Here is a 65991-nt window from a genome sequence, read left to right as displayed (position 1 = left end):
CTTCTAAGGATCAATTGGTTGGTGAATGCTACGATTGGGCATGAGTGGCTTTTCTTTATGGACCAATACTCGGGCTACGACTAGATCTCACTTGCCCCCAAGGATTAGGAGAAATTTGCAAACACTCATTTTTTAAGTAGACTTACTTGCTTTCCATAATGTGAGTCACTATAAATCCAAAAATCAGATTTCTAAAACTCTTTTCTTATAATGACCATTCACACCTTAACATTGAATGGTGACGACTCCTAAGCCCACGTAGATGAGGCTTTAACTCATGAACCTGGCATGGCTACATATCCCATTTCATAGTTCTCTTTAATGAATCTACCTTTATACCCTTAAGTTGGATTTAGATTTATGAAAGAGGGTGAACAAATAAATAGTTAATTTGACCGAACAAATATAGTCAATTTCTACATGGTGAATGAAAATTATTATTTTCATGTAAAATTGAATGAAACAAATTCCAAAAATGTATGAGACCAAATATGGGAGATGCATTATTACAATATCAACCTAATATTGGATAATATGAAATAATTTAGAATCCTATTCAACTTTCATTGCACTTGATTATATTGTTTCATTTGATAAAACAATCAAAAATCTTTTACCTTTTTGTTTCTATATATATACACACTTCAAAAATAAAAATAAAAAAAATAATATTTCAATTAACATTACAAAAGGGAGCAATTACATTACTTTAAGAATTCCTTTTAACTTTTTGTTCCTCATCTGAACCATGACTACTTAAAAAGTTATAAAATCACCATTTCTCTTAACCTAACATGTACGAGTTAACAATTATGAGTTCCTGTAGCATATACAAATCGAAAATTACAAAGAAAGAATTTTTTTTATTATTATCAATTTTAGGGAGAAAAACTTCTCACAGACATTTATCAAACAATTGGAGAATAACTTCAAACGTTTGAAAAATATGGACTGAGAGGCTTCGAATTCCTTGAGAATCCCGAAGAGAGAGAGAGAAAGTGATTGGAGTGTCGACAAGAAAAATTGATTAACAAAATATATAACGATTAGATCAACAATATAAAATTTTATTAAAATATTCAACAACAAAAAAAAAAAAGAAAAGGTAAATAAGTCGATAGAAAAAACACAAAAAACCTAAAAGCATGATTTAAAAAGAAAAAGAAAAAAAAAAAAGAAGAGAAGGATAAATTGCCCAACTTCATTGAGCGTGAATCTCTCATATAGCGATTGATAAACCCTGTCAAAGGAGAGAGAGTACCTTGTTCGATTAGGAATTTAGGTTTTCTTGTTACTTGTCGATTTTTTAGAATGGGGTTTGGAAAGGATGTAGACGATTGAGAGATTCACAATCCAAACGGACACCTTCGTACAAGGCATTGTTATGTATCCCAACTTCTTTTCAAGAAAAAAAACTTTGAAGTTCACAACTTGCTTCAAAAGTTGGTTAAAACCTCCTCTCTGGGTTACACATGGTCTCTTCAAGGTGGTCTCCTTGTGAAAGAAATAAAAAACACGTGTGAGCAAATAGGGTTCGACCCAAATTTTGAAGTGGCCTATTGGCTTCAAAGTCGGACTCTTAATTCTTTTTATTAATATAAATATTTAGAAATAATTTTTTAATTAATATATTTTTTTTAAATGTAAAAAAAAAAAAAATTCTTTTAAGGAGGCAAATGATGTCTATAATAAAACAAAATTGACTTGATACAATTGTGGGATCCATTTTAATTACTTGATTATTATTTTTTTTTTGTCCTTCAACTATATTTTCACTCTTTTAATTTTATTATATTTTCTCTTTTATCGCTTTTAACTTATTTTATTATTTTTCATCTTTTACTTCTTTTAATCCTCCTATCAAACTATAATTTTATGGGACTCATTTATTTCTTATACATTTCCTGTTTTCATCATTTATAACTATATTTTCTCTTTTACTTATTTAGTCCATTTTATTATTTTTCATCTTTTACCTTTTTAACTTTAAATTTTTTTAATAATACCTTAAATCCAAGTAGACTTGACCCAAATCTAGTAATTTAATGTTGCTTTCAAGTCGTGTTTGTGGGTCATATTCTATATAATAAAACACAATTGAATTTGTACAGTTGTAAGATACAAATCTTTGTGTGGACTCATTTTAACCACTTTATTGTATTTTCTTTTTATCTCTTGAGTTTATTTTCACTCCTCTAATTTTATTATATTTTCTCTTTTATCAATTTTAAACTATTTTATTATTTTTCATCTTTTAACCCATTTAACCTCAAAATTATTTAATACCCTTTTAACTTTATTTTTTCACTTTTATGCTCTTAACCTTTCTATCAAAGTATAGTTTTACGGATTTACTTTATTTCTTTTACACTTCATCTCCTATAACTTTATTATATTTTCTCATTTACTCTTTTAATCTACTAGTCAATACATATTCTCAATGAAGAGTCTTTTAGAGTCATTATCCCCAAAAAATTAAAAAAAAATATTAGGTTTGATCCAAAGATATAAAAGAGAAATAGATCAATACACTTTTTTATACTTATTCTTAAAATTTAAAAATATTCTAGTTGTATTTGTAATTTGCATGCATGAATTATATTTCCAATCAAATTGAATTAACAAATTAACGAACCTGAACGAATTAAGAAAAGAATTATCTCTACCCACCCTTACAAGTCGAATTCATTCTAGAATGGTGAACCTTGAAATCCAAATCGAAGAGAGGGAATCAATATTAACCATGAATCATTACTTTTTTACCTTGTCCAACACTTCTGATAATGACAATATGATCAATAAGAAAATGACATAAACACGCTTATCTTTAATCTCTAACAAAAGACTTGATTTTTCTCCTCTAAACTAATTATCTTAAACGTTTAGGACAAATTTGTTTTCTTTCTCTCAGTCTAAACCTTAGGAATGTTCAAACATAAAAAATTAAAGATTTCTTAGAAGAGGTTTAATATGTTAAAAACAATTTAGTAGAGATTTCATCGATCAAAAGAAAGAAAAAAAAAATTATCGTAGATTTGAAGAACTTGAAGATTGGATATTTTTGGGAGACTATATTGAAGAGGAGGGCATTTTGGTCATTTTAAGTATTCTTCCATGTATACCAAGGTCAAGGGGTGTGTCTCCATCGGTTAGAAAAATAAGGGGTAATTTCAAATTTCAAATATTAAAAAAAAAAAAAAAAAAAGTAAAACCTTGACAACATCGAATTGTATTGCTCTATTCCACGCAACATGTTTTTGCTGTGGAAAATGGTGAAGACCGAAGTCCACGTTAAAATTCACATCGAATGAAAAGTACCTGTCGATCTTATCCAAAAATTCTAAGAATCCTCCACGTGGCGTTTTAAGGTAAGTCAAAATCAGAGGATCAATTCGTCAAAGTTAGCTAGCTAACGCCCACGTGGATGTCACCTCTTAAATGATCCACGTGGACCACCCCTAATAGGCGTATTGCCCAAATGATATTAACCTTACCTTCGTCCGTATTAAGATAATCCCAAATCTGGGATTGATTGTTAAGGATTTTAGTAAGAAAAGATCCTTAAAAGGAATGAATAAATAAAGACAAAATCTTAATTGGATACATATAAAATCAGATTTAATTTCTAAAAGCGAATAAGGATGGAATTAATAAACGAAATCCTCTTGTTTTCTTTATGTTACTTTGTAATTTTTTGTACTTAAATTGACTTGGGTGTTAACTCAAAAGTTGCAGATTTAAAATAGTTTGTGAGAATCTCAAGATAGAACAAGTTTTTGCATCTATAAATAATATAAATAAAAATATTATAAATTATTTTAATAATTTAATAATATATTTTTTAATGATTAAAAAATTAAAATTAGGTAAGATAAATTTTGTTGCTCTTGTTTGTATTATTTCAAAGAATTTGATAAAAACTAAAGATAACAAAAGAGTAAAATAACCAGGCAAGACTATGAAGTTTGGAATATAAAAAATAATAAGAAGAGTTCAACTACCATAACATAGTCATACTCCTAATGTGACTAACATTTATGAGTGCGCCACATAGTGGTGATGAGGAATCGACTAGTCGGTTGGTTCAACTAGCTAATTACCTAGCATGTGGAACTAATTATGACTGGTTTTTCTTCAAAACCCCACAAAATAATGAATTCCTTTAAACCACCCTCTAGGGTTTGGATCACCCTCGACTCAATCAATTGCACATAGGACTTTTCGAAGGGGTGGTGCACGTGATTGTGTGATTAGTGGGGATATGGGGATAAGAAAATAAAAACATGACTGGTTTTCCTTGTGTGTTAGTTGAGGTGGAAGTTGAACTAACATTATCTACTTAAGAGTTACTTGAAAAGGGTTTTGTTAATGTATGCTCCAAAGGCACGTGTTAAGATGCATTAGAAAAAAAATTAGTATTTGAGAGTACTTTTAATAGAAAATTCTTTTTAGGGCATTTTTGGTTGAAAAATAAAGTTTGGAGGTGTATGCTATGCATCTTTACGTGTGCCTAACAAAATCCTTGGACAAATAATGAACAAAACACCTGAACCACACATCTTTTTCCTATGTATCTTGATGAAAGATTTTGTGCCCTTGCCACCTCAATCGTGTACCCAATTGCGTACCAAAACCGTGTGCATTCATCACGTCTCTTAGGGAGAATTTGTTCGGATTTTAAAATTTGATTCCCAATTATAATTATCGATTGTCTTAATCAGATTATAGCAACTGATTTCTAAAATCTAGAATCTTGTTTGGTAAATATTGTTTCTAAAAAATGATTTTATGAAAAAACGTTAAATTTTCTAAAAAAATAATGGGATAAAATTCAAAAGATATAAGTCCCTTCATATTAACAAAATTATAAAAATGATCTAAACAATGCGTTGCTAATAAAAATATTTTTCAAATAAAATATCAAATTAACAATAATAGATCCAAACAAAAATATACATTGCATAGTTGCATCATCAACCCAAAACATTAAATAACATATTCTTAAATAAATCATTAAGAAAGAAAAAAAAAAAAGCTATAAATTATTAGTTAAAAACCATGTTCTCATTCAAGTTCTAAGCGAGAAACCAAACGCCCCCTTAAGTATATAGACAACTCCGACATGTCTTGCTGCCTATCACGCAACATACACATTTGCTATATCTGGCATTCTTATCCAATTTTCCCGAAAATCTTCCACTTGGCGTTTTAGAATGTTTGTAACTTTGTATAGAACTTTCGGCCGTCAAAGCTGACCATCAAAAAAAGTCACGGACGACCCCCACATCGCTAATTACACCCACCATTTGTGGGTGCAAATTGAAGGGTCCATATATAAATGCAGACCAAAAGACCAAACCTCGATCTGCACAATAGGACCAATGGACCACCTTGAACCCATCGCATTTTTTATTATTATTATTTATTTCTTCCAATAGTCGGCTTCAATGCCGGCTTCTTCTTCTCTTTTTATTCGAACACTTCTCCAAACGAATTTTTTCTGAAAAAAATGGCGAAATCGCAACAAAACGCTAACCCTAACCCTAATTTTATCTTTCTTCTCATCTTATTTACTACAACAACAACCGCCATGATAGTTACAGAAGCTAGCGATTGTTCTGATTCAGGTCCAATCAAATCCTCAACACCACTAATTAGTTTCCTAGAAAGGATTCAAGAAGCGGCACTCGATTCCTTCGGTGCTTCGGATTTCGATCCAAAGCTCTACATCGATATGTCGTTGAAGTTCAGTTTATCGAACAGTAAAGAGGCTTTCGATAAGTTACCTAGATCGAAGAACGGATCGGTTCCTGTTCGAGATCTGAAATTGTTTATCTCGAGGTATTTGAACGATGCTGGGAGTGATTTAGTGTACGATGAACCGGTGGATTTTGTGCCGGAACCAATGGGGTTTTTGCCGGAGGTGAGGAATTTGGAGGTACGAGCGTGGGCATTGGAGGTACATGCTCTGTGGAAGAATTTGAGTCGGAGAGTTTCTGAAGATTTAAGAGATCGGCCGGAATTACACACTCTTCTGCCGTTGCCGAATCCGGTGATAATTTCAGGTTCGCGGTTCAGAGAGGTTTACTATTGGGATTCGTACTGGGTGATTAGGTTTGTTTTTAATCTGAAAACACCAGACTCGAAACGATTTTTCATGAGATGGGAGGAAAAAAAAAAACAATTTATTTCTTGGAGATACGTTTTCGTTGAAATCTTAATGCTCTCTAATAAAAATATGCCACGTAGACACACCTGGATCCTAACTTAATTAAGAAATTAAAATTTTCATTTGTTCTCCCTCCAGGATTCTCGCTGTCGTTTATTAATGGTCATGCGGGCTCACGTGCGTAGCTTAAAAAGACAGAAAAATCGTTAACACTGAACTCGAATTCAAACTAGTCAACTCGGGCGAGTCAAATTAATAAGTAAAATTATTAAATAATAAAATACTTTGCCGTATTTTTAATTAGCTATGTAGTTTTCTTTTTCATTTATATATTTACATCTTTGCCATGGAAATACTGAAATAGGGCTACAAGAAAAAAGTGGTAATCAGAATTTTAGTAATGAAAAAGGAATAATATCATATAGTACTGGTGTACCTATTAAAATGCATATTTAAGTACAATTTGATAGTTTTTGGCCTCCTAAGGCAAATAATGGATTTTGAATTAATTTATGTGAGCTCTATTAATTAAATAACATTAAAAATATTTATATATAAAAAATATAAAATTATGGCAAAAATTAATACTTAATTGTTGAAGCAAATAATTATAATCATCAAAATTTAATGAGGGTGCGCAAAAAGCTTAATAAACGTGACTCGGTCTATTTAATAAGTTTTGTATCCATGTTATAGTTGATTTATGTACGTTTTTAAATTTTATTTTATTTAATTATTTACTTCCTCACAAAACGAATGGTTTTTTATATTTGTCATCAGGGGTTTGCTAGCAAGCAAAATGTATGAGACTGCAAAGTCAATTGTATATAATCTTATTTCCCTCATAGATGATTATGGGTATGTTCTGAATGGTGCAAGGGCTTATTATAGTAATCGGAGGTAATACCGTTTCTTCTACATTCTTACATCATGCTCTGTTGTTCCAATTTCTCATTGTAATTTCCAAGTATTCAAACTGCTAATTATTGATTCTTGTTTTTTTTTATTTAAATGCTCTTAAGATTGTTAATGTTACCTTATGTTGATTGCATATATTCAAAGAACAAATCTTTTTGATCAATCGTAGTTCTCAATCATTAGAATGTGGATAGTGTTGAGTGTTGTGTTATTTGCTTTCCCCATAAGATCAGTCTTTTGGGGTAAATGGTTTGTCAACATGCTGTTAGAGCATATAAGTCAATTGTTGAGTCTTCTCGAAGGGTGAGGGGGAGTTTTGGGTGTTGTGTTATTCGCCTCCGCTCCCGGGTGTTACATGCCCTAGTTCGACCCCGTGACCCTCTTATATTCATGGTTGCGCCTTTCCCATAAGATCGGTCTTTTGGGGTAAATGGTTTGTCAACATGGTATTAGAGCAGTAGGTTCGTATAGGTCAAGGGTGCGAGTCATCTCGAAGGAATTTTCCACCCTTATGGGTGAGGGAGAATGTTGAGTGTTGTGTTATCCGCCTCCTCTTCCGGGTGTCACGTGCTCACGCATAGTGTTCTAGGTCAACTTGTGACCCTCTTATATTCATAGTTGTGCCTACCTCGTCAATTTGGTCTTTTGGAGTAAATGGTTGTCAACAGATGGAAATAATGAATGTGACTTACTTTCAATAACAAAAGACTTGGCTCTGGACATAATAGAATAGTGGAACAAAATTCATTTAGCTGACCCCAAATCTTTGGGATAAGTTGTCCTCAATCATTTTGTGGTCGTAACTACGCCATGGAGTGTTCATTTTTGGTGGATGAGATCTCTCAGTTTGGACCAATAAATTTGGCCAAATATTACTGTAAATGCTAAAAAATTTCTATGTTGGCTGCCCTTTATGAGCTTGAAATTTTAACTGTAAGCATCATGGAACATTCTGCAGCCAGCCTCCACTCCTTAGTGCAATGGTATTGGAAATATACAAGAGAACTGGTGATTTGGATTTCGTGAAAATCTCCCTCCCTGCATTGCTCAAAGAATACAGCTTTTGGAATTCAGGTACGGTGGGATCATTTATGGAACTACACAAGGATCTTTATTGGTTTCACTCTGCTAACTCTCTAATCTTTAGGATCAGAGGTTTGTTTCCCTTTAAGTCTCAGTTCAGTTTATGGCTTAATTTATTAAACTTCTATTGCAGAAATCCATAAGGTGACTATTCAGGATGCTAGAGCATGCAATCACACATTAAATCGATATTTTGGAATGTGGAACAAACCCAGACCTGAAAGTTCAACTATTGTATGCCCTGTTTCTTTTTTTTTTTCCCATTTTAATGAACTTTAGAGATTACTTTTTTTCTAAGATTAATGTAACCAGTGACTTGAAATTGTCCCCAATCTATAGGACAAGGAATCTGCTTCAAAGCTCTCGAATGATCATGAGAAACAACATTTTTATCGCGAATTGGCTTCAACAGCTGAATCTGGATGGGATTTCAGTACAAGATGGATGACGTAAATTGAGAATAATTCACTTTGTGTCATTTTCAATTGCAGCTTGACTTGTTTCCCAAACCCAGTTAAATTATAAATTTAAATTTCATGTTTGAAATATGTTGTTGCAGGAATCATACCGATCTAACAACGTTGGCTACGACATCAATTATTCCTGTGGATTTGAATGTATACATATTCAAGGTATGGTTGAGAAATATTTAAAGGTTTACGTACTTATGTGTACATGACATGGACGAGAGCTAATTTATCCATTAATGTTAGATGGAGCTTGACATAGCTGTCATGGCAAGAGCTATTGGGGAGAACTCCATTAAAGAACGGTTCTTGAAAGCTTCTCAAGAAAGATGGATGGCGATGGATTCCATCTTTTGGAATGCTGAAAAGGGACAATGGCTTGATTACTGGCTCACTAGTAGTTGTGTATGTGGTTTATAAGTGAATTTTGATAATGCAACTTTGCAAATTTGGTAATCTTTGCAGTTATATTTAATTCCTCCAATCTGATGCTTTCAGGGAGTTCATAAATGGGAAGCTCAGAACCAAAATCAGAATATTTTCGCCTCGAACTTCATTCCTGTGTGGATTGATTTGTTTTACTCAGGTTGATGATTCTCTATTATTTTCAAAATGCAATAGAATTTCAATTGTTATTTGAATTCAACATGTGTTGTTCCTTATAGTTCAAATACGTAATCTAGGTAAATTCTAATTATCTTTTAGTGCAAAAAAAAGCAAGTGTTTAACTATGAAAACTTTTTCCTAACCAACTCTGGAAAGTTCCATGGCCACACTTCCTTGTGGCATCCAAAAACATGATCTGCTAGCATAGGTATGTACCACACAAAATTTGAAGAACTTTGAAAAAAATCCATAAACAATATTTTTTTGGTGTCGGATTTTTATTTTAAATTTGGGAACTCAGTGGGCGCTTCCATTTTTAAAACCTTTGATCATACCCAAAAAAAACTTCTGTTTTTGGTCAATTATGTGTTTTTAACTCTGATTTGGGCTATAAATTCTTATGGGCTGAGGTGTTACTTTTCTTAGCTCTTTAATTAATTTTGTTTAATAACATTTTTGTACATGTCACAAAATTTCAAAAATTATACGCAAAAATGCCACTGTTCAATGACAATTGGACATGTGTGGTTTTGGACGTCAGTATGCATCACCCTTACCTATATTAAAATTGAGTCGCGGTAAACTGACTTGAAAAAAGCCACTCGAAATTCACTCGCTTGACATGGCATGTGCACAGAACCATAGATTTGCCATGCCATGTCAAGTGAGTGAATTTTGAGTGGCTTTTTTCAAGTCAGTTTATTTGGTACTCATTAAAATTACAAGTGGGTGTGAGTGATACATTTCTAAGATCTGCAATAAAGAATAATTGTGATTTTTATTTATTTATTTTTTAAACTTTCATGAACTCTAGTGAAAATAGACTTTATCATGTAAACATGTACAGATGAAGCTATTGTGGAGAAAGTTATGAAAAGTCTCCAAAGTTCAGGCTTGCTTCGTGCAGCGGGAATTGCAACTTCCTTAACAAACTCAGGAGAACAATGGTTAGTAAACTTCATTGAATTCAAATTATAGTAAAACTTTAAGAATAATTCTTTGGGTCTCGATAGAGATCGAGACCTTTTTCTCTATCTTGTTCTGACAAATGTGGAATTATACAGGGATTTTCCGAATGGTTGGGCCCCGTTACAACACATGATCGTTGAAGGTCTGGCAAGACACGGTTCAAAAGAATCAAGGGATCTGGCAGAGGACATTGCTGTGAAGTGGATCAAAACGAACTATGCCACTTACAAGAAAACAGGCGCAATGCATGAAAAATATGATGTTGAAGCTTGTGGAAAGTTTGGAGGAGGTGGGGAATATACACCTCAGGTGAGGACCACAATTCAAATTTACATTTATTTTGATAGTAATTCTTCTTAGAAACCTCATATAAAACTTGAAAATTATTTAAAATAATCTGTTAAAGGGTTTAAAATCTTGATTCCATAGGGCAAAACAAGATAATAAATTCTCTAAAAGATTTGAAATTCAATTGATAATAATGAAAATAGATTCAAAATGTCCCTTACAATGATTTAAATAGAGTTTTAGACTCCTAATTTATCTTCAATTCTGACTAATTTGCCCACTATAATGGATTTAAACAAAATAAAAGAACTTCCCTAAATGACTAAAATAATTAAGACAAAAAGTAGTATGACATAGTAAAATCTGAATTCAAACTAAAATTTGACACCCTGAAATGCCCACTTTTTGCTATTCATGCTACGATTAATGGCTTCCCGTCAGTTGGTCTGTTGTAGGTTTGTATTAGTTTTTCAATTTTGTTTTATAATAAATATTATGATAACAAATTGTAAAGTTACGGCTGTTGAAAGTCAGGATGCACAGAGGTACTATTATTTGGTCTTTTAGCTTGCTTTCTGATTTGATAACTTTGGATATAAATCGAAATTTTGGTTCCAATGGCTGGGACTTATCCTTGAGATAGGTTTCAATGGAATACGTACTTATGTTCTGGATGCATATAAAATCCTGACAGTTGGATTTTGTGTTTAAATGGTCGGAATCATGTGTTTTTTCTTGACCCAACGAATCCTTTCCCCTACATATTTATTTTGTTTTTGAAATTGGATTTGATCCACTAGGACCCAATCTGATTTTGAATCCTAATATTGAGATTCAAAAAAAAAAAAAAAACCTGATCCCAGAAAGGTCCGATCCGATTCATTCCAGATTCTGTCCTGGAATGGTCTAAATCGACTTGATCCAAATGACAGACCTACAACTAATGAGGCATAAGCACAAGATTCATTATTGTGATGTGTTTGCTGTTCATATTATTCTTATTTGATCTTTGATTTTGTGTTGGTGCAGACGGGATTTGGGTGGTCCAATGGAGTGGTGTTGGCATTTTTGGAAGAGTTTGGATGGCCTCATGACAGAAAAATAGATTGTTAGGAGGATTCTTGAAAAATCCAGCACAATTTGTTTGGAATACTGCCAAAAATAAACTTCATTGTGCATAATATATATTTACATATTTTTTATGAAATAATAGATCAAAACAAAGAATTTAACGACACCAAATTTGTTGTTTTTCCCAAAAAACACACATTTAGAATTTATCTTAGAAACACTCTGAACCCCTAAAGAGAGCCAAGCATTTTTCAATATAGAAGCTAGAAGTTTTGGAACAGGCTGATTTTTTTTTCTCTGATGATGATGATCTCTATGATGAGGGGATCATCCTCATATAAATTCAGTTTATTCTAAAACTTTTAATTCTATCAAAAGTGATTTACAAATAAGGGATGGTTCACGAGTCTTCTTCAACTTGTAAATTGGATTAGAAGTTTCAAAACAGACTGGTTTTTTGTGAGGATGATCTCTATCATCCTCACAAAAAACAAGTCTATTATGAAAGATCATCCTCACAAAAAATCAGTCTATCATGAAACTTTTTACTCATATAATGAAAAATGTTTGACACCAGTTTTGGCTCACTTTAGGGCCTCCGAGCGCTCCCCATAATCTTATTATTAGTAGAGGTGGCAATTCATAAGAGACCCATGATTATGATTTGAAAAGGACAAGAAATTAACAAGTTTGGATTGAGTCTAATTGTATCCACATCATAATCGCTTTGATATGTCTAATCTACATATTAAATAGATAATCTCAGTTATACCCATTTTGAGACAATTCAATGTCACATCATCAATGGATTATGTAGACCAATTTACAAACTTGGTCGGTGCATAATCCATTTAAATAATGAAAATATTGTTAGAGAACCGGATGCAAACGTATTATGATATGTCTAATCCAAATATTAAATAGATAATTTTATTTATACACAGTTTGACACATTCATTTACAAACTTGTGTAGACCAATTTACAAACTTGGTCGGTGTATAATCCATTTAAATAATAAAAATATTGTTAGAGAACTAGATGCGAACGTATTATGATACATAAGATATATTGTATAATTATCCATGCATCTCATCATAAAAAGAAGGTAGTGATGGAATAATATATATAGTAATATCAATAAGAAAAATACTGGAATGACACAGGGTAGTTACTACGATTCTCACAAGTCTGACATGGGATGTGCACATAACCATAGATGCGTTTCCTTGCGATACGAGTAAAAATCATCTACGGTTTTGTATGCATCTCCACATGAGAATTGTAAAAATCATAATAAATCCTGTGTCACCCAGCATGACTCTATCAATAATGATATTTTACATTAAGAAATAATAATAATTTAGAATATTAAGTTATTAACCTTGAGGGGATGGCTCAATGGCAATTTCTAATCCAATTAGCGGTGAGACTCCGTAGGTTGTGTGATAGATGCCCAATACGAGCAATATTTTCCCGAGGCCTGGTGCGTGTGATATGCAGGCGTTGCACATGCATAGGAGAGAGTCCCATATGCCTTCGTTCATATGGTTCCCCTAGTCGAATGTAAGTCTGGACACCCCGTTATATATAATATTATGTTAGTTTTTGTATCTTGGTTGATGTAAGCTCTATAAATATCCTATTGAAGTTCATGTAATGATGATCCAAGAATTATCAATAAAATTAGTTTTCATGGTATTAGAGCCCAAGCTGTATTAAGAGCATGATTTTTGTATGTTGTCCTTAGGAGCAAAAGGTCAGGCTAACCATAAGAAGGGAACCTGCCACCCACTGATTGCTACCTTATTGGATGATGCCTTTGATAATTCAAGTGAGGAAATCTTTCCTAGGATTTCTCAATCGGTTTCAAAAGACTCAAAAGAGTCAAATCACATCACCTAATTCTCTCCTATAATTCCTCCTTAAAATCTTGATTAGTTGTCGCCTATTTTGAATTCTACAACTTTTGTATTTTAAATTTGATTTGTAACTATCCCATAATCTTAGGATCTCATGATTGTACACCATTCTATAAATATTCTGTAAATGAATGAAAAAGGTAGGAAAGATATTTTCCATCAAACTCTTTTATAGTATCAGAGCCAAAGTCTCACGACTTTGATCTGTAAATTTTTTTTTTGTTGATAATCTGCTTTCATGGCAACTTCTTCAAATCTCTCTGCATTGGTCTCGATTAACTTTGACCGAACCAATTATGCCTTATAGTTGGCACAATTATTACCTTTTCTTAAAGGTAACAAATTATTTGGCAATGTTGATGGAACAAAGCCATCTCTAGATCAGCATCTTCCTGGTACCAATGAAGTTCGTATGAAAAATCCTCTCTATCATACCTGGCATAAGCAAGATCAACAGATCATCGATTGGATCAATTGTACCTTGACTCCACAAGTGCTCTCCATTGCTGTTTGTTTCTCTACATCAAAGGATGTCTGGCAATCTCTTGAGAAACGGTATGCTTCTTAATCTAGAACTCGTATTTTACAATTGAAGAATCAACTTCAACAGACTAAGAGAGGTAATTCGTCCATTATTGAATATCTTGATAAGATGAACATTATAGCTGATAATCTTGTTCTTCCTGGAAAAGGAATACCTGATGAAGATCTGATTGAAATGATATTAAATGGTGTTGGTCTTGCTTATGAAAGTATTGTTAATTCTGTGCAAACTAAAGATACTCTTGTCTCTCTTGATGATCTCACTGGTCTTTTGTCAAGTGTTGAAATGCGCATGGAGGAACATAATGTTGTCTTTCTTGAACAAACCACTACTGCTTTATACACTCCAAAGAACAAAAATTAGTCACCGTCTTACAATAATTCACGCCCACCACCACCATCTGGTCCACCTGGTCAACCTTCTCATGGATCTCAAACTGGTCAAAATGCACCTCAGGGTCTTTGTCAAATCTGTCATCGCATAGGTCATATTGCAATCAATTGCTATCATCAATTTGATCACTCTTATGAAGGGCGGGTACCTACAAAGAAATTGGCTGCTATGGTGATATCTTCATCTCGATTTGGGAAAGCTGAAACATGGATAACAGACAGTGGTGCATCTACACATATTACTTCGGATTTGGCCAATCTCTCATTTTACGACGTGTACCATGGCAATGACAACGTTGCGGTTGGAAACGGTGAAGGTTTATGAATCTCTCATATTGGTTCCTCTCAATTTAAATCTGATTCATCTACACTTCATCTCAATAATGTTTTATGTTGTCCTTCCATTACTACAAATTTGCTTTCGGTTCATCAATTTACACAAGATAATCATTGTTATTTTGTGTTTCATTCTAATGGTTTCTTTTGTGAGGGATTCAAGAATGGGGAGGATGCTTTTCCAAGGAAAATGTGAGAATGGTCTATACCTTTTTCGGATTCCAAGAGGTTCATCTAGTCCTCAGTCATTTGCTCTCATCGATGAACGTGTTGTTGCACCAGTTTGGCATCAACGCCTTGGCCATCCAACGTCTTTAATTTTGCATCATTTGTTTTTCAATAATTCTCTTCCTTTGAAAGGAATTGTTAAGAATAATGAGTTCTGTAATTCTTGTCCTTTGGGCAAGAATACTAAATTGCCTTTTTCATTATCAAATTATGTTTCTTCAAAATCGTTGGAATTAATTCATTCAAATCTTTGGACATCTCCTGTTTTTTCCATTAAAGGATCTAAGTATTATATATCTTTAATTGATGATTATTCCAAATATACTTGGATCTTTCCTATGCGGTTTAAACATGAATCTTTGGATTATTTCATAAAGTTTAAAATTAATGTTGAGAACTTGTTGTCTACTTTCATAAAGAACTTACAAATTGACGGGGGTGGTGAATACATCAAATTCCAATCTTTTTTTTCTCAGTTAGGAATTTCTCATCGAATAAGTTGCCCCCATACTCCTGAACAAAATGTAGTCTCTGAAAGAAAACATCGCCACATAGTTGATATGAGTATAACTTTATTTGCACAATCTAGAATTTCTACAAATTTTTGGGAAGATTCTTTTAATACTCCTGTTTATTTAATTAATAGACTACCAACCAAACAATTAAATTTTCTTTCATCTTATCAAAAATTATTTGGGAAAATTCTAGATTATTCCTCTTTACGTGTTTTTGGATGTTCATGTTTTTCATATTTGCAACCTTATAACAAAAATAAGCTCAAATTTCGTTCTAGACAATGTGTGTTCTTAGGATATTCCCTTAATCACCAAGGATATCGTTGTTATGATATGGAAATCGATAAAATTTACCTTTCTCATTACATTGTTTTCAATGAACTCTCTTATCCATTCAAATCCGAAAATGGTATGACCATTCATCAATTAACCAAGGAGGTTGATCCCACGGTTCTTATCACTTCACCAAATATACCACCTGAAAATCCTCCACTACCTGAAGTTTTAGAAACTTATGCTGACTCAAACTTTCCTATCTCGATAGAAACACCTCAACCAAATCCGCCTACCTCTCCTACAATATCTCCCCCTCAACCCCCTTCTCCTCAAAATGCCTCTACCAATACGATTGATTCTCAAGCTCCAACTGCCAACAACCAAGACGTTTCTCATACAATTGATAACTCGCTCACAACATGGTATTTTCAAGCCAAATCCGAAATATGCTTTACAACTTATTGTAAGTCCAATTCCACAGGAACCAACTTGCTACACACAAGCTGCAAAAGATCCCAATTGGTGAATGGATGTGTCAAGAGTTCAATGCTTTACGACAAACAGGTACTTGGACTCTTGTTTCTTTTAAATCAAATATACATATTGTAGACACGGGATTTCGTCATTACGATGATCACATCTACAATGGTTTGGAGTCGCCACCATTCATATTATAAGTGGGTGTGAATGGTCACCCGATGTGCATTGTTTTGAAAAAGTGACATTTTTGACGTTTTAGTGACTCTCGATGTGTAGGAACTAATACAACAATGAGATTCGGGGTAAGTGGCTCGATTGGAGAAAAGGAAAGGTGTTAGGCACCCTTTTCTCCCCACTAAAGAGTGGTAACCTCAATTAAACTCGGTCATTTTTTATTTAAAAAGGTGTGAAAGACAACGTGCCACGTGGGTGCATTTGTACCCTAAATAGGGGTTCATTTTCGGCTTGATCATAGGGTCATTCCATTGATGGAAATGACCCTTATAGAATTTTAGCCTTGGGGTACATTCATCCTAAAAAATAAAATGAATGGGAGAGGGGTGATAGAAGAGGGAGGAGGAGAGGGTATAGAAGAGAGAGGAGGGGATTGCCTTGAACCCACCTTGTATCTTCTTTCTTATTTTCTTCTTCTTCTTTGAGTCTTCTTGAGTCCTTAGTATTTTAAGCAAATACAACTCTTTTTTGGTTGAAGGAGTAGAGAAGAGATGATGAGAGAGATGAGTGTAGTATGTGATTTTTTTTATGAGACTTGGGGGGGATTAGTGTGAGGGAATTGATGAGATTTTTCTTAGTGAGAGGGGTGATAGTTGTTAGTAGAGAGAGAGTTGGGGAGAAATTTTGTAGTTAAAGTTGGGGGCCATTTTTGGGAAGAGGAGGAGGGTATTTATAGATGTTGAGGAGTTATTTTAGGGATAAAATGGGGTGAAGTGAAGAAAAAGGATAGAATGGTTATGAGTTTGAGAGAGAAATTGGTATAATTTAGAGGAGATTGGAGGGTATTTAGGGAAGGAGGGTTAAATGGGTGAGTTTTGACCCAAATGGTTTGTATCCTACCCAACCCATTTGGGTGGAGTGTTTGGTGAGGTGAGTTTAAGATAGTGGTTGTGATTAAATGGTATTTGATTTAAGAGAATGGAGGATTTAAAGAGGTGGTTGATGATATTTTGGGAGGGTGAGGGAGATGATGTCATGTGTTAAAGTGGGTGGAAATGAAGGGTTGGGATAGATTGATGGGAGAGGTTGAGTGTTTGACTTGAGAGGATGGTGTAGGTTTAGGTTGTAGATGTGGGTTTTGTAGGGAATGATGAGGGTAGATTAGGGGATGTATAGGTTAGGGGTGTGGGCAGATGTGTTTGATTTGAGAGAAAAGGTGATGGGTTGATTTGTGGGTAGATGGGATTTAAAGTAAATTAATGAGGTAAGTAGTTGGATGAGGGAGGTGAGATGGGGTGATGACATGTGTCATATTTGATTATCAAGATGGTGATTGGTTGATGTGGGTAGTGGTTGATGGGTTAGGGTTGTGGGTTGGATATAAATTGGATATGGATTTGGGCTTAGGGGTTTTGGAGTATTTTGGGCTTGGGTTATGAAATGATTTTGGATTTTAGGAATTGGTTGGGGGTTATTTTGGAATGGATTTTGAGGGTGTAGGTTGGTATTAGATTTTTAGGTGATGTGGGATTGAGTTTAGGTTAGGGGGGTGAGAAAAATGGATTTTGAAGAATTAAGGATTTATGGGCCTTAGGTGGGTTTAGATTTTTTTGGATTCGGAGATGGAGCGGTGGAAGGTATAGGAGGTGGTAGGCGTCCCAAGTCTCGTTTTTTAATTTTATTTATTTTTTTGAAAATTTTGAAATCATTGGTTTGATCGAGATACCACGTGTTGGCAAATCGGGCTTTTTAGGCCCGTTGGTGAACTTTATCGAAAATTTGACGTTTTTGATTTTGGAAGCGGAGCGGTGAATATTGGGAAAACGTAAGGTAGGCCGAGTCCTTTTGGTGGCCTCCTAAACCATTGAGAGGTCTTAGGGGCCTCGGTTTAATTAAAACATCACTTTTTAGTGATTTGGGCTTTTGAAGCCCGTTGGCCAATTTTGTCGAAAAATCGATGTTTTGAGTGGAGCGGGATAGATGGGAACATGCCAAATCTTTTTGGTGGACCTACTAACTCATTGAGAGGTGTTAGAGGCTTTGATTTGTCAAAAAATGTCATATTTCGATTGATTTGGGCTTTTGAGGCCCGTTGGCAATTTTTATTGAAAAGTCTGTATTTTTGGGCCCTTTCGAGTATTGGCCCATTCAAATTGGGGTGTCTACACATATGTTATCTAACAAATGGGTGTTTAGAGTAAAATAGAAATCAGATGGTTCGATTTAGAGATATAAGGCTCGGCTCGTGGCAAATGGTTTTCATCAACATGAGGGGTTGGACTACACAGAAACCTTTAGTCCGGTGGTCAAACATACTACAGTAAGGGTAGTTATTTCCTAGGCAGTTTTTAATCAGTGGCCTATCCGGCAACTAGATGTTCAAAGTGCATTTCTAAATGGATTTCTTACAGAAAAGGTCTATATGAAGCAACCACGAGGATTTGAAGATCCAAAATTTTCAAATTATGTCTGTAAATTACGACGTTCAATCTCTAGCTTGAAACAAACACCGCATGCTTGGTTACAACGATTTTTAGATTTTCTAGCCGCATTGGGTTTCATAGAGTCCAAAGCTGATTATTCCTTGTTTGTTTACAATAACAATGGAATTCTTGTCTACTTACTTGTTTATGTAAATGACATACTTGTCACAGGCAACTACTCAAAGCATATCAATCATTTTCTTCATGCTCTCAATACTAAATTCGATACGAAGAACCTGGGCCCACTTCAATATTTTCTTGGTCTTGAAGCCAAATATACCAAGGATGGTTTATTTCTATCTCAAGTCAAGTATGCCACAGATCTGCTAACTTGTCTTAAAATGACTGATGTAAAACCCTTGCCAACTCCTATTGTCAGTGGTCAAAAGCTTTCTGCTATAGAAAGAGAACTTCTTCCAGACCCCTCCAACTATAAAAATGTTGTTGGAGCACTCCAATACCTAACTCTCACACGACCTGATCTCAGCTACTCAATGAATCAAGTCTGCCAATTTATGCATTGGCCTACTACAGCTCATTGGATAGCAGTTAAACGTAGCCTACGCTATATCAAAGGAACCATTACTGATGGTATTCGGTTTCAAAAGGGAAACTTGTTTATTCAAGGTTTTTCAGACTCAGACTATGTGGGTGATCCAGATGATAAACTTTCTACAAGAGAATACTGAATCTACTTAGGAAATAATCTTATTTTCTGGAGTTCAAAAAAATAGAAGGCTATGTCCAAATCGAGCACAGAATCTGAATACCACCAACTTGCCTTAGCAGAAACTGAAATTTCTTGGCTGAGACAATTATTACGAGATTTATTTGTCTTTCTATCTTCACCTCCGGTGCTTTGGTGTGACAATATAAGTTCCATTGCTCTTGCCTCAAATCCTATATTTCATTCACGTACCAAACATCTAGAAGTCGATTACCATTATATTAGGGAAAAGGTTGTTCACAAGGAACTAGTGGTTTACTACATCAACACCACTGATCAGGTAGTTGATATTTTCACAAGCGGACTTTGTACATTGCGATTTCAATTTTTGATGTCCAAACTGTTAGTACAGGATCTTCCCATCAGTTTGCGGGGGTGTGATATCTTAAGTGAGGAAACCTCTCCTAGGATTTCTCAATCGGTTTCAAAAGACTCAAAAGAGTCAACTCACATCACTTAATTCTCTCCTATAATTTCTCCCTAAAATCTTGATTAGTTGTTGCCTATTTTGAATTCTACAATTTTTGTATTTTAAATTTGATTTGTAACTATCCCATAATTTTAGGATCTCATGATTGTACATCATTCTATAAATATTCTGTAAATGAATGAGAAAGGTAGGAAATATATTTTCCATCAAAAAATTTTAGCCTTCACTTGAAATAGTATTTTATTTCACGGTTTAATCAATTCATAAAAGATGACATCGCGATTGCCATCACAGGACCAAACTTTTTTTTTTTTCATTCTTCTTTACTACTATTTTGTTTTCTCCAATAAAAAGCACACATTACCTTATAGTTCTACAATCCTTCTTAATTCACTTTTGTCTTCTATGATTTCTATTTTTAATTTAAATCTCTCTAATGAGAGTTTTTATATATTTTTTAAGCTACTTAATACTACTTTTTTATGTTCTTGGGAGAATCATGACATACTTGATCTGGTAAGCAATTGGCTCAGACATATCATAAAATGAGTGGGATGCGACAGTGACGGACTTCAAAGATAGTTTGTGATCACCAACAAGCACGATTAGATTTTTGATCATTCATGAGCATGTCACTTTTGAAATCAATGACAATTATTCAATGCAAGAAATTACAAATTTCGTTTTCAAATGACCATGCAATTGTGGGAGGATGCTAGAAAATTGGATGCAATCATATTATGATAAGTTACATGTTATCATTATCAATATATCTCATTATAAAATGAAGACGGTAACGGAGAATAATATATGTAGCAATATATATTAGGATATTTTACATTATGAAATATTAGTAAATTAGAATAATTATATTAGACTATTTCCATACCTTAGTTGATGTAATATCTATAAATATCCAATTAGGGTTCACGTAACGATGACCAAGAATCATCAATAAAATTCAGATTTTACATGAAAAAAATAATTTATTGATATTTATTGGATAATAAGACATGAAATCCAATGTATTAGGCACGACTAGTTTGTGGACAAGATCATGGTCTATGGACTAGACAAAGCCAAGATACACACCCGTTCCACTTTGTACGAGGATACCCGATTATCAAAAATAAAATAAAAAATGAAACCCATTGGGACATTTATAAATATTATATCAACTAGGACATAAAAACTAATTAAATACAAATATTTTAATCTATCAATACTTCTTAAAGGATAATATTCTAATTAATATATTTTATATATATCATTTTACATCACAACTTTTTATTTGTGATGAGATACCCTAACAATGATACAATGCATTTCATGCACCTTAATACAATTCATCTTAAGAGATAGTTAAAATAGGACTATGATATTAACAGGCCATTATATTATAAACAAATATAAGTGATTTTATTCAAACATCACACTATATAATAAAATCACTTCTAGATCTTATTCATTATTATCAACAAAAGGGACTTTAAAAAAAATTATGAGTTGTATCACACGGTCTGCGTTGGACATTGGTCCAATATTGAGTTGGTGTGCAGATAGACATAAATTTATCTCCTCGAGATACAAACTAAAAAATTTACGACTTTCTATGCAGTGCCAGGTCAATTGGACCCAGTGTCAAACGCAGGAAACTGAAATACAAATCGAGCTATTCTAATCTGACCCTACAACTTATCGGGTTATTGAAACGGGTCAAAACTGATTCATTAACATCCATAGCTTGGCGTTTTCAATCAAAATCTTTTTCCGCGTGGCGATTTGGGGTGGCGATATTATTGTCCTTTCCTCTCCAACAACTGGTCCAACGACCAATATGCACCTTCAATGCTGTCTGACACAAGTCGCGGGCCCACACGCCTATTTCAAAACCATCGTCAACAATACACGTAGACAGTCCCACATACAGCGTATCTTCCAAAGCTACGTGGCACGTTTTGGTAGGAATTTTTAAATACATTGGACTCCTAACCAAGCCGTTGCAACCCAATGTGTTTTATCTTCAAATCAAAAGTTGGCACCGTACGTTATCAGCATTCCACGTCAGTCCAACGTAACGTAAGACACGTTACCTATATCTGCACCTAAAACTATATTCAATGTATTCGTCTCATTCTTCTTCTCCTTCTTCTTCTTCTCTTTTTATTCAAACCTAACCCTAATTTTCTCTTCCTTCTCATCTTCTCTATAACAACAACCATGATTCTTACAGAAGCTTTCGATTCCTCTGATTCATGTCCAATTAAACTCTCAACAACACTTCTAATTAGTTTCCTAGAAAGGATTCAAGAAACCGCACTCGATTCCTTCGGTGATTCGAACTTCGATCCAAAGCTCTACATCGATATGTCGTTGAAGTTCAGTTTATCGAAGACGCAAGAGGCTTTCGATAAGTTACCTAGATCGAGGAACGGATCGGTTCCTGTTCGAGATCTGAAATTGTTTATCTCGAGGTATTTGAACGATGCAGGTAGCGATTTGGTGTACGTTGAGCCGATGGATTTTTTGCCGGAACCGGTGGGGTTTTTGCCGAAGGTGAAGAATTTGAAGGTTCGAGCGTGGGCGTTGGAGGTACATTCTCTGTGGAAGAATTTGAGTCGGAGAGTTTCCGATGATGTAATAGCTCGGCCGGAATTACACACTCTTCTGCCGTTGTCGGGGCCAGTGATCGTTCCTGGATCGCGGTTCAGAGAGATTTATTATTGGGATTCGTACTGGGTGATTAGGTTAGTTTTTAGTGTAATGATTTTCGGACGCCTCCACCACAGAACTTTGATCCGTTGTCTCGGGATACGTATACTCATAGAGTTTTTTCTTGTGTATCCCGAGGCAACTGATCTACGGTTCTCTGATGGGGGCGTCATATTATCACGGTTCTAGTTTTTAATCTGGAAACACTTACGTCAACTTAAGTGTGAGATTTTGGGAGATAATCCTAATCCTTACGAATATCGTACCCAATCAAACTTCGTTTGACTCACACGCATCGACTCGATCGGATCAAATGAATAATATTAATTTATTAAATAATTAAAATGGCTATAAAATATTTAAAACAATATTAAATTTTGTTTTTTAATATAATTACATAGAACTGCGTAACTCAGTCGAGTTTCTAAGATGAGGTATATATACACACCGACTCTTCCGAGTTAATGAGTCGACTCGAATATCAATGACCAACTCACTTTGTAGTGTAATAATTGAGTTAACCTGACTCGAGGACTTTTTTGGACTCTCTTTCACATACACGTCCGAAGGTTTTATTTGTCTTTTTATGGTTACTGGACTTCTTTGTCACATGTGCCTACGCTCTTTTTAGAATAGACTTAACTATAGTCGTATTGTTATCGTGATATAAGCCTTTTTGTTTTTCCTTTTTGTTTTGTTTTTTTTTTTTTTTCTTTTTTAAGAGTTCGGCTAGCCTTACTAAGTTAATAAGGATTTCACCCTTATTGATCCTGGGGACCACCTTGTGACATCCAAAACATGGTACGATGCTGAGTCGTAGAGGACAAAATTCTGTGAATTTTGAAAATATATATATTTTTTACCATTAAATTTTTATTTTAAATTTTGGAGTTAGGTAGAAGTTTGGTTGCCGTCCATAGCCCAAAAATAATTGGTTTTTTTTTTGTGTTTTTGTTTTATTTGGGATTTGAGTATTTTGATGAAATTTAGAGGTTTGTGTTGTTGTATTGCTAATGTGGTAATCCATTTTAGCAAAACGACTCTTACTAAGGTTTAAAATCTTTAGGAAGTTAGTAACGAAAATCTTTCTCTTTTTTTAATAATTATAAACATTGACACCTAACTTTTGCTTATTACATCACAATAAAAATAAAAATAAAAAATAAAAAATAAAAAATAAATAATTAATAAGTAAATGTAAGTTTGGGTGTCAATCAAATCTCTCTCTTTGATAATTTCTACTTTTTAGATTTAGGATTTTATATGAGTCTTAAACAAGTGCATTGTTTGAATGTGTTATAATAATGCTTTGAAATGTTGGTTATAAACTAAACTTTTGTAAGTTTCAATCTTTAATTAGGATGTGATAAATAATTTAAGAAGTTGAGTGTAATAACTAAAAGTTGGGGTGCCAATAGCAGTTCGAAAAGAAAAAAAATAAGTTAATAATCATAATAATTTATAATTCTCAAAATAAAATTTCTTTTTATTTTATTTTTTATGGTGATTTCCATTATGCTATCTAAATTCATTTCTATGTACTTTTCAATACAAATTTTTTTCATCTATTTTTGTTTTTTTGAAAAGGTATGCATGAGTTTGGTGGAGCCGAACAAATTTTAATAACACTAATGCTGAAATGACCTAAAATGGACCTCTTTTCACACTTTTCTGACACTGAAATGGGCATAGAAGCATAGATGCTTTTAACTTGATGGTTCTGTGCGCACTTGTCGGCATTTAAAAAGTATGAAATTAGGTACAATCTTGACGTCCTCTAGCACGACTCTTTTATTAATAATACACAAGTACCCATTGGCTTTATTCAAAAGTCGTTCTCAACACTGGCTTCCTGAAAATGACGCTGACATGGTGGTGTGGATGGAGCCATAGATGCTTTACACTCTGTTTTTCAAGGACCATTCAGACCCCCATAGCAGCAGCATAGCAGTGTTGTAAGTCAGTTTAGCATTTTCCTTTCCCTTTTTTACAAACAATCCTAGACCACATGAAAAGATGCAATTTTGAATTTCTGGGCCTAATAGCACAAAACCATAGATCTTTTTTCCTTGTGTATCCCGATGAAAAATATCTATGATTCTGTGCTCTTGCCACGTCAATCGCATGCATACCTGGTATGTTTTGCGCCACTTCGATTTGTCACGACTCATTTGGTAATGCTTCCAGCTTTGGATATATTATTATTTCAAAACCATGCTGGAGAAGTGTAGTGTGAGCTCCATTAGTATAATAACAATAAACAATAATTTTATGCAACAAAAATTAAAACTTAACTATTGGCACTCCAACTTTTACTTATTACACCCCAATTAAAAATAAAGAAAATAAGTGAATGGTTGAGAATAAGTAAAAGTTGGGTGCCAATAGAACCTCTCTCTCTCTCTCTCTCTCTCTCTTTGTGTGATAGATTTGTATTTTTTGGGTGTAGGATTTTCTATGAGCCTAAATGCCTAATCATAATTATAAAAAATTACAGAAGCAGTTTGAACGAGTGTTATAGAGTTTTGTAATATTGAGATTAAAATTTGAGCCAAACCTTTGTAACGTTTGAAGAGTGCTTTTAATCTTTAACTGAAGTGTGATAAATAATTTAAGAAATTTGGGTGTAATAAGTAAAATTTGGGGTGCCAATAGAAACTCTCTTTATTTTTAACACTTGTGCTAAAAACCAGACCAAAACGGTTGTTCGATCAGGTTCGAGTGGATTTTGTAACAAAATTAAATCATCCAGTGAACCACCCGTTCGGTGAATATTATTTTTTTATGAAAATAAATAAAAATATAATTTAAGAAAATATTACACTAATTACATATTTTTTAATCTTTTAATAAATATAAATTAGTCCAACCAAATTGAAACAGGTCTGACCAAGTTTGATAAATGTTTTATTTAATCATTTGTTCATATACAGTGAGTGTTATGTTTCCTAGGGTATATATATTTCTCGTTTTTGGTGAAAGCATGTAATCTGTTACTGCGAGTCTTCTCTTCATAGTAGAATCAATGTGATTCGTGGATGTACCTCAATCTTGAGGGAACCATGTAAAATCTCTATGTTTCTGTGAGTGATTGTATCTTGTTTTCTTTCTCTCGATTCATTTTCTTGGTTCGATTGCCTCTGCTTTTCTTAACAATGGGCCACCTCAAAATTCAAGGGAGTTGAGTTGAGTTGGTGGGATCAATGTTTATTTTGCTTTCTGTCCATGTCTAAGTTTGATTTATTTTTGTTTTTAGATTTTTTTTAATTAGTCGTTTTCTTCCTCTAAAAAATTATATGTCATCAGGGGATTGCTAGCTAGCAAAATGTATGAGACTGCAAAGGCAATGGTGTATAATCTTATTTCCCACATAGATGAATATGGACACATTCTGAATGGAGCAAGGACTTATTATAGTAATCGGAGGTAATATTGTTTCTTCTACATTCTTATATCCTACTCTGTTGTTCTTCTACATTTCTCATTGTAATTTCTCATTGATTTTTGATTTAGTATTTCCTTTTCGTTAATAGTATTCATACAATAAACAAAATCATTTCATCCCCATTGTAGTTCTCAATCATTAGAACATCAATGGAGATAGTCAAAGTAAATATGAACTCAATTTTAATGTGGAAAGGATGAACAAGATTCATTTAGCCAACCCCAAATATTTTGCATAAGGCTTTTTTATGAGAGATTCTATTGCCACAGCAATTTTTTCTAATGCCGCCCCAATACATATGTAAATCACCAAAAAAAGTAGCACACATCTTGAGGTGGCATTAGCAAAAGTTGGTGTGAGAATAGAAGCTCTTTATTATTATTGTTGTTCCCAATCATTTCATGGAAATAGTGAACGCAGAGATGAACTCACTTTCAATAATAGAAGACTTGGCTTTGGTCAGAGTGGAATGGAGGAAAAAGACTTCTTGTTGTTACCATAAGTAACCTGCCTGAAAGATGGAATTTCATGGAGTGTTGGAACTTGATTTACCTCTTAAAAATTACCGATACCAAAAAAAATCTAGATATCGAGTTATGTTTGAAGATGCTTTTCCATAGAGTGTTCATTGCTTGAACTATTTCTAGATTGGGTCATTTCTGGTTGATGAGATCTCTTAGGTTGGACCATAAATTTTAGCCTATATTACTATCAATTCTAAAAAAAATTCCATGTGTGGCTTCTCTTTATTTGTTTGAAATCTAAACTTTGAGCATTATGGAATTTTTTTGCAGCCAACCTCCACTTCTTAGTGCAATGGTATTGGAGATATACGAGAGAACTGGTGATTTGGATTTGTTGAAAAGCTCTCTCCCTGCACTTATCAAAGAACATCGCTTTTGGAATTCAGGTACTGCGGTGCTCATTTATAGAACTGCTTAAGAATCTTGATTGGTTTCACTCTGCCCAATTCCCCAATCATTAGGATCATAGTATTTCACTCGCATTTCTCTTTTTCAGAAATCCATAAGGTGACTATTCAGGATGCTAGAGCGCATAAACACACGTTAAATCGATATTTTGCAATGTGGAACAAACCCAGGCCCGAAACTTCAACTATTGTATGTCCTGCTGTTTTGTTTTCCCCCCATTTTAATGAACTTTGGAGATTATTTTGTATCGAAGATTAATGTAACCAATGACTTGAAATTGTCTCCAAAATACAGGACAAGGAATCTGCTTCCAAGCTCTCCAATGATCACGAGAAACAACAATTTTACCGCGAATTGGCTACAACAGCTGAATCTGGATGGGATTTCAGTTCTAGATGGATGAGGTAAATTGATAATAGTTCATTTTGTATCATTTATAAATTCCAATTTGATGTTTGATTTATATCTCTATGAGCAAATATTTTTAGATATAAGGGGTCTAGCTATGTTGTTACAGGAATCAAACTGATCTAACAACATTGGCTACGACATCAATTATTCCCGTGGATTTGAACGTATTCATATTCAAGGTATGATTGAGAAATCTTCGGAAGCACTAAATGTCCACTTGGGAATTACGGGGCGAGAACTGATGTATCTGTTATTGTTAGATGGAGCTTGGCATAGCTGTCATGGCAAGAATTATTGGGGAGAACTCCATTGCAGAACAATTCTTCGAAGCTTCTCAAGAAAGACGAATGGCGATGAATTCCATCTTTTGGAATGCTGAAAAGGGACAATGGCTTGATTACTGGCTCACTAGTAGAAGTGTATGTGAGGTATGTGGCTTACATGTGAATTTGGTTGAAGTAAATCTTGTAATTTGTGCGGTTATATTTGATTCCTCCCATCTGATGCTTCAGGGTGTTCATACATGGGAAGCTCAGAACCAAAATCAAAATATTTTCGCCTCAAATTTCATTCCTGTGTGGATTGACTTGTTTTACTCAGGTCAATGATATTCTAAATTCACTCTAATTTTCTAAACATGATATAATTGCATCTTTTATTGGACTTTCAACATGAACTGTTTTGTTTAAGTCAAATATATATGAAAACGAAATTTCTATGTCCAAGATTTCAATGGGACATTAGCAATTTTCAAAACCATACATTTTCTATAATTACTCTTAAAAAGTAATCCCACATTGCCTTTCATTGAAGGGTTTATTTATTATTGTGCAATGACATTTTTTTTTAAATATATTACAAAAATCCATAAAATTATCTTGAAAATAAATATTATCGCACAATGATAATAAAACCCTTGTTTTTTTTTCAAAGACAGAATAGAATTATTTTTTTAGAAATATTAGTGGAAAACTTACGGTTTAGATAGTTACCAATGTACCTATTCAAAGTCAACATCTCGCTATTAGATATGCAACAAAGAATATTTCTGATTTTTGTAATTTCCATTGATTTTAGTGAGAATGACTTTATCATGTAAAAATGTACAGATGAACTTACTGTAGAGAAAGTTATGAAAAGTCTTCAAAATTCAGGCTTGCTTTGTGAAGCTGGAATCGCAACCTCCTTATTAAACTCAGGACAACAATGGTTAGTAAACTGCATTGCATTGCGTACAAATAATGCTAAAATTTCAAAATTTGTATTTGAGGTCACAATAAAGACCGAGACCCTTTTTTAATGATTTGAGAGATGGGAAATTACACAGGGATTTCCCGAATGGCTGGGCACCGCTACAACACATGATTGTTGAAGGTCTTGCGAGATGCGGCTCAAAAGAAGCAAGGGCCTTGGCAGAGGACATCGCTGTGAGGTGGATCAGGACGAATTATGCCGCCTACAAGAAAACAGGCACAATGCATGAAAAATATGACGTGGAGACTTGTGGAAAGGTTGGAGAGGGTGGTGAATACATTCCTCAGGTTAGGATTATAATTCAAATTTACATTTGTTTTGACAATTATTCTTCTAAGATATCTCATAGAAGACTTAGAAATTGTTTAGAAACATGCATTAATTAGACATGTTTGACACGGTAGAAGCGTTGAGCAATAAGGAGGTCAGGTCTTCTTCATTAGGATAAAATCTTTGATCAACGAGGCAAAACAAGATAAGTAATTCTCTAAAAGAGTTGAAATTTGGATTGATTATTATAAAGAAAGATGATTCAAAATTTCGCTTACAATGGTTTAAATAAACTTTTAGGCGCTTAATTAGTCGCTAATTCTTCATGCAGTCGGACTAGTGCCCCATTATGATAGACTTAACCAAAATAAAAGAACTTCCCTAAAATCATAAAATCTACTCAAACACATAGCTAACCTAAAAATAATAGATTTTTTACTGAATTCAACTCAGGAACCTAAAAGATTAAAATAAGTAAGGAAACCAAAGTAATCAAAAATAGTTAAATCTGAATTCAAAGTGAGATTTGCCCCTTCCCCACCTCCATCCAATAAAATATGAGAAATTATATTACATATAGGATCAGATTCTATCGAATCAAGAAAAATACGATCTCTATCGCGCAAGTGCAAAATCCAACTTTCAGGACTTATCCTCGAGATCAGTATCAATGGAATTTGTATTATCAGGATACGTATAATATTCTAACAATTGGATTTCATTTTTTTTATGGGTAAGCTGGACTTGAGCCCACGACCTTGGAGTTGCTTTGCAATGTGTCAAACCAACTGAGCTATGTCAAATTTCATGTTTAAATGGCCCAAGAACTATGAGATTAACCCGAAGTTAGGATGAAGTTGCAGTTAATAGGATTTCTCTAATCCTTATGGAAAGGACTTCTCTACTCCTCCTTTCCCAAGAGGAAGATTGATTTTTTTTTTTTTTTTCTGATAACTAAAGATAATTTCATTAAAATTGGGCGAGATGACCAACAATAAGAAATGAATCAAATGATACAACCAAAGGGTACCACACATGCAAATCGGACCTAACACAACAAACTTGCTGCCATCTAACCAAAATATCCTCAAAGAAGATTCCCTTAAACTAAAAAAATAAAAAGCCCAACACGGACAACTTCACATCTTCCCATAGAAGCACTCCTGCCCTTAAAGTCTACTATTTCGTTCTAACCAAATACCCCACACAATTGTGAAGGGAGTAACAGTTCATAGAAAATCTTGGATCTAGCCATAAGATGCATGTTTGGTAAAGATAACTCCTTGGACCTCCTAAGTCAATACTTACGAATGCCCTCAATCTATGCAATGGGATGTGTTGATTTATCTAGGGGAAAAAAAGGAGTTATAACCAACAACAATTTTTTTTTTTCCTGATTCATCCTTGGAATTAAATACCTCGTTCATTAATTTTTATTATCGAATGCATAGGAATCAGTTGAAAAGCAAAATCTCTTATGATACACCAGATCTGGTTCGGTCAGAATAGAATGTTTTTTGAGTCCATAGAACTGAGCCTTAATATTATTATTTTTCTTCATATATATACAATACATATGCAGCGTTCGGAGACCCCTAAAGAAAACAAAACATTCTGCCAAAGATTTTCAATATATGAGTTAGAAGTTTTGAAATGGCCTGATTTTTTTGAGGATGATATCTATGGTGAAGAGATCACAAAAACTCCTCCCATTCTGAAACTTCTAACCCTATCAAAAGTGATTTACAAATAATGGATGGTCCACGATTCTTAAACTGGGGTTATATATATGTGAAGTTTGTTTATATTTTGCATATGAAATTAATTTTGATCTGATCCGAACCCGACCTGGATCCAATCTATTTCTTATAGGTTTGGAATCCTAAATTCTAATAGTTATAGTTAGATCTGATAAAACAGGATCCCAGAAAGGTCCAATCTGATTCTTATCGAGTTAATTCCAGATCTTATTGTTATCGTTGGTCCCAAATCAATCTGATCCAATCCATTGGAAGCCCTAAAAGACTAATCAAAGATACAAACATAAGTACAAGGTTCTTTATTGTGATCAAGTTCTTATTTGATCTTGCATTTTTTTTCTTGGTGTAGACGGGCTTCGGGTGGTCAAATGGAGTGGTGTTGGCATTTTTGGAGGAGTTTGGATGGCCACAAGACCGTCCAATAGATTCCTAATAACCATAGTCAAGCTTAAGCATATATATATGCTTAGGATTCTAGACAACGTGTTTTGTCTTATATGGGCATCGTGGACGAGGTGGGCCAAAGACAACCTGGGTTCAACCTGATAGATGGGTGAGCCTGGGCCAAGTTATGTAGAAGATGAGTTGAGCTTTTACTCAACTCAAGCTCAATAATTAGGTCGAGCTCAGGTTGAGGGTTTGGACAACCTAAACCTGATGCTATGTATTACTATATAAGTTTTTATTTTTATGTTTAATATTATATTAGTTAGATATGTTTATTTATTTTCATATTATTGTTTTAATTATTTCTTCTTACATATATTCGAAGGAAAGTGTCATCGAGAATTTTTTTTTTTTAATTATAATTATATTTAGCTCTTTGATTCCATCTATTATTTGTGGACAGTTGGATATTATTAATGTGGGCTTTGATTTTGTATGGTTTGTCTGGATTTCAAAGTTTAATAAACTTTATTAACTAATTAAAATGAACGTAAATTCCGTGGCAAAATAAATATCCAGCTTCATGATTCATAATAGGAAATAAATTCCGTGGACAAGTGAATTCCTCCTAGATTGTATCTACAAAAATCGTTAGAGTCGTCCTATAGTGACTATGCAAGACACTAAGCTGATGTGGATGTATTCATAAAACCCTAGATGCTTTACATGTGTATCTTTAGGAAAGCATTTATGATTTCGTGCACACATCTCCCATCAGCTCAGTTTCTAATGCAGTGTCATGTGCAGTCACTTTGGCATTTTCTTAATCATTAAAAAGTTAAGGTGAAGGGGGTAAATGTCTGAGAATAAAATTAGGAGGTAAAAAAATAATTTAGGTCAAGGTGAAGGGGTAAGCATGTGAGAATAAAATTAGGAGGTAAAAAAATAATTTTCCCAAGGCTGGGGAGAGAAATCATTTTCCCTTCAATTGATAAATCACTTCGGACGTAAAATGCGCAAACATACACTTGAAAACCACATTTTCCATATCATTAGAAGTGTGCATGTAAATCATCCAAATTATATTACACATCCCAATTGGCTTAAGAATTATATATATAGAGATACTTTAATTCAATATAAATGTTGCTCCTCTACTAACAGCCTCTAATTAATATTAATTGAAAATTTATTTTCAGACATTATTTTATTTATCAAGAATAGTATATTAATAAATTTCTAGTTTTAAGATTCCAAATGAATTTCATTATAATAATAATGTTTTATTTCTTTGCACAAATACACCATTATTGTTTTCTAGTAACAATAATCACCAATATTTTATTAATCCTGATAAAATGATTCCTCCATGTTGCAATTGTGTATCCCAATGAGTATAGATCTATGATTCTAGCACATGTCACGTTAGGGAGAGTCAATTGTGTAGAGTTTGTCACATGGGAGAGTCATTTTATCATTAATAATATTTTATTAATCATTTTTATAAATAAAAAAGTATCAATATTTCTTAAAAATATTCCTTAAGAAAAAGGTAGTGCTAGTCACGTATATTGTGTGGACCCTTTCGTCCCACCTCATAAAATGGTGACTCATCGAAGAATCTCTGGTTACTTTCTCAAAGGCGCTAACACATGGTTTCATATGCTATATCTCGTATTGTCCCAATCGTTTACAAGTCAAAGGAGTTAAATCGATTTAATTATGAGAGGTGCCAATTTTTACTTATTACACCCCAATGTAAAATGAAGAATATAAGTAAATGGCTGATGGTAAGTAAAAGTTGAGGCAACCACCAAATGGGTGGCCAAGTGGTAGCACTTCGGGATCAAGGGGTGTGCCCCCCCTGTGGTCTCAAGGTCAATTCCCACCGACTACTAATATTAGTAGTCACGGATCATAGGATTAAAATCCTGTTTCACAAGCCTTGTTTTGAGAGAAAGGAATAGTTGGTGTGCACAAGTTGCCCAAAGACCCTTCTAATAAAAAATAAAAAAAAAGTAAAAGTTGAGGTGTCAATAAAAACTCTCCCAAATTTTTATTAGATATTGTCAATAATAAATTTCATGATCTACCTCGAGATGCATAAAATCAGACCATAAATGATATTCAATTGATTTTTGATAAAAAGAGAGATTCAAATCTTAGTTTTATCCTCTAATTAATAGTCAAATATATATATATATATATATATATATATATATATATATATGGAAATGTTCAGCAACAAACATTTTGGCAAAACATTTTTCAAAACATGAGTTAGAGGTTTTGGAATGGGCTGATTTTTGGTGGGGATGATCTCTACGGTGAGGAGATCATCATTACCAAAAATCAGCCCATTCCAAAACTTCTAACCCCATCAAAAATGGTTTACAAAAAATGGACGGTCCACAATTTTTCAACTTGTAAACTGGGGCTAGAAGTTTTGAAATGGGCTGATTTTTGGTGAGGATAATCTCCTCACCGTAGAGATCATCCTCACCAAAAATCGGCCCATTCCAAAACCTCTAACTCATGTTTTGAAAAATGTTTTGCCAAAATGTTTGCTAAAATGTTTGTTGCTGAACGGGACCCATATATATATATTAAAGAATGATAGTGTGTATAGTTTTCTTCTCTTCGGACTTTACGTTTGATTGGTTGAAAATGTTGCTTTAATAGTGGCTTTGTTGTTCATGATCTTTTGTAGGGTCTTTGTGTAGATTTCTTCTGTCTAAGTTTTGCGCTTAATCGGTTGAGAATGTTTTTTTAACTTTTGGAGAAAGATTTTAGGATTGATTTTCTCTTTAATCAAAGTCCAAGTCTCTTTTGAAGAACCTTTCTTCATCTTTGGAAGAGTTCTGATAATGGATCGGATTATACCTAGTTACCCAACTCATCTTACCCAAGTTCTTTAGGTATGGGTACAATTTTTTTTATCTAATTAAGAATTCGAGTAAATATATCCACATTTATTCTTATCCGAGTATTTTTAGGGTCGGATATGGATATGCATCTTATCCAACTTAAATACCCATTTATCAAAGTTTAATATGGTAAATTCAAAATAAAATATATGTATAACTCAAAATTAAGGTTTTTCCATCATTTTCACGATGGGGTTTATATATCCGACTTTGATATCCATTTGAAATTTGGGTATAAGTCGAATACGGATATCCTTTAAAAAGGTAGATAAATAGTCGGATATGGACATCCTTAGCATAAGTAGGCAAAAATCGGATATTGATAATTGGATGTAGAGTTAGACAAGGATATGAAAATGATTTGATCTGACCCACACTTGACCCATTGCCAGCCCTTGAGAGCTTCTTCTTCTCTAGAGGGAGAAGTTCTGTCTTATGGGAGAAAATGATCTTGGTTCTCCAAACGGCATAGGCTTTGATATTTATAGTCTCAAGGGAGTAGAAAATTTCCAACTATGCCCCTCTCTTAAATGGGTTTACATAATTGGTTTAAATACTATTTAGCTATTGGTCATATCCAATTCAATGAGTTTTGGACTTAACCACGGACTAACCCATTTGTTGGGTGTATGAGCCCAATACTTAATTTGGATCACTTGAGCTTAGTTGGATCATGGTTTTAACCTGCGAAAACTTGAATCGAAATCGTATGAAGTTTGTTCCCCATCAATTGGCCCCAATGTATATGTGTGGGCCCAACTTTTATTATTTTTAGGGATTGATTTAAATTTTGATGTCTATAGATATTTTTTTGGGTTTAAGATTTATATGAACCTAATCATAATCATAAACAACTACTGAAATCGTTTGAACAAGTGTTATCATATATTTTTAGAATAATGATTTTTTGACACCCCCCTCTAACATACACCCCCATCACATAACTGTAGATCATTTGCCTTGAATACGCATAAACATGAACCTTTTTCTTGTGTTTCCCCATGCAAATGATCTATGATTCTGTGATGAGACATAGGGGGCATCAGTTTATCACAACTCTATTTTTTAATGTTGTGATAGTAATTTGCGCCACACGGTATTTGAATGGTGTGCCTTAATCTTTAATTAGGGTGCAATAAGTAAAAGTTGGGGTGTCAATAACAGCTCTCCTATTTTTATAAATATATTTATATTTGAGAATTTTAATAGTGGATTAATAGATGGATAAATCATAATCACAAATTCTAATTATATGCTTATCACAGACATTCAAAATCAATTCGATGCTTCGGCTTCAGTACTAGTTTGGTTGCATAATCACGAAGTGGGATTACAAGTTACTATATGTCTTTTTATAGTTTTCAATATATATGGCATGATTTTCCCATACCCTTTTGAGATGGGATTAGTCCTTATAGTCACGCATCCTGACTCCTTAGAAGTTTCCAACAGTGGATCAGGAGTTAGGACACCACCTAGTTTTGAACATTCGACCAAGGGGAGCAAAAACCTGTCATTAGTTTTAGAGAATTGCTATTGGCATCCAACTTTTACTTATTACACCCCAGTTTCTTAAATTATTTATCACCCCCAACTAAATATTATAACACGCCATTCAAACATAGAAAAGGTTTGGCTCAAATTATTTTCTCAACATTATAATTAAAATATTATAATACACATTCAAATAATTTTTGTAGTTGTTTACAATTATGATTAGGCAGATTTAAAATCTTAAACCCAAAAAATAGAGATCAACAAATATGAGAACTTCCATTAGCACCCGAACTTTTACTTACTATCAAATATTTACTCATTTTCTTTATTTTTAATTGGGATGTAATAAATGAAAATTGGGGTACCAATAGCAGCGCTCTAGTTTTACTACCGACCCAAGAAGTAAATCTTGATGACCTATAATATATGGTATGTAACTAGGAGCTAGATTGTTACAATAAGTACAAATACATCTATATATATATATAGGGTCAGGTTCAAACGACAATCATTTCAACACACATATAGACAACGCGTTTTGTCTTATATGGGCAAGAATGTTTGGAATGGGCTGATTTTTTGTGAGGATGATCTCTGTGGTGAGGAGATCATCCTTGCCAAAAATCAGCTCATTATGAAACTTCTAGACCGTCCAATTTCTGTTGAAAAATTTTAGACCGTCCAATTTTTGTAAATCAATTTTGATGGGGTTAGAAGTTTTGGAATGGGATGATTTTTTGCCAGGATGATCCCCTCATCACAGAGATCATCCTCACAAAAAATCAGCCCATTCCAAACATTTTTGCCCATGTAAGACAAACACGTTGTCTATATGTGTGTCGCAATGTGTGTCGCAGGAACCCGACCCATAAATATATATATATATATAGGGTCCCGTTCGGCACCCTAAGTTTTACCACACACTTTAACAAACGCGTTTTGTCTTACATGGGTTAGAAGTTTCGGAATGAGCTGATTTTTGGTGAGGATGATCTCTTACCGTAGAGATCATCCTCACCAAAAATCAGCTCATTCCGAAACTTCTAACCCCATCAAAATTGATTTACAAAAAATGGACGGTCCACGATTTTTCAACGTGTAAACATGGGGCTAAACATTTCGGAATGGGCTGATTTTTGGGGAGGATGATCTTCTAATCATAGAGATCATCTTCACCAAAAATCAGCTCATTCCAAAACCTCTAACCCATGTAGGACAAAAAACGTTTGTTAAAGTGTGTGGTAAAACTTAGGGTGCTGAACATTTCCCATATATATATATATATATATACGCGACACACATATAGACAACGTGTTTGTCTTATATGGGCAAAATGTTTGGAATGGGCTGATTTTTTGTGAGGATGATCTCTGTGATGAGGGGATCATCCTGGCAAAAAATCATCCCATTCCAAAACTTGTAACCCCATCAAAATTGATTTACAAAAATTGGACGGTCTATAATTTTTCAACAAAAATTGGACGGTCTAGAAGTTTCATAATGAGCTGATTTTTGGCAAGAATGATCTCCTCACCACAGAGATCATCCTCACAAAAAATCAGCCCATTCCAAACATTTTTGCCCATATAAGACAAAACACGTTGTCTATATGTGTGTTGAAATGGTTGTCGTTTGAACCTGACCCTATATATATAAATCAATTAATAATAATAAAAGATTAACAACTAAAATAAAAATAAAAATTGCATGAGCCAGACTTACTACTTCTCTCTCCTCGGATGGCAATTTCAGACTCCACCAAATTATTCAAATATATTGAACAAGTTATCTTTTTTTTTTATCCGACTAGTTGCACACCAATCTTGAAAAATAACTTTATTTTTTATTATCTTATATTTTAATCTACTAATTGCACTTTAATATCAATAACGTTAAGATTTAAGGTATTCATCTTCTCGTGACTTCATCTTCCCAGATTGAAAGCATGTTTGTTATAATAGGACTAGCAATGATTTGATGTCTAAACTGGTCTACACCGATTCGTAAAAACATTAAAAAATCAGATTTTCGGATCGGATTCAGATTGGAATCTCAGATCTAAAACAATTTCGGATTGGATTCGAATCTACCCAATCTGTTCTGAAAAAATCTGATCCAAACATATTTAATACTTTTTTTTTTATATTCTTAATTTCATAAACCTAGATGTAAGGGTGTTAATGGGTACTTATTTAACCGAAATCGGAACTAAAAACCCCGATTTTGGATCCCTTTTTATTGGAACCAATTAGATCCGAGTCTAAAATGGAACCGAACTGATAGGAATCGGAACCATTAGATTCTATCCAATGGGTACCTGTTGGTAGTACCCATGTACCCAGAACAGATCTATTTTGTCATTACTTTCCATACTAGAGATGACTTAAGGTATTTTTTTTATTTCAAAATAAAAGATAATCCTATATTGACTTTCACTACAGGCTTATTTATTATTGTGCAATGACATTTTTTAAATGTTACACAAATTCATAAAATTATTTATGAAAATAAATGTCATTTCACAATGACAATAAAACTCTTGTTTTTTCAAAGATAAAATATAATTATTTTTTAGAAATATTTATGGAAAACTTATGGTTTTGATAGTGACTAATGTACATATTCAAAGTGGGCACCTTGTTATTAGATTATAGATATGCAGTAAAGAATATTTCTGATTTTGTAATTTCCGTTAAGTAGTAAGATTATCATGTAAAAATATATCCATGAAGTTAGTGTGGAGAAAGTTATGTAAAGTCTTCAAAGTTTAGGCTTGCTTTGTAAAGTTGGAATCGCAACCTTTTTATCAAACTCAGGACAACAATGGTTAGTAAACTGCATTGTGTACAAATTATACTAAAATTTGAAAGAATACATTACTGTGTGGTGGATCAGAACTAACTATGCCGCCTACAAAAAATAGACATGATGCATGAAATGTATGATGTGAAAACTTTTAATGTCTTTCTTTTATTGAAAATTATGATTATTAATAAATAACATAATTATTTTAGCTAATTTTATTATTTTTCTTCTCTCTTTAAATTTTTTTTATAATTTCATGTATATACATTTTTAAAATATATTTTTAAGAAAAATAATTATAAATTTTCAGTTCCTTTACACGCCACTTATATTTATATATAACCTTTATCAATACTAAATTACTTAATATTAATGAGAAATGAATTAACCCGAATGACCCCAACTTGGCTAGGCTTCGGGTTGACCATTTCATGCCTCAGGTTAGACAGGCCACAGGTTAGTGTTTGTCGAATGCCCAACCCGCAGTCTACCCTTTTCAGTTGGGTCTCTCTCAATTATCTCATTGTTGAATGTTTATAATCATAGAAACCTGACCAAGATACTCCCATGAAAATCATCTCTCGTTTCTTTTGTAATTAAGTAGGGAAAATGGTATGTACTAAACAATTAGTCTCTTTACCACTTAGCTGTTGGAGTAAATAAAATTAAAATGCTCAGCAAGTCCTCAATTAGTGGTTGGTAATTAAGTCAAAGGGCAAGTTTGATTATCTAAATCCCATGGAAACAATTACAGAACTACATGATCGCCCCAATTTAGATGAGGTATATACTACTCTTTTGCTTGGTGAAATGGGTTATGAACTCGGATACGCTAACCAACAAAATAAGACACTTTCTTAGAGAGTAAAAATATAATGAAAAAAAAAAACGGAATGATGTTCCACGTCACCACATTCATATTTATATTTATATTTATTTATTTATATGTTTGGTGGGTTCTAATAGAATTGATGTCGCGCATAAGTTCACAATTTAGTTGCATATAATTCGGGTCTAGGTATATTGCCATTTTTGCATTATTCATAATTTTAATTGCATTAACTCTATGTTCAAGTCCTACTATCGAAATCTTATATTTCTAGACTATCACATTGATTCATGTATTTTAATTGTGATGAGTTTTCTAAGTTAAATCAATTATGTAGTTTTTAACATTTGGTAAACCTCTCAATTGAAAGATTAGAATTCTTTGATGAATAAGTTTCTAATTTAGAGAGGAGCTAAGCCCTTTACTCCTTTTTTTAAGTACATATTTCTTTCTCCAAATACTAAGAGATTTTCAATCAACAAAATCAAGATTTACAACAACTCCTCTAGTGTTTAAACATCCAAGCTGATCGTAAAACAGATCAAGGAGTGACTTCAAAATGGTTTCATTTGTCGCAACAAATCAAATCAATGGCTATCTTTACGATTATAGGTAGGTACCCAAATGTTGAATAACTATAGGTTAATCTTTAGCAATCCATATTTGATCTTGAGCATTCACGACATAGTTTACCATTTAATTCCTGCATCATGATTTATGTTAAATCGTGTTAAAGATAATGTAAGCACATGAATACTGTTGCTCAGATGGTGAACAATGAATATTAGTCTTATTGGAGGATAAATCAAGTTAAATATGGAGTAATATATATTGGTGCTATTTGGCTTTCATATAATGATCCTTAGCATAATATAAAAACATCATAATGAAAATTAAAAAAATCTAGAAATTAGTTTTTTATAGTTTATAAAATTTAAAAAGAGAAATTATGTACTTGAACACTAATTATTATTTATCACATACTAAATAAAGATGAAAAAACATCATCTAAATTAAGAATTAATATTTTCACACCAGAATTCTCTTATAACACCTCAATAAAAGATGCAAAGACGCAAAATAAAGAAATGAGCATTTGATACTCATATTTAACGGGATTGAAATGTTATACTATGTGTTGATAGTGGGTGTATGTTTGTGCCACCAACACTCAATTGGTCTATGTCGATGATAGGTTTCTCTTTTTCTTTTTATAAAAGAGAGGAAAAAAAGATAGAGATTGAGTAACCATCATTTTTTTTTTTAAATTGAAAGAATGGTTTGTAAACTTCTTTTTTTATTATTTGGGATGAAGTTCTTTTAAATTTTTTTATTTTCGACAAACTATTAAAATAATTTGGGAATTTAGAATGACATTAAAAGCTAAAGAATTGTTAAAGAGTTATTCACTTACCTTGTTTTAATTTGGTTTCCTCCATTGTCTCAAATCCTTTTAAGCTTAAGATTATGATTGTGTGATAGCTACAAATTATAATTAAACAAGAAATCAAAAACATCTTTAGACAACTGAAATTAATATCCCTAAAACAAGAGAGAGTGGGATTATATCAATAGTTCTAGTATCACATGAAACTCATCTCTCCATTCACATGTGGTACTTATGATAATAACTTATATCAATAGTTCTAGTATCACATGAAATTCATCTCTTTATTCACCTGTGCTACTTGTGATATTAACACAAACAACGGATGGGAAAAAAGAGGAGGTATGACTTATTGTTAAATTCCATATATCTATTTTTAAGAGGGGATGTTGCTGAAATTTCTATAGAATTATAAATTTTTCTATATTTTTTTAGAATTATAAATATTTTAAAATTAATACAATTATTTTTTTAATTTTTATATATTTTATTGTATTTATATATATTTAGTGTAATTATATATTTATAAGGGTATTCTGGTAATTTTTAATGTATTCTGGATGCACTATCTACCTTAAAAGTATTCTGATTATTTTACCCTAATACAATATATTCTAGAAGCTGTATAAAACAATAATTATCAGATTCTAGTAAACAACACAATACTTTTACAAAATTCTATCAAACAGATTTTTTAGTGTTTCAGCTTCTGACAGTAGATTCTAACAGCAGATTCAAGCAGCTGAATCAAACAGGACCTTAGTCTCTTTACCATTTTGCTAGTAAATAAAATTAAAATGCTTAGCAAGTCCTCAATTAGTGGTTGGTAACTAAGTCAAAGAACATATTTGATTATCTTGTTTCCTATAAGAGAAAAGCTTTATTACAAAAGAAACGGGAATGCTAACATTAAATATTGCCAATTAAGCCGCATGGATTAGTAATGAGTTTAAAGATTAGAATTCTTTGATGAATAAGATTCTAATTAAGAGAGGATCTAAGCCCTTTACTCCTTTTTATAAGTACATGTATCTCTCTCCAAATACTATGAAATTTTCAATCAACAAAATCAAGATTTACAAGAACTCCTCTATGGTTTAAATGTCCAAGCCGATTGTTAAAAAGATCAAAGAGGAACTTCATTTGTCGCAACAAATAAATTCAATGGCTATTGTTACCATTCCAGGTAGATATGCAAATGTTGAATAACTATAGGTTAATCCTTAACAATCCATATTTGATCTCAAGCATTCACGAAATAGTTAACCATTTAATTCCTGCATCATGATTTATGTTAAATCGTGTTAAAGATAATGTAAGCACATGAATATTCTGTTGCTCAGATGGTGAACAATGAATATTACAGTCCTATTGGAGGATAAATCAAGTTAAATATGGAGTAATATATATTGGTGCTATTTGGCTTTCATATAATGATCTTTAACATAATATAAAAGCATCATAAAGAAATTTAAAAAATCTAGAAATTAGTTTTTTATATTTTATAAAATTTAAAAAGAGAAATTCTGTACTTGTACAGTAATTATTATTTATCACATACTAAATAAAGATGAAAAAACATCATCTAAATTAAGAATTAATATTTTCACACCAGAATTCTCTTATAACACCTCAATAAAAGATGTAAAGACGCAAAAATAAAGAAATGAGCATTTGATACTAATATTTAATGGGATTGAAATGTTATACTATGTGTTGATAGTGGGGGTATGTTTGTGCCACCAACCCTCAATTGGTCTATGTCGATGATGGGTTTCTCTTTTTCTTTCTATAAAAGAGAAGAAAAAAAGATAGAGATTGAGTAACCATCATTTTTTATTTTTTATTTTTAAAAAAATAAAAAATGATGGTTATTCTCACTTTTGTAAATTTTATTTTTTATTTTTTATTATTTTGGAATGAAATAAGTAAAAATTGAGGTACCAATAGAAGTTCTTTTAAATTTTTTTTTATAACAAACTATTAAAATAATTTGGGAATTTAGAATGACATTAAAAACTAAAGAATTGTTGAAGAATTATTCACTTACCTTGTTTTAATTTGGTTTCCTCCAATGTCTCAAATCCGTTTAAGCTTAAGATTATGGTTGTGTGATAGCTATACAAATTATAATTAAACCAGAAACAAAGAAAAAAATTTACAAAAAGTGAAATTAATATCCCTAAAGCAAGAGAGAGTGGGATTATATCAATAGTTCTAGTATCACATGAAACTCATCTCTCCATTCACATGTGGTACCTATGATAATAACTTATATCAATAGTTCTGGTATCACATGAAATTCGTCTCTGTGGTACTTGTGATATAAACACAAACAACGGATGGGAAAAAAGAGGAGGTATGACTTATTGTTGAATTCCATGTTCACAAGCAAATGTTGTCTGTTTGGTGGGGCATGAATTTGACAGAAAAATTATTTCCGTTGGAAAATGAAATTTAAGGTGTTCACTTACATATTTTCCTTAGAATTCAAATTCCCATCTTTGGCAATTTTCCACCCTAGTAAGGAAAAGTGGATTCTCATCTCACCTAGAAAATGATTTTCCCATCTCCTAATGCTATTCTATCACGACCCCACCCCTAAACTAAAATCATATGGTTTATTCATAAACTAGACTTGGGTATCCAACAAGTCGAGTATCAATAACTAGGAAGCCAAGTCGAATAAGCCAAGTAAAATATATTAAATATTTAAAAAATAATTTTTAATATTTTAAAATAAATAACATATTTATATGTTGATCTCAGCAAAAATGTTAAACTGATCTGTTGAGCTTTTGACTCAATCCATTTTTGAGTTGAAGTGATCTAGCATAGCGATACTGAGTTATCTTAGTCTCCGGCAATTTTTAAAACATACTCTGATCGAGATTGAACAAAATGAAAAAAAAAAAAAAAAAATGATGCTTACATAAAATATTCTTATATAGCTCTTGTTCTACCGTCCATAGAACACCACATTCAGAAAAATAACAACACAGCCTTCTTTGATTCATGGTTTAGATCAGATTTGAAAATAAAAAAATAAAAAATAAAAAACTTCTTTTCTTTTGTTTTTTTTTACCTTAATCAAGTTTTTGAAAATGGACAGTCCCTGTACTCTTATATTTAAACGATTGGATGCAATCATCTTGATGATCAAAATAATAGAACTTCCCTAAACTCATAAAATCTACTAGACAAACAAAAAAAAAAAGTAACAAAAAATAATAAAATCCGAATTCAAAGTGAAATTTCCCTCCAATCCAATAAAATATTAGAAATTAAGTAAATTATATTACATATTGGCTCGGATTCTGTTGACTCAAGAAAAAACATGATCTCTATCGTGCAAGTGCAAAATCCAACTATCAAGACTTATCTTCAAGATAAGTATCAATGGAATTATATTATCAAGGTACGTATAATATTCTAACAGTTGGATTTCAAGTTTAAATGGCACAAGGACTACGAGATTAACCTGGAAGAGAAGAGGTGACAGAGGGATCATACCCTTCCAACCTTTTTATTCATGTTTTTTCCAGAGGTTGGGAAGAAGCCTTTCTATTTGAGAGGAAGAGCGTGAAATTCTTTTTCCTACAATGACCGAGAGATTGGATCTAGTCATAAGAAGAATGTTTAGTGTAAATTAAGGGTGTCAATGGATACTCAATTACCTGATTACTTGATATACTCGAAACCAATTAATTAGTTTTGGGTCCTCTATGAGAGACCCAATTAATTTTTGGGTCAGTTATGGGTAGTCATTTTAAAGACCCATTAAGAATCGGGTTTTCATCGGGTAAACATGTAATAGAGTATTTTTTTTTTTTTTTTTTAAATGATGTTTATATTTATTATTTGCTAGTATAATTAATTAATTTTAATCACTAATTATGGAGAGAGATTTCAATATTTAATATCTTCTCCAATAACTTAATTCTCAAGACTCAACCATTTCTATTTTCTAATATTCCCTTCTCTCCTTCTCAAGTTTCAACTTCAAATGAAGAACAGAACTACACTCACAAGCTTACTCGTTAGATTTTTCTCATCTTTAATCCTTTTAAAGATTAAAACACATCACTCAACGTTCAAACAATACAAACAAATGCAAGAGTCTTAGTAGCCTTACTGATTAGTAAGGATTTCACCCTTATTAAGATGTCTCGTCTAAAAAACATGATCCAATGATTCATGGTTGTACAGGACAAAATTCTATAAATTTTGAAAAAAATATAATATTCAAAAAAGGTTATTTTTCATTGTTGAATTTTTAAAAATTTAGGTAGAAGTTCTCCAATTGTCCATTCTCAAAAATTTGAACCAAACCCCAAATAAATTATTTTTTTATGAGTTTTTTTTTATGTAATTTAGAGAGCTGTGGTGGTGGATTGCCATATGGTTTATCCATTTGAGCAAAACAAGCCTTAGAAATTAAGTCAAATTAATTTATTTTTTAATCTTAATGGATACTCAATGGGTATCGAATATTTGTTGGGTCGGTTCTGGTTCCAAGGGTCTCATATCCGAAACCGAAATCAATCGAAATCAAAATCGATGTTTAAATTTGTGTCCGGTTTAGACACAAAACCGACCTAAACTTGACCCATTAACACCCCTAACTAATATAAATAACTAGCTTCTTGGATCTACTAAGTCAATATGATGCCCTCAATCGGTGCAATGAGATGTATCTATTTATCTAGAAAAAAAAAAAATAAGAGAGAGAACTAATTGGTTCTCCTTTTTGTTTTCTCAATTCATCTTTGGAGTTGAATACCTCATTCAAAGAAATATTTGACCGAATCGATAGGAATCAATGGAAAAGGAAAATTTCTTATGATAGATCATATCTGACTCGGACAAATTTGTATGGTTTTCAAGACAACAGAACCTGGCCTTGCATAGCATATTATTTATTTTGTTCATATATATCCGAAGTTATTTATATTTTGCTTATGAAATTGAATTTGATCCGATTCAGGTCCAATCTATTTGTCATAGGATTGTAATTGAATCCTAATAATTAGATCTGGTCAAAATTGGATCCCACAAAGCCTTTGCGGGCTACAACTTGGGCGGGCAAAAATCAAACCCATTAGGTTGAATCCGATCTTTGGTCAAGGCTGGGCATAGTTAGTTTGGGTTCGGTCTCAGGTTCGGACAATTAAAAAAAAAATTGCACGACTCAAATTAGGTTCGGTGCGAGCATAAGTATCAACCAACCCAATTTGTCTGAACCCAAACTTAATATGATTATAATTTAAAAATATTTCTTATCTTTGTTTCTTTCACACTCATAACTCATATTTCAATATATATGTTTTTGTTTATCTATATATAAAAACTAATATGTGATTATTTTTATTAGATAAGTAACTGTTTTGCTATTAATGCATTGTTGTCCGTGTAATTCTCTGTTGTCATACAATGATTATATTACAACTTTAAATATTTTAGTTAATCTTATTATTTTTATTCTCTCTTTAACTTTGTCTATAATTTTATCTATATAAAATTTTGAAAGACATTTTTAGAAAAAATAATTGTAAATTTAAGTTCTTTCACACTCCACTTATCTTTATATAAACCCTTACCAATACTAAATTATTTAGTATTAATGAGGAATGAATTAACCCAAACAACCTGACTTGACTAGGGTTCAGGTTGAGCATTTCAAGTCTAAAGTCGGGTTGGGCAAGGGCACAGGCTCACCATGCGAAAATTGAAAATTTTAACAAGAAAATTCGACCTACCAAAGCCCACAAATTTTATAAATTAAACAATTCAACGGCGTAGAGTCATCAAATTTCTCTCATTCTCCATTAATTTGACAGTTTCGATCCATTGAAAAAAAATTGACAATGAAAATTTTGACGCCTTGGTCCGTCAAATTTTATGAAATTCCAATCTTGGACCGTCAAATATAGATTTTTTTTCATGATGTGATTGGTGTTTGTCAAGTTGGAGTTGGTTATGGGTTGATCACCAATCTGCCCGAGTTGCAGCCCTACACAAAGGTCCCATTTGATTCTTATCAAGTTGGTTCCAAATCTTGTTGTCATCGATTGGTCTAAAATCGACCTGATCCAATCAATTGCCAGCCCTAGGATTAATCGTGGATACAAGCATAAACACAAGGTTCTTTATTGTGATCCAGTTCTTGCTGATGAAGCTGTTCTTGCTTTATGTCTTGGTGCATACGGGCTACGGGTGGTCAAATGGAGTGGTTGTTGGCATTTTGGGAGGAGTTTGGATGGCTACAAGACTGACAAATAGATTGCTAACAACCCAACTCGACCACATATGGACCGAAATAAGCTTATTTCTTCATATATATTTTTTATAATGTTTTAGACATAATTTTAAAGATTGAAAACTCGACTCAATTTATCTCGAATATCCAGAGTCAAGTTGAGTTGAACACATGAGTTGACTCAGATGAATCGAATAATAATAATATAGTAAAAGTTTATAAGTATTTAAAAATAATTTTAATATTTTAAAATATATAAAAATATTTTTTTTTCTCCACCAAAAAATTATATATAAGAAAATAATTCAGTTAAGTTTCTGACTTGAATTGATGCATTTTTTCAACTAATTTTTCTGAGATGACTTGAGTTGATTTCATCAATTTTTTGGAGCCGAATCATCTTGAAATCCAATCAATTACAAGTTTCGAGTTGATTTGGCAAGTCTGACGGACAGGCCGCTTCAAAATTTTGAAGGAACCCTCCTCGTTACAAGACATGTGGCATTTTTAATTTATTTCACATCCTTACATTTTCACCAAAATTTGGAATACCTCCTTGAAAATACCATGTGTAATCCAATGAAGAAGGTTCCTTAAAAATTTGAAGCCGGTGGGATACCCGTTTCAAAGTTTTTTTCGGATTCAGCAAGCTTTAAATCATTAAGAGGTGGAGGGGTAATTGTGAGAGAATAAAAGTAAGGGGGTGGAAAATTCATTTTCCTAAGTGTGGAGAGAAAAATCATTTTCCTTCAAAATTGAAATTTCACTTTGGAGAGTAAAATGCACAATCGTATACTTGAAAATCATATTTCCAGATGAAAACGTTTTCTCACCCGTTCCATAGCATCAGTTTGAAAATATAGGATTAACTCAAACAATGATGAAGAAGTTGTTCGGGGTATATCTAAATCATCCAAATTATATTACATAAGAATTATATATCTAGATACTTTTTTATTTATCAAGAATAAATATATTAAAAAAATTCTAGTTTTAAGATTCCAAATGAATTTTATAATAATAATAATAATTGATTTCCTTGCATAATTACGCCAATATTGTTTACTAGTAACAATAATTACAATATTTTATTAGACAGCTTTTACAAATAAAAAAATGATCAATATTTGTATTAAAAAAATATTAAATGTAGGAAGATATAAATTTAAAAAATATAGGTACTATTAGTCAAAGTAAAAAAAAAATTATGTTTTTTTTTTTCAAAAAAAAGTCTCGTTTAGAACACATTTGAAACTTCAACGATTAAAACAATAAAAATAAAAAACTCGTCTTTTTCAACCAAAAAAAATCCTTACGTTTTAAACATGTTTTCTTTTTTAAATAATAAAATTTATTTTTTTTACACCTATGATTTATTTCTATAACCTTATGATTGTTTGTGATTTGAGCATAAATGTTATTTAATATGAGATTTGATGATAATGTCTTCATGTTATGATTTTTTTTTTCAATAATGTCTTATTCTGCTCAAAAGATTCATTGATGTTTAAATCTTTTTTAGAATCATAGAATGTATAAATTACGTGTGAAAATATGTTAACATGCAAAAACATTCAATAATATTTTTTGCCTCCAAAATATATTGGAAATTTAGAATAAATGTTTAATGTATTATATATATTGACTAAAAGTTTTGGAATGGGCTGATTTCTTATGAGGATGATCGTTATGGTGAGGGGATCATTCTCACAAAAAAATCAGACTATTCTGAAATATCTATCCCTAGTTTACAAGTTGAAGAATCGTGGACCGTCATTTTTCAATAGTTAGTTTGTTACCATTTTTCATTGGGTTGAAAGTTTCGGAATGGACTGATTTTTTGTGAGAGTGATTACATCTTCCTCACAAAAAATAAGCATATTCCAAAACTTTTATGCTACATAGGATAAAACTTTGTGACTAGAAATAAAGTTGGAGTATAAGGTGGTAATCTTAACACGACTCATGAAAACGACTTCAAATTAATATAAAATTAGTGAGTTTGGGTCAAGCCTAATTGAATTTAGATATTTTTAAATATTTTTTAATCAATCCTAATTATTCGTTTTATCCAATTTTAAATCTGTACGACGACTTGGTGACTATGCTGCTAGCCACGTGTATTATGTACTAAAACTCTCCATGTGAATATAGGTGGTGGACCATTTTTTCCCACCACAGAAAACCACTCTGATGGTCCCTATCTTCTAAGGACCTATAACTATCTATCTGTGTTTTTTTTTTACACATGGTTTTCATTTACTATATCTCGTATTGTCCCAATCGTCCATGTGTCAAACAAATTAAATCGATTTATATTTAAGATTTTTTATTATAAATAAAGTAGATTATAGATGTATAAATGATAATCACACATAATTAGTATATGCTTATTACAAACATTCAAATTAATAAAGAATGATTCTTTAAACTCAACTCGATGCTTCCTCTTCAGTAGTAGTCCAAGGGTTGGTTGCATAATCATCAAGTCGTATTACAGTTTACACAAGTTACTGTATATCTTATCTTTTAGAGCTTATATTGGCATCCCAACTTTTACTTATTACACCCCAATTAAAAATAGAGAAAATAAGTAAATGTTGGGGTGCCACTACCTTTCTTTCTTTTTTGCTAGATATCTATTTTTTTTTTGTCTAAGATTTTATATGAGGCTAATCATAATAGTAAACAGCTACTGAAATTATTTGAATAAATGTCATAATATTTTAAAATGTTGAGATTAGAATTTGAGCCAAACCTTTGTAACATTTGAAGAGTGTATTTTAATTTTTAATTGGGGTGTGATATTTAATTTAAGAAATTAGGGTGTAATAAGTAAAAGTTGGGGTGCTAATAGCAGCTCGTTTTCCTTTACTTTCTTTTATTTATATTGCACAGTTTCCCTACCTTTTGGGATGAGATTAGCCCAACAATCGCACATCCTGATCCCATGAAAATTTCCCAAAATGGAATAGTTAAGTTAGGAGTAGGGACACCACCCAGTTTCGAAAATTCAACCAGTGGGGAGCATCGTCATTAGTTTTAGAGAGCTGCTATTGGCACCCCAACTTTTACTTATTAAACCCTAATTTCTTAAATTATTTATCACATCGCAATTAAATATTAAAACACACCATTCAAACGTAACAAAGGTTAGGCCCAATTCATTTTTTCAACATTACAAAACATTTTAACTATCAAACAATTTTTGTAGTTGTTTACAATTATGATTAGGCTCATTTAAAATCTTAAAACCCAAAAAATAGAAATCTAGGGAAAAAAAAAAAAAAAAAGTATGAGAGAACTTCTATTTCTCAAATTACTTTCTTTATTTTTAACTTGGGTGTAATAAGTAAAAGTTGGGGCCCAATAGCAGTTCGCTAGTTTTACCACTTAGCCAACAACCTAGGGGTCAGATTACAAATATCTTGTTGGAATTTTTGCTAGAATGAGTACCAAAATATATATATATATATAAATTCAATGGTCAGAAATCAATTATTAAAAAGACAAAAAAAGAATTTTACAACTAAAATAAATAAATAAAAAAAATCCAAGAGCCAGCCTAACTACTTCCCTCTTCTTGGATAGCAATTTCATCCCGAAGTCTTTTAGGATCCCTGGAAACACCAGACTCCACCAAATTATTCAAATCTATTGAACAAGTCATCTTAAATATCAAATAAATCGATATGATAGATGATTCAGATTGAGTTTATCACTAGATTGCCTCCGAGAACGAGATGATTCCACCCACATTGATTTGTCAAAGGCTAGCTAATGCAAAAAAATAATTTATTTATTTATTATTCTTATTATTATTATTATTATGTCATTGTGCTTGTCATCATTAGAGTAACTAAACTTCAAGAATGGAAGACAATCACATGCCATCCAACAAAAAGGTTTGGGTGGGTCTGTTGCAACTACCACTCAAACAAACAAAATTTCTTGGTTGTTGATACTTTATGGACCCACCCAGACTAGTTTAAAATGTATAGAGAAGCCTCCTGATTTTTCACAAGATGTAAATGTACTCTCTCTCTCTCTCTCATGGGAAGGCCTCTTGCTCAAATGAGTATTCCATGGTCCACTGTTAAGAAAACCTTTGTTTTTCTCGGTTGGGTCTCTCTCTTTTCACTCCAGTTTTTCAAACAGTGAAATGAGATACTCATTTGGGCAAGATGCTTTGCATGGGAGATCTCACCTATATTAGTTGCAATCATTCAAATGGGCCCTCTCATGCAATTCAGGTAAGTATATATAATTAAATCTAAAACAAATACTAATAGTTTTACTAATCATAAGTCGTAACATATAAATGAATTAAGATATTTCCATAGCAAATCGGTGTGGATAGTTTGATGGGTGGGGCTGCATAAGTTCCTAACCATCAAATATTTTTAAGTACCCGTTAAAATAGCTATGGGATTTCGCTTTAACGCCAAGTTTATGGATTGATTTTCTCTGAAATCCAACACTTTCCTCCATCACCACTTCGTTTGGATTTGAATGACAGCCTCTCATTACTCTTCAAATTCAAGTAATCAACCTGTCAATGGGATGAAACCTGAATTAGAAGAGAACAGTAATTATTTTCTAGTGTGCTTTGATGTAATTATTTTCTAGTGTGTTTGAGCGTCTACTTTGACCTACCAATCTCCAAGTTTACCCTGCATAAGAGTGGGAAACAAAAGTGAAAAGTCAAGAACCACCAAACCTGCTCTGGGTCCAATACCAAAAGACAAAATGCACCAACTGGGCCGGTAGATGGATCTAGAGAAGATTCCTGGCTTGGTTCTTCACTTATACAAGGGAGACCCGGGCTTGGCCCCATGTATTGAAGTCTTGATTTGAGAGAGCTCGCAAACCAAGATTTCTCTCTTTGCTGCATGATTAATTCGACAAGAAGAGAAAAACATGAGCACTTCAAGCAAGTATGTAGCTAGTATAATGATGCGATTGCATACCGAATCAAGCTAAATGGTTAGATTTTTCACAGATGTGGCTATATCTTCATTAGTAAGCCCAAATGTGCATATCCAAATATGAGATAAAGGAAAATTTTGGGTATTGGGAGGGTCTCCCACTGCAATCCGATGTAACAATTTAATAAACAAGAATGAAATGTGCAACATGTTGATCCAAAGTTCCAAACCATCTACTGTTCCAAATCCAAATATGGAGAAGAGGGAGAATTTGAGTTTGGGGATAGTTCTTTTCCATGAATATTCTCAAAGCAAAGTGACTTACAGCAGTTTATGCCACATAAATGCACTTCAAAGAGAGGCCTCTTCTATTTGAGTGCAAGTATATATTTCCATGTTGCATATGCAAACCCAGCTATGAATGTTTATCCATCCTTACTTTCTGCATTACTAATATAAAACATTTACTTACAGGTTTTTATATCTTAGATATCCCTGAATGTATTGCCATACTTTCAAAAAAGTTTAACTTAAATGGTTATTACGATATTATTGTCAAACAGCTTCTACATACATACAAGAATACACACACATATACACTGGGGAGATGTAGGCACGATGTGTGCGTTCAGCATTTTTTTTAATAGTTTTTTTCTATATAAGTAATATAAAATTTTAATAAAAGGTTGATGGCTGAGTAGAATAATTATGGTACTTTAATACATCATGGTTAGCCATAAAAAATAAAAAATGTATGACGGTCTTATGGGAATTTTCGATAACTGTTCGTGTTAGAGACTTTTGTATCCATGTGTTGGACATTGCCGACACGTTTTTTTTTATGACGTTGAGTGCCCCCACACCCTTTGGAAGTAGGAATAATCCCAACAGATACACCAACCCACCAAAAAATGGAGTATCGGATATAATTGCTTGGGAAGACTTGATCTCACATCTCTGGGGTGCAACACGGTGCTGAACCACTGCTCCACCACCCATGGTATTGCCGACACATTTTTCAAACCTCTCTCTCTATCAAATATTTTGTTTTCTCGGTTAGTATCCATATAACCCTAATATGATTTAAATGTACTCAGCTTATCTAAATACATTTTTTTTTCCATATTGTACACATTATGACATAATGTATCTCAAAATGTATAGAATAAATTGAATGGGCATGTTGATATAATAAGTTTGTGGGGCTCAATGTTGCAAAAGAACGTGGATGGAGATAGTAAAGGCATATATGAACTCACTTTCAAAAACAGAAAATTTGGCTCCGGCCAACGTGGAATGGACAAACAAGCTTCGTTTAGCCGTCCCAAATCTTAGGGATAAGGAGTTGTTGTTGGAGTATATATATATATAGTCGTTACTTACATTTGTTCCTAAATGCAACATATAACCCTAGCTTCAACGCTACTTTAAGGTTAAAAAAACACAATGAGGGTGAACACCAAAGAACCATTCTTGCATGATTCTTACCTGAAGCTTCACTGGATCAGGATTTGACCCATCAATTACATCCATTATTCCATTGATTCGGAACTGCTCCCACGAGTCGGTAAAATACCAACATATCTGGAAAAAAAAAAAACCAGAATTATAGAATACCAACATATAATTAATAAAACCAAAATGAACTCAAATTAAACTCCCAAACATTTTTTTTTTTTGGGGGGGGGGGGGGGGGAATTAAAAATTTTGATGAACAAACATATTTTTAGTAAAATTTTGAGTATACCTCAGAGACCAATTACCTCTGTAAATGGACAGAGCTCAATATCTTCAACCTGAAGAATTTAAGATAAAAATCACCAAACAGAAAATAACAAAAATCAAGACCCACTAAAACCCTAGATCATAAATTTACCAAAAACCTAAAATTTTATGTTTCCCCCAGAAGATTAATCGCCAAAAATTAAGAAAAAATGGAATTAAAGTAAAGAGGGACCTTGGAACTTCTGCAATCTTGTTGATTTGAATCTTATTAGAGCCATCTTGAAATCCTCTGAAACACCAAAACCCCCAAAAATAAATAAAATAAAATAAAATAAAAGTTTAAAACCCTAGAGAGAGAGAGAACCTGAACACAACAGTACGATTTGCAGGTCTTCCATTAGATCCAATTGTTGCCTGAAACACACCAAAAACAACGAATCAGAAAAACCCTAAAATAAGACAGTTAAAACGGGAAAGTAACTGTAATAACTGACTAGTTGAAAGAATGAAGAGTGCTTGAGGTTGGCGTTGGACTCCATTGCGTTGAGAAGTAGTTGCTTCCATGGTGCTGATGCGGTCCACACAGCCATTTACGTCCGCTGCACCTAATCAAACTCGCTCTCTTGTTCTTCTTCCTTCTTAACCATGGTCTCTCGTCTCGTCTCGGTTTCCCGTGCACACCGAGTTGAATCTTCCGAGTCATCTCGTTCTTCTTGAAACGAATTTACTACATCACCTCTCGCTAGGGACAGAGTTGTCAATGGGTACCCATTTAGCCGAAACCGAATCGAAAACCCTGATTCCGAGTTTTTTTATTTGGACCGATTAGAATCGGGTCTAAAATGGAACTAAGCTTATAGGAACCAGAATCGGAATCAGAACCATTAGGTTCCATCCAATGGGTACATGCGGATACTTAAAATCAATTTATTTTGTCATTTCTTCCTATGCTATAGATGATTTAAGATATTTTTTTTATTTCAAAATAAAACATTTTATATAAAATTCTTCAATTTTTCATATATAACTTATTGATTGAAGCTTAAAATGAGTTTATTTCTACATATTTATTAGTTTTAACAAAGATAAATTTATTTTTGAAAAAATCATTAATTTGTATCTTTAGTATAACAAATTATAACTAAGTTAATAATTTTGTAGATAATATGTTAATTATTTAAAGAAAATTTTTTTATATAATAATTTGAATTTTGTAATACTTTTTTTCTCATTTAATTCTTAAGAATCAGAACCAATGGGTACATGTGAATTTTGAAGTACTTGTTCCAAACTGAACCAAATCAACCCAAGTCAATCGGTTTTTAAGGTTAAAAAACACAATGACAATACATCAGGGTGAACACCAAAGAACCATTCTTGCATGATTCTTACCTGAAGCTTCACTGGATCAGGATTTGACCCATCAATTACATCCATTATTCCATTGATTCGGACTGCTCCCACGAGTCGGTAAAATACCAACATATCTGGAAAAAAAAAAAACCAGAATTATAGAATACCAACATATAATTAATAAACCAAAATGAACTCAAATTAAACTCCCAAACATTTTTTTTTTTTTTTTTTTTTGGGGGGGCTTACATTTGTTCCTAAATGCAACATATAACCCTAGCTTCAACGCTACTTTAAGGTTAAAAAACACAATGACAATACATCAGGTGAACACCAAAGAACCATTCTTGCATGATTCTTACCTGAAGCTTCACTGGATCAGGATTTGACCCATCAATTACATCCATTATTCCATTGATTCGGAACTGCTCCCACGAGTCGGTAAAATACCAACATATCTGGAAAAAAAAAAAAAACCAGAATTATAGAATACCAACATATAATTAATAAACCAAAATGAACTCAAATTAAACTCCCAAACATTTTTTTTTTTTTTTTTTTTTTTTTTGGGGGGGGTGGGGGGAATTAAAAATTTTGATGAACAACATATTTTTAGTAAAATTTTGAGTATACCTCAGAGACCAATTACCTCTGTAAATGGACAGAGCTCAATATCTTCAACCTGAAGAATTTAAGATAAAAATCACCAACAGAAAATACAAAAATCAAGACCCACTAAAACCCTAGATCATAAATTTACCAAAAACCTAAAATTTTATGTTTCCCCCAGAAGATTAATCGCCAAAAATTAAGAAAAAAATGGAATTAAAGTAAAAGAGGGACCTTGGAACTTCTGCAATCTGTGTTGATTTGAATCTTATTAGAGCCATCTTGAAATCCTCTGAAACACCAAAACCCCCAAAAATAAATAAAATAAAATAAAATAAAAGTTTAAAACCCTAGAGAGAGAGAGAACCTGAACACAACAGTACGATTTGCAGGTCTTCCATTAGATCCAATTGTTGCCTGAAACACACCAAAAACAACGAATCAGAAAAACCCTAAAATAAGACAGTTAAAACGGGAAAGTAACTGTAATAACTGACTAGTTGAAAGAATGAAGAGTGCTTGAGGTTGGCGTTGGACTCCATTGCGTTGAGAAGTAGTTGCTTCCATGGTGCTGATGCGGTCCACACAGCCATCTACGTCCGCTGCACCTAATCAAACTCGCTCTCTTGTTCTTCTTCCTTCTTAACCATGGTCTCTCGTCTCGTCTCGGTTTCCCGTGCACACCGAGTTGAATCTTCCGAGTCATCTCGTTCTTCTTGAAACGAATTTACTACATCACCTCTCGCTAGGGACAGAGGTGTCAATGGGTACCCATTTAGCCGAAACCGAATCGAAAACCCTGATTCCGAGTTTTTTTATTTGGACCGATTAGAGTCGGGTCTAAAATGGAACTAAGCTGATAGGAACCAGAATCGGAATCAGAACCATTAGGTTCCATCCAATGGGTACATGCGGATACTTAAAACTAATTTATTTTGTCATTTCTTCCTATGCTATAGATGATTTAAGATATTTTTTTATTTCAAAATAAAAGTATTTTATATAAAATTCTTCAATTTTTCATATATAACTTATTGATTGAAGCTTAAAATGAGTTTATTTCTAAATATTTATTAGTTTTAACAAAGATAAATTTATTTTTGAAAAAAATCATTAATTTGTATCTTTAGTATAACAAATTATAACTAAGTTAATAATTTTGTAGATAATATGTTAATTTTTTTAAAGGAAATTTTTTTATATAATAATTTGAATTTTGTAATACTTTTTTTCTCATTTAATTTTAAGAATCAGAACCAATGGGTACACGTGAATTTTGAAGTACTTGTTCCAAACTGAACCAAATCAACCCAAAGTCAATCGATTTGATTCGGTTCTTAATTTGAACCAAGTAAGTTGCAATCTTAGGTAGGAGTGTCAATGGGTCGGTTCCGATTCGATTCATAAGGAACTTAGAACTATAACCATTATTTTTAGTTCAGTTCTAGGTCCGATTCCATCTACTTTGGCACTAAACCCGGAACCGAACTAAAAGTAATGATTATGGTTCTAAGTTCCTTTGGAATTGAACCAAAATCAACCCATTGACATCCCTGGCTAGGAGTGCAATTGACCCGGTTCAAACCAAGATTCGAATCAAACCGATGACTTTGGGCTGATTTGATTCAATTTGGAACAAGTTGCGATCGGTTCTATGTTAAAATAGTGAGAATCAATCAATTTAGTTTGATTCTCGATTCAAGACTTGTATAAAATAATAGAATCAAACTCTTAATGACTTGCTACTTTTAATGGTTTAGAATATAGAATAATGATATTTTGTATGGATAAATTAATAATTTTTTTAATGGATAGATTAATGACTTATTATATGAAATTCCAAATTCATTATTGTAAAGCTGATTTCGAGTTACCTCTATCAATTTTGCTCTGCAATCCTGATGGAATGCTCCTTGCTTCTCCTGTCATCTGACAGCATTGGTGTGGTACTTGTCAAAACTCTTTCGACAATCAAGTTTAGTTTAGGAGAAGAAGAATCTCATGATCTATAGAATCGCAACCGATGTAAAATCATTCTTTTCCTGATTCCCTGATTTTTATTTTTCACCTTAATCTTGGGAGATCAGATACATCATACCCTTATCATTCTTCTTGTTCTAACATTAGAGCAAAGACCTAATATTACCTTGCCTGCAATCGAGCATGACTACACTGCATAACTGATATGGGTGCCACTTTCGTGGAGCCCTACCTAACTCATTGCTTAGTCAAGATCTAGATACTTGTTCGACTTAGACCCATGGTTTTTAAACTCGGTATTTGGTCTCGTCTCGTCCACCTCTGATACCGAGTTGACTCGGACGATACGTCTCGTCTCGTCGAGTCGTCTCGTTCAACATTGAAACAATGGTTTTTAACCATTTGAAAAATCTGAAAAATTCAGGAAAAATTCAGAATTGATTCCTATTAAAAAATGAACCCCTAAAAAAAATATAAAATTAAAAAAAAAATTCATAATATACCTATCAATCAAATTCAAGGTAATTAAATAAAATAATGTTTCTTAAAGATTAGTATAAATTTCTAATGAAAATTTCATAAAAAAACTTCTAAAGAAAAAATAAAACAAATTATCAAAAATACATTTAAGTATTTATCACAAGAAAGTAATAATATTACTCAATAGTTATTGCTTGTAAAAATAAAACATAAATTTTCATTTGTAACTTTTTTTTCGCAAAACTCGGTTAACTCGGACGAGATTTTCAAAATCTCGTCCAATACAACTCGTTTGTCTCGCGAGTTAATGTAAAATTTGTAATGTCTCGGATATCTCGTTCATCTCGGACGAGTTTTGCGAAAATATCGTCCGAGACGACTCGCATAACTCACGATACGCGATCGTCTCATTACTCATTGTGAGTTGGTCTCGTTAGGCTGCGATACCGAGTTAACTTGGGCGATACGTCTCGGTCTCGGACGAGTTTAAAAACCATGGTTAGACCTGATGCAACTTTTATTCTCCACAATTATTATTTGCTTCTTTTTTTTTTTCCATTAAAAATATGTTGCTTTCAAGTAGATTTATAAGATATTGGCAATCCATGGAATTGAACCAAACCAAACCAATCTTAGATCAATTTGGTTTGATTCAGTTATGTTGACAATTCTATTCGATTCTAATTCTTATTTAGTAAAACCGACCAATGTCGATGTTTGGTCACAAACCGAACTTAGCTAGGAACCCTTACTTGTTGCACAAAAGTAAACCCCACACTGTGCTATTTGCACAAAAGTAAAATACTCATGGTACCGACTTACTTGTTGTACCCACCTAAAATTTGGCATTTTTCTTAAATTAATTTTCATAATTTTCTCTACGCATCCACCCAAGAGGATATCGAACCCACTTCTTCTTCGTCTTTATTACATTGGTTAACGAGCAAAAATGGATACTAGAAGTACAAGAACCGTAAATTTATGGGGACGGATCCTCAAATCCTAACAGTCATCTTGATAGAGAGCCTCCACCGTGGGTTGAGTTGAGGCTAGAAAAGCCCTTATTTGTATCTTCCTTTGACTTTTATCGATATTGGGTTGGACCATATTGAGCCCCTACCTTGCCCAGCTCCCTTTGGACTGGGGTATATAAGCCTTCTTCAAGTTAATTGACATAGGCTAGGCTGGAGAGAAGCCCATTAAGTTTTAGGACCAAGCCCGAAAACTGGCTCATTGGTGTTGGCTTAAGAGAGAGAGTGAGTGAGTGAGAGTAGGCTAGGCTGGAGAGGCCCAATCAGTCTCAGGGCCAAGCCCGAAAACTAGCTCATTGGTGTTGGCTTAAGAGAGAGACAGAGAGAGTAATGGTAATCCAAAACAATCGGACTTTAGGAAGACCCGGCCCGAAACAAGGATGATTTAGACATACCCCTCAACATTGTGGTCAATATTAGAGATACCCCTGAATCTTCAAACTATTGATGTGCCCCCTGAATTGTTTTGTGTATTTTATATTGTGCAGCAAAAGAAAGAAAAAGAAACTTATACTAAGTTCAGTTTGTGAGACAGAAAAATAGAAGATGGATAATTAATAGAAAATTATTTGACAATTTGTAAAATTATTTTGAATTAATATATTATAATGGTTATGTGTAACATGATTTTTTGAGAAAAAAATATTACATTTTAGGTTAAGTGAAACACTTTTCTTACAAACATTGTTAGATTTTAAACTTTACTAACAGTTGTTTTGCTCAAATGGATTACCGCATCAACAATCCAACACCACAAACCTCAAAATGTTATTAAAAAAATATTTGACAAGTAGTAAAATCTTTTGAAATTAATGTACCATATTTATTGTCTTGAAATTTAATTAAAAAACTTCCCTATAAAAACGGCGAGTCCCACCTCACGGTCGTATCATCAAGCATTGTGTTATCCAAGATTTTGTGAAAAAAACCTTCTTTCATTATGTTAGTCATTTCTTGTTATGTTATGTTTAAGATGTATTTTCAATTGTCGTTGTCACTTGGCTCAAAGCACAAACCTGACAAATTAATAATTGATTCAATAATTCTGACAAAAATACATAATTGTTTTAGTAAATTTACATCTTGATGGTTTCATACAATTTAATATTAAAGACTAACAAGAGTAACACAATCCTTAGTCAAGTCCTACTAAACTATCATACCAACTGTGGACATGAGATTTTCAACATTTTTGAAACATCCCTCCACTTTGTGGTATTTTGAAGTCGCCACCATTCAAATGCGGAATTGGGTGTGAATGGTCACCCGAAGTTGTATTTCTTGAAAAACATGTCACTTTGGACATATGATGACTCTCATTGGATAATGCATATTTGATCCAACCTTGATTCAAGGTAAGGGTGTCCATTTATGGAGTAGGGAAGGTGTTAGGCACCCTACTCCACCCACCATAGGTGGTAACCTCGGATTCGATTTTCTGAAAATAAAAATAAAATAAAATCGAAGAAAAATTCGATGTGTGCCCTCAAGTGTGAGGGACTTTCAATGTTGGCTTCAATCATTAAGGGCACCCTTATGTAGAAGGGGCCCTTTGGTGATTTATCCCATGGTGGTGTGTGCAAATGTGTGGGAAAAGGGAGAGTAGAAGAGGGGGTGGTGGGGGGGTGTTCTTTTGTTTGAACCCACCTTGTCCTTGAGCTGATCTTCAAATATGTCTTCCCTTGAGTTGACTTGAACTTGCTTGAGGTTGTAGAAGATTGAGTTTAGTTGAGAGTAAGGTGTTGAGAGTAGAGAGTTGTAGTTTTTGGAGGATTATTTTTTAAATTTTCATTAGGTCTTGTAAGGGGAGAATGGGTGGGTTTTTATAGAAGTTGGGGAGTTATTTTAGGGGTAAAGTTGGGTGAAATGAAGAAAAATGATAGAATGGTTATGAGTTTGAGAGATAAGTATGTGTAATTTGATGGAGATTGGAGGGTATTTAGGGAATGGGGGTTAAATGGGTTGGATCTTTCAACCCCTTTGGGTTGAGTGTTAGATGGAGGAGAATTGATGCGAGTCGTTGAGAGATGCGATTGTTAAAATGGGGTAATTAATTGGTGGTTGTGATTAAGTGGTGTTTGGTTTTAGAGATGGAGGCTTTAAGAGGGTGGTTGATGATCTTTTGGGAAGGTGAGGAATGCTGACACTGTGTCCCGTGGGTGGAAATCCGATAGAGATGCGTTGCTGGGCCCGGATGAGTGTTTGCTTTGAGAGGATGGGTGTCGGTGTAGGTTGTCGCGATGGGTTTTGTAGGAAATGCTGGGCGTCGCTTCGGCGCGGGTGCTCGGTTATAAGTGTTTGCTTTGCGAGAATGGCTATGCTATGTTCGGGTCGAGTTATGGGTTGAATTCCTTTTTGGCGGGCCGTCCTGGCGTTGGTTGGTTGGCTGAGGGCGGTGGAAGGGGGTGATGACATGTGTCCTATTGGGTGATTGGTTTGTGATGTTGGACTTAGGTAGAGCTTGGGCTTGGGTAATGTGTTGGATTGAGTTGCCTGGGCTTGGGTCGTGGGTCGGATAAGGCTGGGTTTAGGGTTGCCTGGGTTGCCTTGAATGGGCTTGGGTAGTCGGGGTAGGATAAGGATGGGTTTGGCCTTGCATTGGGTTGGATTGAAGAATGTCGAAGGGTGCTGCGGTGTTGGGTCCATGGGCCCCGTGAGTCCCCTTGGGCCGTTTATTAAAAAATAATGACAAAATAAATTGAAATTTTGTAGGTTTGGGCTTCGGAGTCCATTCCGATTTTTTCAATTTTTTTGGGGCATTTTGCGTCGAGGGCCCGCTCAAATTTGGGTGTCTACACCAACCATCCCAATTGACTTGGTCAAAGACATCAAATGATCCAATTGATTTTTATAGAGGTCCATTAATGTCTGATCTGTCATGTTCTTTCAATGGTTAGGCTTCCATATTATAATATTAAGTTGGGTTCTGTTGACTCAAGAAATAATATAAGATCTTAAATGTGTAAGTTTAAAAAAAATCCTCGAGATAAGCATCATCAAGTTACATACTATTGGAATATTATTGCACGGTTGGGATCTTCTTTTATTTGTTGAGTTAATGGAAACCTGAGCCAATAATCAAATATATATATGTGTGTGAAATGGAAAAGTTCAAACTTTAGAAAATGACATTTGAGCCAAAGATACTGTTGGAGACACGGAAACCTTACAAGCCAGTACTGCACAAAGTTGGATTAGTTTGAATCCTCTTCAAGTCTTTGTGGACCCCATTTATTTTTATTGGGTGGGTCCACTTGTGTTAGACCACTTGATTTGATTTGGGGTCTTTTAATTCTCTAAATAATTTATGGGTAAAAAAATATTTGGCAAATCCCATGTTTTCTAGCTCATAGGATTCAAAGATCGGATTCAGTAATTATTTGGGGTTTATTTAGTTAGATTAATACAGATAAGTTGAGGAATCATTTGGTACAAAATTTGGAAAATTTTTAGAGATTAAATAAATGATGTTTTCTTGGGTTATTTTCAAAATCCATCATCTTCGACCCCCCCTAAAATCCCATTTCATTCTTGAGATTTGAAGGTTCAAGAAGATAAAATTTTGAGGTCGAACGATAATAATGCTATTAATCAATAAATCATCAATTAATTCATTGATTCGTTATTTTAAACGATTGATTCTTTATTCCACAAAATTTTGGAAAAATTCAAAGGATTTCATGAGCATAGTTAATAAATTCGCGAATTAGACGTATATTACTTTTCCTAATCATAACTGCCAAGGCCCTACTTTACTCTATAATCAAAATGTAAAAGTGCTTCCTGGCTAGCGACTCGACTGTAATTCCTTTCTTTATTTGCAACATGGTTCATTCATTCTCCCATCACTCTTCTGGAGCAAGAAGCCCAATTCTTAGAAGATGATAGATGAATAAATTGGATCAAATGTCAGATTTTTCTTCTCCAAAACCAATCATCTTCAAGTTCTTTAACCTCCAAGACAATTTTAATCTATTCAACCTTATTTTCATCCGTCGTTTTCTATTTTACCTCCTTTTGTAAATCATCCTAGATTTTTCTATCCAAAATTTCATCATTTTATACTTCTTCAAAAATTGTATCTTTCCTTGAGATTTGAATGTTAAAGACTCGAAGTAAAAATGATCTTAAGATAGATGATGAAAGTGAATTTTTTTTTTTTTTTCAAAAAAATTATAAATGATTGATTTTTGGAGGAAAAAAAATATTAAATTTTTGACTAGAGAATAATGACGAGGGCATTTGAGTTTTTTCTCATTAATCTATTTAAAATACTGAGGTCAAGGGATGTATGTCATTATATTCAAAACATATCGAGGGTATCTCTAATATTCAGAGAAACATAAGGGGTATGTCCAAATCACCCTTATTAGTATTATTATTATTATTGTTAACTTTGTAGAGGGAGTAACCGACACCCTAGAGATACTGTACACACAACAGTGATTTAGCGATGATCGCGTCGGTCACATCCGCCATTCTTATTAATTGGATCCCACCGTTGAATGTTAGGACTTTGCAGTGTGGTACCCTTTGCAGCATGTGGGTGCCACGTGAGGATGGAGTATATCTCTCCCATATAATATCACATCCGTCACTATGGGGGGCATTGGCACGCTCCTCGATGAGCAAGTTGTGGTCCCCCTGTCTAATATGCAATCATAACAGTCTAAGTTCCTTAGATATCGATAATATCACGCATCCTAAATTATTGATAGTCGAAGGTATGATAATATGCTCCACAAAACTACCATCTCCCAATGCTCCACAGCATCCACTAAACTCTTCTTTTTTCCATTATTTTTTTAATTATTATTATTATTTTTTAATATACCATCAAATAAATTCTTCTTTTATGATTATTATTTTTTTTTCTGACGACTCGGAAGTGTGACTTAGAGAGCATACCCAATAGCCCTTATCGTCTCAGCTAACCCTTGGTAGGTGATATGAATACTTTAATTTAAAAATAAAAATAAAAGTACATGCAAGGGTATGGATTCGATCTTTTGAATAATTAATCAAACCCACTACTAAATGTTGAACATATGGGTATGGAAGTCAATAGGTATCCCTTTAACTAGAATCTAATTAGGTTTGGAATAAGAATCGTAAATCTTTTGTTTTGGATATTTTTCCCATATCCAAAGTAAAGTTGAGTTTAAAAGGAATTGAATCAATAGGATTCAAAATCAATTTGGTTCTATTTGAAGGGTACTCAAGTACCTTAAAGTAAATAGATTATATAATGTTTTTTGATTTTTAATATAAATTTTATATTTGAATTTAAAATAAGTCATATTTTCTAAAAATTTATTACTTGTAAAGATGTATTTTAATTTTTGAAAAACATATAAACAAACCTATTTATACTAAAACAAATTTCAATTATGTTCTCAATAATTTTGTTGATCATGTATTATTTTCTTGAAAGGAAAAAAATTTCACAATGATTCATGGAAAGACATTTTTTAAATATATTTCTTAAACATTATGATGTTTACTATTATAATGAGAGAAGGCTGAGTAAATTGATTATCTAACAAATGCCCTTACCTTTACATTTGAATTTAATATAATTACGAGGGTGTTTTTTTTATCAAAAATCAGTGAAGTGTCATGATCACACAATAATATAATATTTGTTAATTTTTAAAATTTTATTTTTATTTTTATATTTTAAATTTAGAAAATGTCTTTCAGAAAATAAATTAAAATCTACGATCACTTAAGGTACTTTTTATCTTAATTGATTCTTTTAAGATGGAATTGATGGGTACTCATGATTTTTTTCATCTTTTATTGTGATTCTAATTCCACTTATGTCAGAATCGATGTAAAAACCGATCAAACAAAGAGAAACATGAAGGTTCAAACTCTAGATACATTGTGAACTAAATCGAAAATCAGCAATATCAATATTATAGACTCGATGGCCCAAGTAAGAATGGCACTTGGCTGATTGATTGATTTTTTTTTTTTTTTTTCATATATGATGACGAAGATGATGGAAATGTGGGCCCATTAATCAAGTTGCTAGTTGTATAGAGAATAAACTCTGCTGACGTGTAACGCACCATTTCCATGCTGTCCACCTCGGAAAACCCATTCCTTGACGTCATCAAATTGGAGGGAAAGAATTTCAAGACACGGCCGCCCGGATTCTTTGCTTAATTGGAGAGGAAATGCACGCGCATGTGGGCCCCACTCTGCCTTCCCCCTAGTCTTTCTCGGAGATCTAAAATATTCTCCTATTTTATAATCACAGTGACACGTACTGCAGTTCTTTTGTGGGTCCCACCAATGACATCATCGAACGGTTCTCATTCCGCCAATCTCGTTTTTTTTTTTTCCTGCTCACTCTTCGCACGTGGTAGCCGCCGCTCAATGCACTAAAGCCAGCTTGCAAATATGGCTTGTGGTCTAGTAGTAAGATACTTCTAAGGTAGACTCAACACTAAGATACTTCTCACGTAGAACTCACAATGAGATTACGTGAAATCTAAGATTAACTATTTTGTTCACCAAAAAATTCTCAACTGGCCTTACTCGTCCACATCGAGCACAACTAATGCTTTCAATTTGGCATGCTAACACAACAATGCCCAAAAGAGAAGAAAGAAATAAGGTATAGGTCCTTGCTTTTGAGCCTACAAAGATTAGGTCAAAAAATTTCAATCCATTATATAAGAAATGAATTATGGTCTTAGCCTAATAAAATTTAGGCTATTTTACTAACACCCTCCCTGTGAAATGGGCGAAATTAGGGTTATCCCATTGCAAAATGCAAAAAGAGGTCTATCCCCCTAGACCCATTCAAATGGTTACCGATGTTTGTTCAGTTGATAGTCTACCGTCCGAATATTCAAATTGCCCTTGTAGCATTTAAATTATCAAAATACCATTGTTTTAATTTAAAAAAAAAAACTAATAT

General features: G+C 33.1%; 4 protein-coding genes across 4 annotated transcripts; 2 read left to right on the top strand and 2 right to left on the bottom strand.

Annotated features, from left to right (window-relative positions):
* Positions 1–5322: 5322 nt before the first annotated feature.
* On the top strand, positions 5323–11733 carry LOC147390877 (putative trehalase). The gene is made up of 11 exons (XM_086417184.1): positions 5323–6114; positions 6950–7069; positions 8046–8161; positions 8304–8404; positions 8510–8619; positions 8730–8802; positions 8884–9042; positions 9136–9223; positions 10091–10190; positions 10308–10521; positions 11530–11733. The coding sequence occupies exons 1-11, from the start codon at positions 5510–5512 to the stop codon at positions 11611–11613; spliced, it is 1770 nt and encodes a 589-aa protein (XP_086273310.1). The 5' UTR covers positions 5323–5509; the 3' UTR covers positions 11614–11733.
* A 10471-nt stretch (positions 11734–22204) lies between these two features.
* On the top strand, positions 22205–31704 carry LOC147390876 (putative trehalase). The gene is made up of 11 exons (XM_086459592.1): positions 22205–22823; positions 26095–26214; positions 27028–27143; positions 27254–27354; positions 27460–27569; positions 27683–27755; positions 27837–28004; positions 28089–28176; positions 28686–28785; positions 28904–29117; positions 31210–31704. The coding sequence occupies exons 1-11, from the start codon at positions 22297–22299 to the stop codon at positions 31291–31293; spliced, it is 1701 nt and encodes a 566-aa protein (XP_086315718.1). The 5' UTR covers positions 22205–22296; the 3' UTR covers positions 31294–31704.
* A 19514-nt stretch (positions 31705–51218) lies between these two features.
* LOC147390875 (pyridoxine/pyridoxamine 5'-phosphate oxidase 2-like) lies at positions 51219–54346 on the bottom strand. Its single transcript, XM_086459695.1, is given in 8 exon segments — positions 51219–51503; positions 51672–51839; positions 53368–53463; positions 53643–53675; positions 53837–53856; positions 53859–53893; positions 53969–54018; positions 54099–54346. Coding segments are annotated over 8 exon segments (600 nt in total). The 5' UTR covers positions 54195–54346; the 3' UTR covers positions 51219–51401.
* An 895-nt stretch (positions 54347–55241) lies between these two features.
* Positions 55242–56326, bottom strand: LOC147390874 (pyridoxine/pyridoxamine 5'-phosphate oxidase 2-like). Its single transcript, XM_086459696.1, has 5 exons — positions 56064–56326; positions 55934–55983; positions 55801–55858; positions 55607–55639; positions 55242–55415 (listed from the first exon to the last, which is right to left on the bottom strand). The coding sequence occupies exons 1-5, from the start codon at positions 56157–56159 to the stop codon at positions 55257–55259; spliced, it is 396 nt and encodes a 131-aa protein (XP_086315822.1). The 5' UTR covers positions 56160–56326; the 3' UTR covers positions 55242–55256.
* Between the last annotated feature and the right edge of the window lie 9665 nt (positions 56327–65991).

Source organism: Akebia trifoliata, chromosome 11 (genome assembly GCF_017979445.1).
Source record: "Akebia trifoliata isolate Shusen 1 chromosome 11, ASM1797944v1, whole genome shotgun sequence".
NCBI classification, from domain to species: domain Eukaryota; kingdom Viridiplantae; phylum Streptophyta; class Magnoliopsida; order Ranunculales; family Lardizabalaceae; genus Akebia; species Akebia trifoliata.
Note: the sequence above shows the minus strand (reverse complement) of the source record. Positions and strands in the feature narration are given on the sequence as shown.

What these genes read in the sequence shown, in the direction of transcription:
- LOC147390877 (XM_086417184.1), top strand. Translation starts at nt 5,510, where the DNA reads ATGGCGAAATCGCAACAAAACGCTAACCCTAACCCTAATTTTATCTTT. An exon ending in GACCTGAAAGTTCAACTATT is followed by an intron (nt 8,405 to 8,509) that starts GTATGCCCTGTT and finishes CCCAATCTATAG; the next exon opens with GACAAGGAATCTGCTTCAAA. An exon ending in GATTGATTTGTTTTACTCAG is followed by an intron (nt 9,224 to 10,090) that starts GTTGATGATTCT and finishes AAACATGTACAG; the next exon opens with ATGAAGCTATTGTGGAGAAA.
- LOC147390876 (XM_086459592.1), top strand. Translation starts at nt 22,297, where the DNA reads ATGATTCTTACAGAAGCTTTCGATTCCTCTGATTCATGTCCAATTAAA. An exon ending in ACATCGCTTTTGGAATTCAG is followed by an intron (nt 27,144 to 27,253) that starts GTACTGCGGTGC and finishes TCTCTTTTTCAG; the next exon opens with AAATCCATAAGGTGACTATT. An exon ending in TGAACGTATTCATATTCAAG is followed by an intron (nt 27,756 to 27,836) that starts GTATGATTGAGA and finishes TGTTATTGTTAG; the next exon opens with ATGGAGCTTGGCATAGCTGT.
- LOC147390874 (XM_086459696.1), bottom strand. Translation starts at nt 56,159, where the DNA reads ATGGCTGTGTGGACCGCATCAGCACCATGGAAGCAACTACTTCTCAAC. An exon ending in AATCGTACTGTTGTGTTCAG is followed by an intron (nt 55,859 to 55,933) that starts GTTCTCTCTCTC and finishes TTGGTGTTTCAG; the next exon opens with AGGATTTCAAGATGGCTCTA. An exon ending in AGCTCTGTCCATTTACAGAG is followed by an intron (nt 55,416 to 55,606) that starts GTAATTGGTCTC and finishes TTTTTTTTCCAG; the next exon opens with ATATGTTGGTATTTTACCGA.